The sequence below is a fragment of the Coregonus clupeaformis genome, unplaced genomic scaffold, assembly GCF_020615455.1.
Source record: "Coregonus clupeaformis isolate EN_2021a unplaced genomic scaffold, ASM2061545v1 scaf0768, whole genome shotgun sequence".
Lineage (NCBI taxonomy): Eukaryota > Metazoa > Chordata > Actinopteri > Salmoniformes > Salmonidae > Coregonus > Coregonus clupeaformis.
The window spans coordinates 161262-233350 of record NW_025534223.1 but is presented as its reverse complement, the minus strand read 5'-3'; the positions used below and the strand labels follow the sequence as shown (position 1 = coordinate 233350).

The 72089-nt window shown below is 43.4% G+C and overlaps 1 protein-coding gene across 15 annotated transcripts; it reads right to left on the bottom strand.

Annotated features, from left to right (window-relative positions):
- Window positions 1–27046: 27046 nt before the first annotated feature.
- Window positions 27047–57323, bottom strand: abi3bpb (ABI family, member 3 (NESH) binding protein b). Of its 15 annotated transcripts, XM_045216656.1 has the most exons (26): window positions 57136–57323; window positions 49195–49374; window positions 47032–47100; window positions 46800–46935; window positions 45665–45855; window positions 44796–44848; window positions 43842–43881; window positions 43370–43450; window positions 42449–42523; window positions 41128–41334; window positions 40680–40757; window positions 39580–39822; window positions 38074–38304; window positions 36541–36786; window positions 35811–35876; window positions 34778–34864; window positions 32898–32960; window positions 32537–32659; window positions 32307–32396; window positions 31959–32168; window positions 31708–31813; window positions 30794–30873; window positions 29850–29879; window positions 29267–29425; window positions 29029–29151; window positions 27047–28870 (listed from the first exon to the last, which is right to left on the bottom strand). In XM_045216656.1, the coding sequence occupies exons 1-26, from the start codon at window positions 57221–57223 to the stop codon at window positions 28755–28757; spliced, it is 3171 nt and encodes a 1056-aa protein (XP_045072591.1). In that variant the 5' UTR covers window positions 57224–57323; the 3' UTR covers window positions 27047–28754. The 15 variants fall into 15 exon arrangements, with proteins under 15 accessions (XP_045072591.1, XP_045072592.1, XP_045072594.1 ...); XM_045216657.1 differs by lacking the exon at window positions 34778–34864; XM_045216659.1 differs by lacking the exon at window positions 38074–38304.
- Between the last annotated feature and the right edge of the window lie 14766 nt (window positions 57324–72089).

Below are 72089 nucleotides of genomic sequence, written 5' to 3'. Positions count from 1 at the left end.
GCCATTACCACGAGGCAGTTCTCCCCAATTAAGGTGCCACCAACCTCCTGTGTCAAAGACCATTCCTTTGGTCCTCATCTACGCTGTATCTTAATTAAAGTCCTACTCCAGGCACATCTCAATAGATGGTCCATGTATCCTCATCAGACCAACTCCTTGAAGTTCGCATTGTATATACAAAAATATAGTACAGATTTTGCTCAAAACATATACAGTATTGTTTTACCCTTTAGTGTGTGTACTTAATGTAATTATACTTGGGATATCGCTTCTCAACATCACTGGAGGATGCTGTAACGTATACACCGGGAGTCAGAAAGTAGGTGTAGAAGGTGAGTTTTAACACTGAACAGATACAACAGCACAAACATGGGAAACGTACTGAAAATGAGAGAAAAACCAATAACACCTAAGTTCTGATGACAACAGTAGGCTAAATAGAGGGGAAGTAATCAGGGAAGTGATGAAGTCCAGGTGTGCGTAAAGATGGGTTGCCAGGACTGGTGGTTAGTAGACCGGGGACGTTGAGTGCCGGAGAAGGGGAGTGGGAGTAGATGTGACAGATGTCTTCAAATCCTGACAAATCCTAACAATTTACAAAAGGAAGTTAGATTTCCTGCTGGATTTCTAAGAAACAAACGATCAAATCCATATTTGGGTTATTTGTTTATTACCTAGAACGGCGAGGCCCCTCTGCTGCAGGGTTTGACGTAGATTTACTCCACAGTAAGAGAGCAGATGTATTGTGTTGCAACATGCAAACCACAAAAAAAGGAAACTTCACAACAAATCATTAACCAAACATCTTAAACGGACATCTAGGGTGTATCACTTCCGGTAGACAGGCGAAGTGCTAGTACGCTCAACTGAAAGGATACCGTTCGTTTACAGTATACTAAAATGAACTAATAGTATATAGTATATACTCGTTAAGTACGCAGTATACAGTATGTTAGTATGGGTATTCGAACACAGCTCCTGTCTGTCTCTTTAATCTGTTTACTGAAAGGCACAGATTGGTCAGCTGACATCTACTGTCTTCTCTTCGCCGAGGACGTGAAGGAGAGAAGGAAGAGGAGGTCTTGTAAAGTGGAGATGAGGAGAGGAAAATGTAGTGAGGCCATGGACTGGCTTCTTCTACTCTAATGCTCCCTTACGAGGACAGTTTTAGATTAGAAAAAGGTACTGGCTCAAGTGCCCTGAATCAAGTATAAAAAGCACGTATAAACATGACAAATTGCTCATCAGAAGCAGACGATTAAGTTTGCTGCAACCACATCTTCCACTTATGAGGGAATTATGTAAAAGCTTCATTGCGGTGTTAGCGAGGGCTAGGCAGCATTATCATTGCTGGACAAACAGTGAAAAGACTGTTAAAGTCACAACGTTTTTTTTGTTAACGCATCCTTTTGCAATACCTTTTTCAACCATGTAAATACTTGGTAACTATGCACCTAAATGGTAATTAAATCATAAGAAATTGTGCATAAAAGGTCATGAACAAGAACGTCAGGAGCAGTCGGAGCTACTGACGAGCCCAGAGGGGACAAATGAGCTCTTAATGCTTACTCCTTGTAAATTACTAATTTTTTTACATTTACATTTTAGTCATTTAGCAGACTCTCTTATCCAGAGCGACTTACAGTTAGTGCATACATTTTTATTTTTTTTATACTGGAATCGAACCCACAACCCTGGCGTTGCAAATGCCATGCTCTACCAACTCAGCAGACTAAGTGCCCGGATGTAGTTACTGTTAAAATCTCTACTGTCCCGTGTAGCTCAGTTGGTAGAGCATGGCGCTTGCAACGCCAGGGTTGTGGGTTCGATTCCCACGAGGGCCAGTATGAAAAAAAATAAAAAAGTTATGCACTCACTAACTGTAAGTCGGTCTGGATAAGAGAGTCTGCTAAAATGACTAAAACATGTAATCATCTACCTGATTGTTTTATGTCACCTCAGGCACTGTAGGAGGAAGTTATCTGTTTCTTGTGCTTGGCACAAAGAGATATAACAGGACTGTACAGCAAGTATTATGTAACAATGTGTACCTGCACTGTGATAACACTGTTGCTATGTTGATACCATGTGAAGATGTACGTTTTTTGGATACCCAGAAGCTTGAGCAGGTTGTCCATGTTGCTTGAATACAGGCCCTATTCACCCTCCATCATTCACTCCATTTTGACACAGCAGGTGTTAGCAGGCTGCTATTGGATGTAATTGGCCACCTTCAGGCTTTTGCTTCACTCTACAGGCCTTTGGTTCACTCTCTGAGACCTGAACCCAGTCAGTCACCTGGAGAGTTTACTGCTAAGTGGCAAAGGTTCACAGATGAAGCCTTCTCCATGGACACGTACCCACTGTTCTCTTCTATCTCTGCTATCCCCAACCCACTGCACTTCAACTTTCATTTACAGACCTCAGTCCCCCTCAGGTGGAAAAACAACCCCGCTCTCCCCCGCGCAGGCTGCACTTCCCGGTCCAGAGCCCCTAGTGTGAGACTCTTGACGGGTCTATAAACGGGTAACTTACAGTATGACGCACTTCTCTGCCTTCTTTTAGCTGTTATGTTTTTATAACCTTAAAGTGCAGGTTACGTAAGAGCAGTTCTGAACAGCCAGGTAAACAGAGAGGAGGTGATGAAATGGTGATGCAATCCATGGGGTGAAGGAAACTGACCCAGATCCATGACTGTGAGAATGACTGATTTTAGAGGGAGAGAGATCCAAGTATTTCCTATTGGAGAGGTTCAGGAGACATCGATCCCCCTGGTGATTGGCCCTGCAATTCTAGGCTGCGGTGAGATTTATTGATTGTGAGCTCTAAACTGATCTTTGGCGAGGATTGGGCTGGCGGGGTCTGCCATGTGATATTCGTACTCCTACACCTTTCCACTAAGAGGTGGATTTACAGAGGGACAAAGCAGGATGGGTTACAAAAGACTACCATAATTCGTTTAGCGTCCTAACTTGAGATCTGCGCATAACTCACAACTTTTGTTTAAATCATAACCTAATTGCATAACTTAGGAGCATTAACATAAATCAGACCATACTGACAGGTAGCTTTTGTGGAAGCCAACACAACTTTACACACACATTCACTACAAACGTTAGAGACTGTCCACCTGTCTTCAGGTGCTAATCATGTGATGCAGACTCCAGTGATATTTCACTCTAAATTTCACCATTTATTTAGCGCCAGTCTTGACATGATGTCGGCGCTTACAGATGTATTTTATTGGGTGGACGAGGTCATTTGTCCCCAGCCAGAGGTTTCCTGAGTGACAATGACACAACGTCACCGCCGCCAGCCAAATGTGTCATGTCAGCTGGAAGCGAGACGTGTCTGTCACACGTGGAGCGTACAGCAGACCTTGGGGTCAGATGTAGCCACAGAGTAGCTGTAACTGACAAGCTGTATAGGAGTCTTCAGATCTGAAAGCATAACCACAAGTGTTGTGAAATGGGACGTTGTTTACAGGCTGTTTCTACGGTATGGCTTCTATGCTAGAGGCACAGCAGACGATGCGTGACTGATTGTACTCTGCATCTAAAGCTTTGTGGGCCTGTTGTATGGACTGTAAACAGACACAGTTTGACTGGTAGATTTTCTTTCTTTCATACATTGTTGCCTTTTGTCTGGTAAAGTATGACTTGAGTCTGTTAATAGTAAGTCCCTGGTGCCAGCTATTGATATGGTTTAGAATTTACTGACATTTGATGGGGTACTGTTTAGTGTGTGCATGTGTTTGTTTTTATAATGCCAGATGAAGGGGGTTCTTGTTATGTCACCGTTGTGTCCCCATGCTTCGCTTTGATGATGACATTAAAGACCCTGCAAAAAGCCTTTGAGCTTTGCCATGGGTGAACGTCACTGGTTACCATTATTATATTAGCCCTTATGTGGAACATTTGAGCAATTACAAGTTCTTGTACTGTATCATACTGAGTACATTCTCATTTAAGCCAAGATGTGATGTGAATATGTCATGCCGTATAATTCTTAGATTCCCCATTTCAGAGACAATTCTTTCATTGAGATAAAGGCGGACATATGAAAATAACAGTGAACGGACCCTAGCAATCGTACACGTCGGATAAATCAGTCACAGTTGTCATCAGCATAGCTAAGTGAAAAAATGTTATGGCAGATTATTTCAAGCAGGACTATAACTAACTACTGTAAAAAACAAATGTGGGAATGACCTCGTCCCGATGTTGAAGAATTGTAGACAGACAGTTCATAAGTAGTCATTAGTTGCTGATAGCCTTCTTGCATCTCTTTGTTATGTAACCTCTCTCTCCGAGATTGTTTTTTCCCTCCAAAATGAGAAACATGCATTGCAGTGTTGTTCAGTGTGTCATGGCTCTGGATGTCATAAAGCCATAGAAGTCGCCATTAAACATCAAGAGACTTACACTAGCCGGGCAATCATTCTGGCCTCAGGGAGAACGGGCTATTATCCTCCTAATTTAAACCTTGCCCCCTGCTTAGAAAAGGCAAATTATACAGTATGTTCTCTCTGGGCTTTTTAAATTTGTCTACCTCTTGACCTTTTTAACTAATTAACTTTTCTAAAATGCTTCGTATTTTGTTGTACTCATGGACCGTCTTAGAACCATAACTTGCCATCTGTGACATCATCCTCCTTCCATGTTAATGACACTCATTCAAGCAAATATGATCAACACAGCACGTTTATGACCTCACATATATCCTGCATCTCCCTGTATGTAGAAATTAAGTTTAATTCCAAAACGCTATATAGGATATCAATTTTCAGAAATGTGGGTAAATTCGCTTTTGTTGTTTAAATAACTTCTGAAAGAGATTGGTGTGTTTTTTCCCCATCTAATCATGGCATGAGGTTGTTAAATGACAGACATGTATTTGTTTGAATCCTATCACTAGGTTGTTTCATTTCAGAGAGACAAACAATCACATTTTGTTGCAAAAACTTTGTTCTCACTCAGAGAAAAAACTAGCACTGCAGGGTTTTACTCAATCAGATGTGACAAATAGTTATATTTTTAATAAAGAACGGTACAAATGATACATTTGTGACATCAATATTTTTCCAAAATACGTATAAATAAATGTATCGATACAGTAATATGGGCTCTGGTCAAAAGTAGTGCACTATATAACCACCCTGCTACACTACAGCCATCAGCCATTGGGAATGCTTCCTTTAAAATCAATTTAAGCTGCTATACTGCCCGTATTGCGCACGCACTGTGTCACGTCCAATGGCAGCATCCAAGCTCAATAATCGCCAAGGTTCAATTCTCGATGGTTGATGTGCGTGTTCATTCCATCTTGTGAATTAAAATAATTAATGAGAAATGAAGTCGATTTTGGTTGCATATGGCCTGGACTACATTACATTTACATTTACGTCATTTAGCAGACGCTCTTATCCAGAGCGACTTACAGTTATGATCATATCTTTTTTCTGCCCCCGTGTACCACCCTGCTTGCAAACGCCATCTATCCTACTAGACACCACTGGTTATTTTACTAAGATTTATAAAGTCAAGAAGCTACTATTTAGCAGAAACTCTAGCTAGCTAGCTACATTGACTATGTTCACAATGTAAACAAAATAAACGTATGTAATTAGAGGATCATTGAGCACAAGCACTAGCAAAAATGGAATGGGTAGTTGTGAAAAACTGGACCAAAGCTATTGTACTTACGCGTAGTCGATGAATATGACAATACAATAGGAGAAAACAGAATAAAGATGCTCTTCCCCTCTGCTGCTCTCTGCTCTCAAAACAACGCGCTCTGTGTAGCAGGTAGAACGTCACATTGACACTACACTGATAGTGGAGCTGAAGTGTAAGGAATAGCGTGCATTTGGGACGAGGCCTTACTCTAACCAAACACTACAGCATGAGGCTAGATTTATGAGGTGTTTAATTTATATGTTAAATAGACAGGATACGAACATTCCATTCCAGCTAAACAATGGATACTTTATATAGCGTTTTGCAACAAAACCCATTTTAATACACATTGAAAATATGAGATAATATTTTACACACACATGAAGGTACCTGTTAGCATTAATTTCTGATGGAAAAAAATATTTTAAAAAGCTCTGACGAAGGCCTTGAGGCCGATACGTGAAACTTAATAAAGAGCAGTGATACTATCAAGAGCAGTGATACTAGCAAGAGCAGTGATACTAGCAAGAGCAGTGATACTAGCAAGAGCAGTGATACTAGCAAGAGCAGTGATACTAGCAAGAGCAGTGATACTAGCAAGAGCAGTGATACTAGCAAGAGCAGTGATACTAGCAAGAGCAGTGATACTAGCAAGAGCAATGTGCAGGTTTCTTATTTTTTCTCATCTGATGAAAAAAACACAAATGTAAAAAATTGGTGGATATAGCTTATTGGAAATAAACTCTTTAAATAGACCTCAATTATAAATACCAGTTCTCAGAAATGGGTAATAAGGACTAGCGGGGATTGTTCATGGAGCGAGAGACATGGGGAATCTAAGAATTATACTGTATGACATATTCACATCACATCTTGGCTTAAAAGAGAATGTACTCAGTATGATACAGTACAATAACTTGTAATTGCTCAAATGTTCCACACCTGGAAACCATGTGTTTGATTTTTTGATAGCATTCCACCGATACCACTGATACCATTTTTGCGCTTAGCTATGCTGATGACAACTGTGATTGATTTATCCGATGTGTACGATTGCTAGGGTCCGTTCACTGTTATTGCAGGCCCCAAATATCTAACTTTATGACCAGTCGAATGAGAACAGAATGTTTTCATATGTCCGCCTTTATCTCAATGAAAGAATTGTCTCTGAAATGGGGAATCTAAGAATTATACTGCATGACATATTCACATCACATCTTGGCTTAAATGAGAATGTACTCAGTATGATACAGTACAAGAACTTGTAATTGCTCAAATGTTCCACACCTGGAAACCATGTGTTTGATTTTTTGATAGCATTCCACTGATACCGCTCCAGTCATTACCACGAGCCCATCCTCCCCATTTAAGTTGCCACCAACCTCCTGTGGAACCTACACCAGACATTATATTCTACAAACCATTCCCTCTCTCTGTGTGGATGTCCAATCGTAATTTCAAACATAAATCTAGCGTCTCTGCCAAACGTTTCAGATTAGAATCATTCTTCTGGGAATTCATCCCCCTCATTCCTGACAGCCAGCCTCTCCACTGGCGTGGTGTGCGGAGCCTCCTCTCCTCTCCTCTCTCCTTTCTGTAGAAACAATCAGATATTTGGACGATTTTGTCCGCCTCAATCTTTTCGTCTGTTTGAACAATCAAGTCCTGGACATGACAGTGAGTTGGCGGTCCACCTCAGGCAGCGCAGGCACAGAGAGTCTCTGGGGGTGGGAGATCTGGGTCCAGCGTTGATTAACTGATGTCTTTTGGAAGCGCCATTAGTTTAGATATTTCTTTTGTTTGAAACTCCAAGGAAAATCTCCACGAGAGCACAGATGGTGTGCAGGCAGAGGTAACGACACGTTCTCCCCTCCCCAAAACGAACACAGGGATGGTATGCTATTCAGATCTCCATAAGGTGACTGATAGACCATGCACTAGAGCATGTCATATAAATGAATACATTCTGGAATGTGCTGCTTCTCTTGTCTTTTTTTTCTAGTCACATATTAAACAGCACGACTGATTTATCAGCTGTTAGTCATCGGCTACTGGCGGATCAGTTAGAGTCCATCCGCTAGCGCAGGGTTGCCCAACCCTGTTCCTGGAGAGCTACCTTCCTGTAGGTTATCGCTCCAACCCCAGGTGTTACTAACCTGATTCATCTTATCAACCTGCTAATTATTAGAATCAGGTTTGCTAGTTTAGGGTTGGAGCAAAAACCTACAGGATGATAGCTCTCCAGGAACAGGGTTGGGCAGTCCTGCGCTAGAGTCTACAGGTTAAATGGTTTAGATCAGGGCTCTCCAACCCTGTTCCTGGAGACCTACCGTCCTGTAGGTTATCACTCCAACCCTACCTAGCTCACCTGATTCTAATAATTAGCTGGTTGATCAGCTGCACCAGGTTAGTTACAACTGGGGTTGGAGCGAATACCTACAGGAGGGTAGCTCTCCAGGAACAGGGTTGGAGAACCCTGGTTTAGATGTTTCTCACAGTAAAGAATATCTACTAAGGGAATACATCATATGAATATTATTGGACCCAACTCTTGTACACTCTTCGAAAAAAGGTGCTATCTAGAAACTAAAAGGGTTCTTCGGCTGTCCCCATAGGAGAACCCTTTGAATAACCATTTTTAGTTCCAGGTAGAACCCTTTCGGGTTCCATGTAGAACCCTTTCCACAGACGGTTCTACATGGAACCCAAAAAGGTTATACCTGAAACCAAAAAGGATTCTCCTATGGGGACAGCCGAAGAAGGGTTGGACTAGAGCAGGATGGAGGACAGGTGGAGAAGGGTTGGACTAGAGGAGGATGGAGGACAGGTGGAGAAGGGTTGGACTAGAGCAGGATGGAGGACAGGTGAAGAAGGGTTGGACTAGAGCAGGATGGAGGACAGGTGGAGAAGGGTTGGACTAGAGCAGGATGGAGGACAGGTGGAGAAGGGTTGGACTAGAGCAGGATGGAGGACAGGTGGAGAAGGGTTGGACTAGAGCAGGATGGAGGACAGGTGGAGAAGCAATTTTATATAATACATTTCAATCTTATTTAAAAGCCAGCTTTGTAAGATGAACTCTGAAAAATAAATTAAAGGTGAAGAGAGGTTCTGATCAAAACTGGATGAGAAAATAGTTGCTAGATTCAATCAGGAAATTCCTCTCAGGAACAAAATAATGAACAGTTTTTCATAGTTTTTACATGCATTTTTGGAGGAAGAGAAGAGAGTGAAATGAAGGAAATGGCAGCTGTTTTGTCTCTGGGCCTCTTTGAAAATAAGTCCACTCATGACAGCAGTGGCAAATTGACGAATGTATCTTTTCGAAAGAGATGAGTTATCTTCAATGGAGACAGTTGAATAACAGGTGTTTTGAATGCTATGGGATTGTGCAGAGGTTGTGTCTCTCTCTGGCGGGAGGTAAGCTTGGCTTATATGGCCTATATGGTGTCGAGTAAAGCTTAAACTATGTAGTTAGATTGTAGTTAGGTATTGTAGGTAGTTATCGTGGGTTATTGTATGTAATTATTTTAGGTATTGTATTCGGCTGAGCCCGGTGAAGCACGAGGCTAGCTAACCCACTACCTGGACTAGCTAGCGGGTAGCAACTGGTAACTATTAGCAACTGTGGATAGTTGTTTCACGCTTGAGAGTACCTGTAATTACGCCAGCTAGCTGCCTACAATAATTACATACAATAATGCCTACCATTCAGCTGTTTTTCTAACCTCATTGTCTGAAGCATTAACGTTAGGTAGTAAGTAGCTACTGTGCTCAATGTAGCTAGCTTGTTGCTACCTGGATAGCTACTAAACAATAGCTGGAACGACCTAGCGAACAGACACGAACTGGCTGAATCGATTCAGTGGCTAGCTTTGCACTTGGCTAGCTAACAGTAGCTGCTAGGGGTAAGTTATAACCTACATTTGTGTTTTGTTTTTACATACTGGTAGCCAGAGTCGTTCAAGGGAATTCGGGACATGGGTGACTAGTTAACGTTAGCTTGGCTCTCTCTGTGTGTTCGTGCCGTGGGAGGACGGGTTTCTTCGTTGGCAGAAAGCAATGGCTAGCTAGTATGCTAACTAACTGGCTGAATAAGTTGACGACGGACTCGCTCAAGCTGTCGGGACTAACCCACAACCTTAGACACGGACACGAATGATCTGCTTGGCGTGTTGACACACTGGTGGTTTGTTGTGGCCGAGTATTGGTGCTAAACCGTGTTGTTGGAGCCAGGCATGCTAGTTGGCTGTGGCGTCATATGACTAGGTGCCCTGGACGGTTTTCACGGAAGAATACTGTACCAGGTTAGCTAGCTGAATAAACTAAGTTAGTCTATTCCTAGAAAACATTGAACCGCTGTAGTTTACAACAATTATAGTTTCTGAGGTGGAAGTTGGGAGAGTTATATTTGGGTGTTTCAGTGAAACGTAAGTGAGGGAGGCCCCGCTCTCTCGCTTTCCCAGATGTTTAGTTCATTTCATTCCGATCTCCTTTGCATTATTGTAGCCATTTTCTGTAGCCTGTCAACTATGCCTCTGTCTATCCCTGTTCTCTCCTCTCCGCACAGGCTATACAAACGCCTCACACCGCGTGACTGCTGCCTCTCTAACCTGGTGGTCCCTGCACGCACGACCCACGTGGAGTTCCAGGTCTCCCGCAGCCTCTGGAACTGCCGTTCTGCGGCCAACAAGGCAGAGTTCATCTCAGCCTATACTACCCTCCAGTCCCTCGACTTCTTGGCGCTGACGGAAACATGGATTACCACTGAAAACACTGCTACTCCTACTGCTCTCTCCTCGTCTGACCATGTGTTCTCGCATACCCCGAGAGCATCTGGTCAGCGGGGTGGTGGCACAGGAATCCTCATCTCTCCCAAGTGGACATTCTCTCTTTTTCCCCTGACCCATCTGTCTATCTCCTCATTTGAATTCCATGCTGTCACAGTCACTAGCCCATTCAAGCTTAACATCCTTGTCATTTATCGCCCTCCAGGTACCCTTGGAGAGTTCATCAATGAGCTTGATGCCTTGATAAGTTCATTTCCTGAGGATGGCTCACCCCTCACAGTTCTGGGTGACTTCAACCTCCCTATGTCTACCTTTGACTCATTTCTCTCTGCCTCCTTCTTTCCACTCCTCTCCTCTTTTGACCTCACCCTCTCACCGTCCCCCCCTACTCACAAGGCAGGCAATATGCTTGACCTCTTCTTTACTAGATGCTGTTCTTCTACTAATCTCACTGCAACTCCCCTCCATGTCTCCGACCACTACTTTGTATCCTTTTCTCTCTCGCTCTCCTCCAACACTACTCACTCTGCCTCAACTCAGATGGTAATGCGCCGTCGCAACCTTCGCTCTCTCTCTCCCGCTACTCTCTCCTCTTCCATCCTATCATCTCTTCCCTCTGCTCAATCCTTCTCCCTCCAATCTCCTGATTCTGTCTCCTCAACCATCCTCTCCTCCCTTTCTGCATCCTTTGACTCTCTATGTCCCCTATCCTCCCGGCCGGCACGGTCCTCCCCTCCTGCTCCGTGGCTTGACGACTCATTGCGAGCTCACAGAACAGGGCTCCGGGCAGCCGAGCGGAAATGGAGGAAAACTAGACTCCCTGCGGACCTGGCATCTTTTCACTCCCTCCTCTCTACATTTTCTTCATCTGTTTCTGCTGCTAAAGCCACTTTCTACCACTCTAAATTCCAAGCATCTGCCTCTAACCCTAGGAAGCTCTTTGCCACCTTCTCCTCCCTGCTGAATCCTCCTCCCCCTCCCCCCTCCTCCCTCTCTGTGGATGACTTAGTCAACCATTTTGAAAAGAAGGTTGACGACATCCGATCCTCATTTGTTAAGTCAAATGACACTGCTGGTCCTGCTCACACTGCCCTACCCTATGCTTTGACTTCTTTCTCCCCTCTCTCTCCAGATGAAATCTTGCGACTTGTGACGTCCGGCCGCCCAACATCCTGCCCGCTTGACCCTATCCCCTCCTCTCTTCTCCAGACCATCTCCGGTGACCTTCTCCCATACCTCACCTCGCTCATCAACTCATCCTTGACCGCTGGCTATGTCCCTTCCGTCTTCAAGAGAGCGAGAGTTGCACCCCTTCTCAAAAAAACAACACACGATCCCTCCGATGTCAACAACTACAGACCAGTATCCCTTCTTTCTTTTCTCTCCAAAACTCTTGAGCGTGCCGTCTTTAGCCAACTCTCTTGCTATCTCTCTCAGAATGACCTTCTTGATCCAAACCAGTCAGGTTTCAAGACTGGTCATTCAACTGAGACTGCTCTTCTCTGTGTCACAGAGGCTCTCCGCACTGCTAAAGCTAACTCTCTCTCCTCTGCTATTGTCCTTCTAGACCTGTCTGCTGCCTTTGATACTGTGAACCATCAGATCCTCCTCTCCACCCTCTCCGAGTTGGGCATCTCCGGCGCGGCTCACTCTTGGATTGCGTCCTACCTGACCGGTCGCTCCTACCAAGTGGCGTGGCGAGAATCTGTCTCCGCACCACGTGCTCTCACCACTGGTGTTCCCCAGGGCTCAGTTCTAGGCCCTCTCCTATTCTCGCTATACACCAAGTCACTTGGCTCTGTCATATCCTCACATGGCCTCTCCTATCATTGCTACGCAGACGACACACAACTAATCTTCTCCTTTCCCCCTTCTGATAACCAGGTGGCGAATCGCATCTCTGCATGTCTGGCAGACATATCAGTGTGGATGACGGATCACCACCTCAACGCTGAACCTCGGCAAGACGGAGCTGCTCTTCCTCCCGGGGAAGGACTGCCCATTCCATGATCTCGCCATCACGGTTGACAACTCTGTTGTGTCCTCCTCCCAGAGTGTGAAGAGCCTTGGCGTGACCCTGGACAACACCCTGTCGTTCTCCGCTAACATCAAGGCGGTGACCCGATCCTGTAGGTTCATGCTCTACAACATTCGGAGAGTACGACCCTGCCTTACACAGGAAGCGGCACAGGTCCTAATCCAGGCACTTGTCATCTCCCGTCTGGATTACTGCAACTCGCTGTTGGCTGGGCTCCCTGCCTGTGCCATTAAACCACTACAACTCATCCAGAATTCCGCAGCCCGTCTGGTGTTCAACCTTCCCAAGTTCTCTCACGTCACCCCGCTCCTCCGCACACTCCACTGGCTTCCAGTTGAAGCTTGCATCTGCTACAAGACCATGGTGCTTGCCTACGGAGCTGTGAGGGGAACGGCACCTCCGTACCTTCAGGCTCTGATCAGTCCCTACACCCAAACGAGGGCATTGCGTTCATCCACCTCTGGCCTGCTGGCCCCCCTACCTCTGCGGAAGCACAGTTCCCGCTCAGCCCAGTCTAAACTGTTCGCTGCTCTCGCATCCCAATGGTGGAACAAGCTCCCTCACAACGCCAGGACAGCGGAGTCACTCACCACCTTCCGGAGACACTTGAAACCCCACCTCTTTAAGGAATACCTGGGATAGGATAAAGTAATCCTTCTACCCCTCCTTACCCCACCCCAAAGAAAGAAAAAAAAAACATATTGTAAAGTGGGTATCCCACTGGCTATAAGGTGAATGCACCAATTTGTAAGTCGCTCTGGATAAGAGCGTCTGCTAAATTACGTAAATGTAAATGTGATGTTTACAGTAATGACTGAGGTCAAGCTCATTCACTGACAAGGCCATACAGATTATTACCCAAGGAATGTATTATGTAATGTCTCCCTCTGTCCTCAGTACTGTCAAAATCTCTTGTCACAACTCAATCAACAGCTGGAAAATGTACAGTCGCCTAATGAGGTTACATAGTTTCTGGATAGTAGGAGGGATTGATCAGTTGTGCAGTCTTTCGGCAACATTATTCCATCCGCTAGAGTCTACAGGTTAAATGGTTTAAATGTTTCTCACAGTAAAGCATCTTTACTTTTGGAATACATCATATGAATATTATTGGGCTCAACTCTTGTACAGGTAGAGATGGGCTATCTTAATTTGACCCTGCTTTTCAGAGCAGGAAAATAATTCTGCAGCAACAGGAAATGAGAATTATTATGTGGATTATAATTAATGGACATTTTTGTAAGGGTTGATAATTTTTTCATTAGGGCAAATCAAGTCAGAAATGTTAAATTACAAACTTTAGAAACCTTTATAAACCTTGAATACATGACAATGTGCATTTCCTGCTGCACAGGAAGATTCTCTGTGACAACAGAGTGATCAAACTAAGATAGCAGATCTGTAATTCAACCTTTAAGCCACGCAGTGACTTTTCAGAGTTGTTGAGAGGTTTGATTGTTCTAAGGGTTGGACTAAAGTAGGATGGAGGACAGGTGGGGAAGCAATTTGATACAATACATTTCAATCTTATTTGAAAGCCAGCTGTGGAAGACAAACTCTTAAAATGAAGGGGTTCTGATCAAAACTGGATGAAGAAAGAGTTGCTAGAGTCGATCAGGAAATTCCTCTCAGGAACAAAATAGTTGATTGTTTCATAGTTTTTACATGCATTGTGTGAGGAATAGAAGAGAGTGAAATGAAGGAAATGGTAGCTGTTTGTCTTTGGGCCTCTTTGAAAATAAGTCCACTCTCATGACAGCAGTGGCAAATCTGCAAATGTATGTTTTCGAAAGAGATGAGGTACAGTATCTTCAATGGTGATGTCTCGAGAACAGGTGTTTTGAATGCTGTGGGTTTACAGTCATAACTGAGGTCAAGCTCATTCACAGACAAGGCCATACAGACATTTACCCAAAGAATGTATTATGGAATGTCTCCCTCTGTTCTCAGTACTGTCAAAACCTCTTATCACAACTCAATCAACAGCTGGAGAATTTACAGTCACCTAATAAGGGTAGATAGTGTCTGGATAGTAGGAGTGATTGAAGGAAAAGATCGCTTGTCATTCCTCCTCTATCGTCCTTCTGTTGAAAAGACGTGAACTTCTTATTGCAATGAGCCTTGACAAGAGTGACTGGGGAAACTGGACTCCTGTCGTGAGTTATGTAACAGAGTTGATGGGTAACAGGCCATGGAGTAGTAGAGTCAGCCAAGTGGATTTAAACACACACACACACACACACACACACACACACACACACATGATCCCTTACAGGTACTCAGAGTTCAAGGCTACGAGTCCTTTGACATGTGTCACGTTGAGGTGCACCGACCACGCCAACCGCACTTACAGTTTTTTTCTCAACCATCTGGTCGTTGGCATGGTCATGGTGCCTTCAGAGTCTCTCAAAGAGGTTAAATATGTCATTGGATGAAACAGCCCAAGGTGTTGTTCAAAAGGCTACCCTTTTGAGTGAATCCATACATTATGCTTTTTTTATGCATTTGGTTTTAGTTGCTATGGATAGTTTTTACTTTCCATCTGTTTCTGATGCCCAATCCCCAACCAGCCCTAACATTTGGTCATTATATCAGATACCCAAACAACCCTAACCTCATTATATCAGATCCCCAAACAACCCTAACCTCATTATATCAGATACCCAACCAACCCTTAACCTCATTGTATCAGATACCCAACCAACCCTAACCTCATTATATCAGATCCCCAACCAACCCTAACCTCATTATATCAGATACCCAACCAACCCTAACCTCATTGTATCAGATACCCAACCAACCCTAACCTCATTGTATCAGATACCCAACCAACCCTAACCTCATTGTATCAGATCCCCCACCAACCCTAACCTCATTGTATCAAATACCCAACCAACCCTAACCTCATTGTATCAGATACCCAACCAACCCTAACCTCATTATATCAGATACCCAACCAACCTTAACCTCATTGTATCAGATACCCAACTAACCCTAACCTCATTGGATCAGATCCCCAACCAACCCTAACCTCATGATATCAGATACCCAACCAACCTTAACCTTGTTGTATCAGATCCCCAACTAACCCTAACCTCGTTGTATCAGATCCCCAACCAACCCTAACCTCATTGTATCAGATCCCCAACCAACCCTAACCTCATTGTATCAGATCCCCGACCAACCCTAACCTCATTGTATCAAATACCCAACCAACCCTAACCTCATTGTATCAGATACCCAACCAACCTTAACCTCATTGTATCAGATACCCAACCAACCCTAACCTCATTGTATCAGATACCCAACCAACATTAACCTCATTGTATCAGATACCCAACCAACCCTAACCTCATTGGATCAGATACCCAACCAACCCTAACCTCATTATATCAGATCCCCAACCAACCCTAGCCTCATTATATCAGATCCCCAACCAACCCTAACCTCATTGTATAAGATCCCCAACCACCCCTAACCTCATTGTATCAGATCCCCCACCAACCCTAACCTCATTATATCAGATACCCAACCAACCTTAACCTCATTGTATCAGATACCCAACCAACCTTAACCTCGTTGTATCAGATCCCCAACTAACCCTAACCTCGTTGTATCAGATCCCCAACCAACCCTAACCTAATTGTATCAGATCCCCAACCAACCCTAACCTCATTGTATCAGATCCCCAACCAACCCTAACCTCATTGTATCAAATACCCAACCAACCCTAACCTCATTGTATCAGATACCCAACCAACATTAACCTCATTGTATCAGATACCCAACCAACCCTAACCTCATTGTATCAGATACCCAACCAACCCTAACCTCATTGTATCAGATACCCAACCAACCCTAACCTCATTGTATCAGATACCCAACCAACCCTAACCTCATTGTATCAGATACCCAACCAACCATAACCTCATTTCATCAGATACCCAACCAACCTTAACCTCATTTCATCAGATCCCCAACCAACCTTAACCTCATTGCATCAGATCCCCAATCAGCCCTAACCTCATTGTATCAGATCCCCAACCAACCTTAACCTCATTGTATCAGAGATGTTGAGACAGCAGAGTGTCATCACTTTACCACTACTATCTGCTACTAACTAACCAAGGCCTTATGGGTAGCCACAAGTGGATTTAGGGCTAAGGATACGTCCCAAATGGCACCGTATTCCCTATAGTGCCATATATCGTGCAGTAGCAAAAGTAGTGCACTTTGTAGGGAATAAGGTGCCATTTGGGACTAATACCAATCTGTATTTGTTAATTTATTCATGGCCTTAAAGACCTTCTCAGCCCTAAATCATCATGTCAACACCAACAGAATGTTAGTCTAAACTTCAGCCACAGTAACACTATCGACAGACACTATCGTAATCCACCTTGACTCTGTATTTTGACTTGTAATATGTAGACCCATAATATGGGTCAACTCAACTCCCTGTGAGAAAATGAGAACAGAGCCTCGCTCAGTCAGGAAAACCATTGTATGCATCCACAGTCGCTCACAGCATGGAAAGCAATTAATTTTTTTATGGTAAATGAAAAATGAGTTAACCGTTTCTACTGCTTTTGCTCATTGTTTAATTGTGTTTGTATTTTTAGGTTTATGCCCTACTTTGACATGCCAGTGGTTTGATGTGCGCATTAGGAGCTTAAAAGGGCAAAACTCAGCCAAAACATTTGAGTCCTGGTTGCCCAACAGTTTCCATGTTGTCTGTAATTTGCTCACACTCTCTGTTCTGGCCACCACTGGCATAACACACTCTCTCATTTATCATCCTGGAGACTATGGCTTCTCTGTACCAGTCTGTCTCAGCACCACCCGCTTCTCTCGCTTTCTCTAGAACTGCCTCTTGTTGCTCTATCTATGTATCTATCTATCTATCTCTGTCTCTGTCTCTCTCTCTCTCTCTCTCCCACGCTCTCTCAATTCCCTCTCCCTGTCGTTTTTAGCCCTCCCCTCTGTTTTTCTCACACTTTCTAACCCTCTTTAATTAATGTTGGTCATTAAAGAAGTTCAGGCCTATTAACTTGTGGTCATTAGTCAGTACAGTTGGAATGTCCCAAATTTTTTCAACATAAAGTCTCCAATTATGACCGCTGAGCTTTTGTTCTCTGAACTTCTCTTGATTTGACACAGGCTGGCTTGTTTGTAGGAAAACTGTTATGTGTTGAAAATAAGTCTGTGCGTGTGTGTGTGTTTGAGAGAGCATCCCAGCTGAGGGGAATGGAGTGTTTAGAAGGAAAACACTGCGTCTGATTATGACTCTCAACCCCTCTAGAGACTCTGCTTTGGAAATCCTCCGTTTTTTTCTCCCTGTCATGTTTCTCTCATGGGCTTCCTAGACAGATGAGTTGTGGTCCAAGGGAAATTCCCTAATCCTATCTGGGCAGGGATTCCCTGTTTAAGGAAAAATATATTTTTTGAGGGATGAATGGAGAGATGGAAGGAGGATGGAGAGATGGAAGGAGGAGGGTAAAGGGAGTGGAGGATGAAGGGTGCTTGGCTACGGGGAAGGTGGATGACAGTGAAGAGGGGCATGGAGATTAATGTGGTCTTGCTCTGTGATGACTACCTCATACAAGGATGGGATCCCTCCATAGAGATTAGTGTTGTGATTGTTTTCACAGCCCTCGTCTGTCCACTGCAGTGCTAACGTGCTTGTCCGTCATTCAGGTTTGTTACGGGCCTCTGGCTCTGTATTTTGTACTGACGTGAAGCGTTATAGCTCATAACATAAAAACAGAAAATGGACCACACAAGCTTTACCCCGTATTTGTAATGCTAGTAAAACAGTTTTATGTATTTTCATTTTAAGAGTTTTTTTTTGTTAACACAAAATGCATGTTGGTAGTGATTACAGGGGGGACACTGGGGATATGCTTTTACACATCTTGTACAAAGGGTCTCGCCTTTGCGTTGAGGGAAGTTGACAATAGAAAGCAAACAAATTCAACATGTGTTTTTGGTTGACCCAATACTGAGTGCCTGGACCGTTCTCTTTTTTCATCTCTTCAATGCGTTCTGATATGTTTGTCCTTGAAAGGGAAATGTCATTCTTCACAAGTCCTCTGCGCTGTAAAAATGTCATCCATGCTGTTTAATCGCTACTTACCATCAGAACCTGTCACACAATATACTTTGTGGCTGAGTGACTGTGGTGAGGGGTACGACAGTCGGTACTGAGTTTAACCCTCTGCACTATCCCTGTTTTATTTCACAACAGTCACAGTGATTAGTACTGAGACATATCACAGAGAAGAGAAGCCCCTAAAGTCAGAGAGAGAGAGAGAGAGAGAGAGAACTACGGCTGCATCTGAAATAGCACCCTATTCCCTAAATAGTATACTACCTGTGGGCCCTGGTTGATTAACCTATGGGCCCTGGTCAAAAGTAGTGCACTAGGCCTATATAGTGTATAGGGTGTCATTTTGGATGCGCCCCTAGAGAGAGAGACTGAGCATTTCCAGCTGGCTGCAGAACAGACCCTCCCAGAGGCCTGCTGTCTAAACTCCCCAGGGCCATGAACTTACTGTCAGTAACCAGGAAGTGGACTTTTATGGCATCCCCTGAAAACTACAGGATGGGTTACAGTACCAGCATGTGTTGTTCAGAGTGCTGAACACTTCTCTGTTATTTTACAGCAACTGCAGCCATGGAGGTTTTAAGAGAGTCAGATCCCGTTCAAGTCATTGATTAGCTTGATAAGTTAATTTTATTTTCTCACAGACACATTTCTTGCCAATAATCACATGAGCGACCTTTCATGTGGTCCCCGATCCTTTCCTCTGTTAGTGTTGACAGAGATCTGAGCACACACACGCATGCCGGCACGCAGATCTGAGCACACACACGCATGCCGGCACGCACGTACGCACGCACACACCAAAAATGACAGTCATTGCATTGCGTCTAGTCAGACCACAGATGGATTAGCTCTGCACGTTTTTATGCTTTGTGTTGTGTGTGTTTTTATAATACTGATTAATTCTGAGACTGCAGACACATTCTTCTCCGGTGCTCATGTTTCATCAGAGTAAAAGCTTGCTGCATTTGGCATGGCTCAACAATAGCAGACTGTATACATAAAATTCAGGGCTTGTGAGTTGGAATATCCCATAGACATGGAACTCAATTCAATAAAATTCAAGTATAAATGGGACGCATCGATTTTTCTTGGTTTTTCGATCGAGGCATTTGTTTCAAAACAGTGTCAGACAGTGGTTGACTAACCATTGAATGGAGATCTGCGGACTGGCATCTGGCACACATTGCCATGATTTGTGAACTGATTTCAGTACCACACATACAGACATCTGTTATCGTGCACTGTTGTTTTTCTATTATTTACATTTACATTTACATTTACGTCATTTAGCAGACGCTCTTATCCAGAGCGACTTACAAATAGGTGCATTCACCTTATAGCCAGTGGGATAACCACTTTACAATTATTATTATTATTATTTTTTATTTTTTTTTGGGGGGGGGGTAGAAGGATTATTATTATGCTCAGTTGTTTTGACATGCTTCTATATGTCTGTCTCTGTACACTTTGGGCTTCACAATGTTGTGTGAAAGAGGCTTTATCAATATTCTAGTTAGGATTCAACCCCAAATGACTGGCCCCTATACTTTCAGTCTTAAACCTTAAGTCTAACTCCTAAACTAAGCAGAATCCCTACAGTTTTCTTTTAACACATACATTGCCTAATGCCTGATATTATGAGTAATCATCACTCAATGATGTAATGACCAGGGGCGGTGTGTTCATTAGGGCGATATGGGCGACGCACTGCCAAACGGGAAAAGGAAGGGATTTTTTTTCTAATCAATTATATCACGGCAACAGTAGTTATCAGTGTTCTAATCTAGACGTCTGATCTGCCACTAAATGTCCAATCAGGCTAAAGTCGTGCTTCAAATGGCCCCGCCCCTTTTGGGGCGATTTCAGTCAGGTAGAAAATCGCCCAGGAGTCTCTCATAGACTATCATGTAAAATCTTTTTTTTTCAAATATCAGAGCTTTCAATACAATCTCTATGGGTTTCTGAGGGCTTGCACTTACGCGCTTTCGTCATACGTAACATAACCATGAACGTAACTAAGAAAAGAGCGGGTAGCAGCGTCAATCAATTCACGTACTACTATCAAGATGGCTAATGTTCAGTGCAACTCGATTGTCTCTTTGAAAGAAGTTCACATCAAAGACCATTCAAAACGAGCTACTGGAGTGTATGCTAGCGGTCATGAGGGAACATATTGTGGAGGAGGTGAAGTCGGCGAACTTCGTAGGTATCCAAGCTGACGAGACCACGGATGTTTCTACACAGACACAGCTGGTGCTTGTGCTGAGGTACATAGATAGCAACCACAAAGTGCAGGAGCACTTTTTTGAGTTCCTTCCCATCTCGGAATCAACCTCAGTCTCAATCGCCAGTGTGCTTTTGGAGAGACTGAACGGTCTTTTTGCCGACGACGAGAAAGTCAAACTGTGGTGCACTGGCACTGTACCAGGTTCTCATGAGCTACAACCTCCAGGAGACGTTCTCTGAGACTGTGACTCTGTTGAACATCCTCATAACTACTCCCATGACAACAGCTGAAGCTGAGAGATGTTTCTCAACTTTGACACGAGTTAAGACATTCCTGCGAAATTCAATGGGCCAGGAACGTCTGAATGCACTGGCCATGCTTTCCATGGAGAGGGAACTAGTCCTCAGCATGCCTGATTTCAATGAGAAAGTCATTGACCGCTTTGCTGCATTGAAAGAGAGAAGAGAACAGTTTCAGTACAAGTAATGTAGCCTCTCTCTCTCTTTGTCCCTCACTGTCTGTCTCTTTAACACACACACGCCCAAATCAGTTCACCGTTGATGTTGTTTAAAATAGTTATTTTTCATTTTAAAAAAAGTAAAAAAATAATAATAATCTGTTCATGTTCATTTTTACAAATCTATACAATTGGCCAGAATATGGTTGTTCATATTTACAAATCTATACAATTGGCCAGAATATGGTTGTTCATTTTTACAAAGCCATACAGATAGCTGTGTTTACCTTTTCTATAAATTATTTTCAAATTCTGTTTTCAGGCAAAATGTCTATCACTGTTCATTTTCACAAATCTATACAAGAGGGCAGAATATGGAAGTCTATAAAAATTTCTTATTACCAATAACTTGCATCAATGTTTTCAGTAGCCTCTATCAAAAGCTCCTGCTTGCTTGTTGTGAATTATGCTCAGGTGCACATATTTCCAATTCAACCATGAGGCAAAAAATGTGGTAAAAGCTCTTGTTGATCCTGCAATCTGAACAAATACCAAGATGCTGTATTTTCAGCTGATATTTCATTTGTTTATGGAAATGCATATTGTTTATGCAGTGTTGAGGAATGTGAAAGAACACCCTTGATTATTTTTACTGTGATAACTTATTTTGCTTTTGTAAGCCAACACTTTTGAGATCAGTCAATAAATGCTTCTGGCATTGACTTATATGCTGCCCCTGTCTTCATGTTGTTGCTGGACATATATTTTTTTAAATGTGTGTAGGTCACCTAAATCATCAGAAAAATTGCCCCCCCTGAGAATTTTTTCAGGAGCCGCCACTGGTAATGACCCTGCATAATGGTTCCACCACTGGCATTCTGGCCTTACGCTCCACAGAGCTTATTTATAATCTGTTGAGGCTGAATTCTGCTTCTGATCATTAATTAGTGCAGTACATTTGATTAACAGCCAGGCCCTGCAGTTGTACCCCTGTTAACATGAGAAACCAGCTAGCTATAAAGCCCATAATGTGAAACTGTTCCTATGTACAGTGAAACAGCTGCGTGGGATTTGTGGTTCCCTTGTGTAGAGCGGTGTGGGGGGGGGCAGTGTAGTGACATACGGCCACTTACAACAATGTCAGCAGAGAGTATAGTGTACAGTGCCTTGGAAAAGTATGTAATTTAAATAGATTTTTATTTGGATTTCATGTAATGGACAAACACAAAATAGTCAAAATTGGTGAAGTGGAATGAAAAAAAGTACTTAAATAAAATAAAAAAAATATATAAAATAAATAACAGAAAAGTGGGGAGAACAAGTATTTGATACACTGCCGATTTTGCAGGTTTTCCTACTTACAAAGCATGTAGAGGTCTGTAATTTTTATCATAGGTACACTTCAACTGTGAGAGACAGAATCTAAAACAAAAATCCAGAAAATCACATTGTATGATTTTTAAGTAATTAATTCGCATTTTATTGCATGACATAAGTATATGTATTCACCCCTTTTGCTATGAAGCCCATAAATAAGATCTGGTGCAACCAATTACCTTCAGAAGTCACATAATTAGTTAAATAAAGTCCACCATGAAGACCATGGAGCGCTCCAAACAGGTCAGGGACAAAGTTGTGGAGAAGTACAGATCAGGGTTGGGTTATAAAAAAAAAAATCTGAAACTTTGAACATCCCACGGAGCACCATTAAATCCATTATTTAAAAAAGGAAAGAATATGGCACCACAACAAACCTACCAAGAGAGGGCCGCCCACCAAAACTCACGGACCAGGCAAGGAGGGCATAAATCAGAGAAGCAACAAAGACACCAAAGATAACCCTGAAGGAGCTGCAAAGCTCCATAGCGGAGTTTGGAGTATCTCTCCATAGGACCACATTAAGCCGTACACTCCACAGAGCTGGGCTTTATGGAAGAGTGTCCAGAAGGAAGCCATTGCTTAAAGAAAAAAATAAGCAAACACGTTTGGTGTTCGCCAAAAGACATGTGGGAGACTCCCCAAACATATGGAAGAAGGTACTCTGGTCAGATGAGACTAAAATTGAGCTTTTTGGCCATCAAGAAAAACGCTATGTCTGGCGCAAACCTAATACCTCTCATCACCCCTAGAACACCATCCCCACGGTGACGCATGGTGGTGGCACCATCATGCTGTGGGGATGTTTTTCAACGGCAGGGACTGGGAAACTGGTCAGAATTGAAGGAATGATGGATGGCGCTAAATACAGGGATATTCTTGAGGGAAACCTGTTTCAGTCTTCCAGAGATTTGAGACTGGGACGGAGGTTCACCTTCCAGCAGGACAGGGATGTAGCTCAGTTGATAGAGCATGGCGTTTGCAACGCCAGGGTTGTGGGTTCGTTTCCCACGGGGGGCCAGTATAAAAAAAAAAAAGATGTAATCACTAACTGTAAGTCGCTCTGGATAAGAGCGTCTACTAAATGACTAAAATGTAAAAATGTAAAATGACAATGACCCTAAGCATACTGCTAAAGCAACACTCGAGTGGTTTAAGGGGAAACATTTAAATGTATTGGAATGGCCTAGTCAAAGACCAGACCTCAATCGAATTGAGAATCTGTGGTATGACTTAAAGATTGCTGTACACCAGCGGAACCCATCCAACTTGAAGGAGCTGGAGCAGTTTTGCCTTGAAGAATGGGCAAAAATCCCAGTGGCTAGATTGGCCAAGCTTATAGAGACATACCCCAAGAGACTTGCAGCTGTAATTGCTGCAAAAGGTGACTCTGCAAAGTATTGACTTTGGGGGGTGAATAGTTATGCACGCTCAAGTTTTCTGTCTTATTTATTTTTTGTTTCACACACAAAAAATATTTTGCATCTTTAAAGTGGTAGGCATGTTGTGTAAATCAAATGATACAAACCCCCCAAAAATCCATTTAAATTCCAAGTTGTAAGGCAACAAAATAGGAAAAATGCCAAGGGGGGTGAATACTTTCGCAAGCCACTGTATGTAGTCTGCTTGGACAGAAGCCCCTATGTACTGTTACAGTGCATTCGGAAAGTATTCAGACCCCTTAACTTTTTACACATTTTGTTACGTTACAGCCTTATTCTAAAATGTATTAAATAAATAAAAATCCTCATCAATCTACACACAATACCCCATAATGACAAAGCGAAAACAGGTTTTTAGAATGTATATTAAAAAAAAAACGTATTTACGTAATTATTCAGACCCTTTGCTATGAGACTCAAAATTGAGCTCAGGTGCATCTTGTTTCCATTGATCATCCTTGTGATGTTTCTACAACTTGATTGGAGTCCACCTGTGGTAAATTCAATTGATTGGACATGATTTGGAAAGGCACACACCTGTGTATATATAAGGTCCCACAGTTGACAGTGCATGTCAGAGCAAAGACCAGGCCATGAGGTCGAAGGAATTGTCAAAGAGCTCCAAGACAGGATTTTGTCCAGGCACAGATCTGGGGAAGGGTACCAAAAAATGTATACAGCATTGAAGGTCCCCAAGAACACAGTGGCCTCCATCATTCTTAAATGGAAGTTTGGAACCACAGAGACTCTTCCTAGAGCTGGTCGCCCGGCCAAGCTGAGCAATCGGGGGAGAAGGGCCTTGGTCAGGGAGGTGACCAAGAACCCGATGGTCACTCTGACAGAGCTCCAGAGTTCCTCTGTGGAGATGGGAGAACTTTCCAGAAGGACAACCATCTCTGCAGCACCCCACCAATCAGGCCTTTATGGTAGAGTGACCAGACGGAAGCCACTCCTTTGTAAAATGCACATGACAGCCTGCTTGGAGTTTGCCAAAAGGCACCTAAAGGACTCAGACCATGAGAAACAAGATTGTCTGGTCTGATGAAACCAAGATTGAACTCTTTGGACTGAATGCCAAGCGTCATGTCTGGCGGAAACCTGGCACCATCCCTACGGTGAAGCATGGTCGTGGCAGCATCATGCTATGGGGATGTTTTTCAGTGGCAGGGACTGGGAGACTAATCAGGTTTGAGGGAAAAATGAACGGAGCAAAGTACAGAGAGATCCTCTAGAGCGTTCAGGACCTCAGACTGGGGCGAAGGTTTACCTTCCAACATTACAATGACCCTAAGCACACAGCCAAGACAACCCAGGAGTGGCTTCGGGACAAGTCTCTGAATGTCTTTGAGTGGCCCAGCCAGAGCTTGGACTTGAACCCGATCGAACATCTCTGGAGAGACCTGAAAATAGCTGTGCAGCGACGGTCCCCGTCCAACCTGACAGAGCTTAAGAGGATATGCAGAGAAGAATCTCCCCAAATACATTTAAGAAATTTAGCAGACACTCTTATCCAGAGTGACTTACAGTTAGTGAGTGCATACATTTTCATACTGGTCCCCCGTGGGAATCGAACCCACAACCCTGGCATTGCAAGCTCCATGCTCTAACAACTGAGCTACACGGGATGTGTCAAGATATAGAGTCATACCCAAGAAGACTTGAGGCTGTATATATATATAGGATCTTCATTTGATCGCCCTGTTGCAGGATAACTTGCTGGCTATAAGGTGAATGCACCTATTTGTAAGTCGCTCTGGATAAGAGCATCTGCTAAATGACGTAAATGTAATAACTTTCCCGCAATGCAGGAATTGTTTTTATTTGTAGTGTATTTGTGGTTTAAAAAGGCTTCTGAAGTTTGCAATGTCCACTTTGAAATTTCAGATTTGATTTTCCCTTACAAAAAAATTATCCACACCTACAAAAATGCCCATTAATTATAATCCACATAATAATTCACATTTCCTGTTGCTGCAGGATTATTTTCCTGCTGTAGCAAACTGGCTCAAATTAAGATCCTACATCTGTATAACATTCCCATTCTGTAACTCCAACCCCTGAGTTGTTCCCCATAGATCAGCTTGGCACAAGCTTGGCAGCGTCCCTGTTGACACTGGTTAGCTGAAGCTTATTTTTTTCATTATGCAAATCTTTTTTTTTCTGTGGTATAAACTTTCAGCTGGTTATCTCATTGCCTGAATGGACTGGTCCATCCTTCTTAATACAGAGCAGTGTTAATATTACTAAAGCAACGAGGGTGAAGTGGTTAGTTTAGCAGTATTTAGCCTGTTGGTTTTGTATGAAGTGGTTAGTTTAGCAGTATTTAGCCTGTTGGTTTTGTATAAAGTGGTTATTTTAGCAGTATTTAGCCTGCTGGTTTTGTATGAAGTGGTTATTTTAGCAGTATTTAGCCTGCTGGTTTTGTATGAGAGCGACTTAACTTGAACTTCCTTTTGAAAGACTGCTTCTAAAAGCTTATGTAGGTCAGCTGTGGGAGATGTAGTCAGGCTCCTGGGTTCAGACTACTGTCCTATTTAAGGGAACGCTCCACCTTGAAGTGACATTAACTGTTATGTCCAGACTATAACTTTCTCTTTGAAAGCTAATACAGACATTGAGAGCCCAGTTTGAAGTTTTCATTAGCCTTTTTTTCTCCTTGCCCCTGTGATTTCGAAGAATGTCCCTGTGTTGAATTTGGCGTTTGCGAGGCTCTCTCTGGAAAAGTGTGGTAATCCATGGATGTCTGTTGATTTTTCTAATTGGCGATGTGGTTCTACTCTGACATGGGGAAAGTACACCAGGATGTATGAGCTGTAAGGAGATAGGCTCAGTGGTGGTCAAAGTCTCATGTCAACATAGACAGAGCATAAAAACAACCATATTTTATTTTCTACTTTATAGAAATTCTATGGATGAAACAGAGCAGCCCAGTTAAGAAAGGCAGTTTATTTTTCAAGTTCCACCAGTACGCTTCTTCAACTGGAAAACACTATCACTCTAGCTACCCTAAGTGAAAAATGGCAAGGACATGTTTTTTTTTATAAAAAAGGAACAGAACTTCTGCTTTTATTATTGAAACTAGATACAGGAATGAAAGTATGTTTGAAAAAACAACAGTACAGTTTCATGTGACAAACATTTTCCATACAAAATAAGCATAAAAACACTGATCTGCAAGCGCATGGAGCCAAAAGTGTATTTCTGTACAAAACTAAGAAATCATTCAACAGGACTCCTCTCTGTACCATTTATCAAGGCTACTAAGAAGAAAAGATGTCTCTCTTATTTTCCAACATGATATAATACAATGTGTTGTATCAGAGGTTGTAAAATGTTGCCAGAGGAACACTGAGAAGTATGAATGGTCGCTTTAAGGGACGTGTCTTTGCAAAAGTTAGTTGAAAAAATACTTTCTCTCCATATACATATAAATACATTTATGCTGTGCAAATTGCAAGTGTAAAGACCTCCCATGCATTGCCACCCCATATATCAGGGCTACTGAAGGAGAAATATTGGTTTGGTACAAGACCTCCTCTGTGTGTATGAGTTTGTGGATGTGTGTTTGCGTGTGTGCTTATTTTCCTATGCTTGTTTTTGATTTTAGGTGACAGCGAGGGGAAAATGCAGGTGCACCATGCGCCATAGCTCGGTCAACATTCATACAATGAACGTTACTGGCACAGGAGATTGGTGGCACCTTAATTGGGGAGGACGGGCTCGTGGTAATGGCTGTAGCGGAATTAGTGGAATGTTATCAAATACATCAAATACATGGTTACCATGTGTTTGATGCCATTCCATTTACTCTGTTCCAGCCATTATTATGAGCCAGCCTCCACTGGTTACAGGATATGTGTGAGAGTGGACTTCATGTTAATATATACAGCATTATCTTCTCTGAAGGTGTATTATGAACTAGGGCTGGATTCAACTTGTAGATTTAGAGATTGCGCGATCGAAATGTAAAGGTCATTTCCGATTGAGCCGACATATGCAGCGTTTACCATGAATGCAGTCTCCACTAACACGGGAATGTTGCCGTAACGCTGAACTTCAGTGATACGGATTGAATAGAACCCTAAGACTGACCAATCTATGGAACAATTATTGCACCATGAATCAGTCACTGAATGAAACCATGAAATTCTGTCAGGTTGTCTGAAACTCTACAACTCGTACTGTACAGCAGAAGCGTTGCATTATAACCCATTTCCTAGAACTCGGAACATGGCATCAAACACTTTGATAAATAATATTATACACGTTATCAAAATAAGTTTCAGGGAGCCAGCTTCCCATTATTTCAATAAAAATTATATCTACTGTATGCTTGTTACCTCACACTGTTTGTTAGAAGTTTCTCCATCTATCTCATACTATGTTGTTTTTATCAGTTTGCCTTTTTGTCATGTTTGATAAATAAGATGAGATAAAGCTATTACATATGGACATAATATTTCCCTGACACGTAGATCATGTACACGTTTTTACATGGCTGTGGTTCAGAGGCGGCTGGATGGGGGATATGTAGCATCCAGAGACTGATGGGATGCGTGGAAGGACCCCTCCTGCCACCTACCTAGACGGTTTTATATTTATATTCTTCGGGCTTCTCCACAGACAGCTTTGGGGGGTCCTACCATTTGCCAGGAATGGGCGTTCCACACTCGTACCATGACACGTAGGTGACGTGAGAGTTCCGTCCTATCTGACCAAAGTTGACAGGCTCTTGTCTCATAGCCCTGTAATACCCTGTATGTGACAGACAAAATGAAGTGAGGGGCGGAACTTTGAGTCATTTTAGACATTGTGAAAATGTAGTTGTTTTCAAGCATGGATATTAAGCATATTCTTAACAGGTTCGCATTTCAACAATTCAATGATAGATCTGTCGTTGATGTAGCCTGTACCTTCTCTTGCTGGCAGCTGGTCAGCCATGACTTGGTTTCCTGTCCTTCCATCGAGGAACGAGTCTACAAACTGACAGTGGTCCTCACCATGGCCAGTCTGGTCCCCAATGTTGTAAAATTTACCTGTAAAGTTATTAGGGATAAAAGTTGTCAAAGGGGATGGCAATTTAAACTGAGCAACAGTACTGTTCTGTACTGTACTGTACTATAGACATTGAGTGCCGGAAGCAGAACTGACCGTTGAGAGAATCACTCAGATAGATCTTGTATCGGAGGGAGTTGCAGAGCTGAATGCCCACAAACTTGCGGTACCAGGTCCTCTTCACGTACTGCTTGCCATTGCACTCCGAGTACGAGTCTGTCTTGAAGGGGAACTGGGTCCAGATGGCATCTTTTCCTACAGGAAAGAGTTAACAGAATATTAGAACGTGGAATATCAAAGGCATGAAGCATGAAACAAAGATAACAATTAAGAAAATAGAGCTGTGTCGAATCCTAAATGTATATATGCATTCCCAATCAAAGTTGTCTTTTTAGTGCATCACAGCCTTTTACTACTGATGAAATGAAAGGGAAAATAAAAATCTCTCCATTCATTTAGCTGTGTAAATGTTTGGTCTGGCTGTGAGTTGGGTGTGGAAGAAGTGAGCTCATAGATATTGGATGGAGAGCAGTGTACTGCTACACTGGGGCACTGTGGCCTGAGTCTCCACAGACTCTCCCTGTGCCAGGCATTAGATCATCCATTCATTCAGCCTGGTGGAATATGTCACCTGGGACCGGTGCTCAGGACAGACCGTAGAGAAGACTGGGGGGCTTACCTGAGACATTCTCACTCACACGTGGGTCCGCTGCAGGACGGAGGGATGGAGGGATGGAGGGAAAGAGGCAGAGAGAGATGTGAGTTAGTAAGTGCTTTCAAATGTCCTCTTCTCAGAATAGACTGTACAAATGGTTCCGAAATGATTTTTTTATAACAAGTTGGTGATTCTCCAAAATAAAAGACCACAAAACCACACGCCCTGTAGCAAAGCCATACAAAATCTACGGCAAGTAATTTAGTCGACTTGATCCTGAGTCTTTGGCACTGGAGAGCCAGTGTGGTACGGTAGTGTGAGGCTCCAGGAGGCCCCGAGGGCAAATCATCTGCTTTCAAACTCCTCATCATCTTTCACATAGAGGGTAAGCCTTTGTGGGCCAATGAGGCCCAGCGGTGAGGTCCTTCCAGTAACACAAAAATGACCTGATTCACTACTCGCCATGTATTTATGATACACTGTTGTATCAGTGAGTTTGGTTGAGTGTGCTGTGAGCTGCTATGCAGGATGAGGGAGAGCTGGCAGCCGGACACCACCCCAGGGGTTGGAGGCACTTTACATGGAGAGGCAGCAGCCAATGTTATGGAAATAGAGGGGCCATGCTGAAATCATTAGGTTAATAACAGCTAGTTAATTACAGACCCCTACACCGGTAAGTGGTGGATCGCCAGACATGACTGGAGCTGGCAGACGAGGCTGTGTGTTCGTACGTTTGTACGTGCATATGTTAGTGGATGCTTATTTGTTTGTTTAACACCAAATGCCTGACCTAGTCAACAGATGGCCCATGCCAAAGGCCAGATGTGGCTCTTGAGCTTTTAACTGGCTCCTGAATAGGTAATGGTGTAAGTCAGCGATTCAACAAAACAACCAATTACCAAGTTCTTGTGTCGTTTAATGAGGTGTGTTAGTGCTGGGCTAGGAAGTTTTTTTGGCCCATACTGTACCTGATTCGGTGTTGAAGGACACAGGCTCACTGGGTGGCCCCGCTCCAAGCTCGTTCTTGGGTTTCACTTTGAACTCGTAGCTGTGAGGTAAGAGCAGGAAGTGTCACTATCAGAAGGTCTCACAGCGATCATCCAACCGACTCGCTCCAGATTCTAATTTCCGCTCCATTTCCAATTGCAAGCAATCATTTCCACAGAATCAGATTTTCCTCTAATCCTCACAGCGTTTAAAGTGAACACGGTATCTTGATGGAAACGTGGTGTATTCTTGTTCAGCCTTGTGTTACAGCAAGGACAAATGAGGCTCTAGTATTGCCTCCCTATCTATCTCTTCTCCAGACAGTGCAGTCCAGAGAGCCAGGAGAGCCAGAGAGTCCCTTCCACTAATGTCTCCTCCATATGAGATGTTCAGACACAGCGATTGGTCCACCACGTGCCAGCAGCCTCAGCGGCCTCAGCTCACAGGAAGCCCTGGTTTATATTCTATCACTTCTTTAATGTCAAATAGTCCCATATTCAGGCTTCATTAAAAACCTAGGGAGCATAGCGGCCCTCCTCTGCTCACCTTCCTTCTCCAACTACACCAGAGAGAAGTGCAGGTCCTGATCTTAACCAGACGTAGCTAGCTAGCTAATCCTTCTGACAAAAGTAGTAATAATACAATTAATAATTCAAATGCTGTATTATTTCCATGAACGAAAGCCTTTCAGAATGTTTAAGTTTCACAAACATTTACATTTTAGTCATTTAGCAGATGCTCTTATCCAAAGTGACTTACAGTAGCGAGTGCATGCATTCTCATACTTTTTCAAAGCACTGAAAAAAGCTACCATCTGAGGACTGAGAGAGAGCATAGCCAGAGTGAATACAATGTGTTGTATCAATCTGAGACACAAAGATGATGTGTTATATACCTGCTCTCTGGTTTGAGGTTCTCCACTGCAGTGTGAGTCTGGTTGGTGGTCAGGATGGAGACCTGAGTACCATCTGGTCCCTTCGTCGTGGAGATGACCTCATATTCTACAAGACAACCAGGAAATCACTGTTCAATTCAAGAATTCACCAAGTATCCAGGTATTCAGAGTAACACTTTGCAATGTATGTAGCTATGCATTTGCATTGTAGTTGGAGCACATAGACGGGTACAGTGTCCCACTCTCCCCACCTGTTGTGTCGTTGTCAGTCTTCTCCCAGTCTAGAATGATGAAGGAGGGGCATCCCTCCACCGTTACCACGGTGAGGTTGGAGGGCGGAGACTTGGGCGGGGCGGTCACGTTTGTCTGCCCGCCCTCCTCCTCTGGGAAGTAGTTGAGAGAGGAGGTGATGGAACAAGGCTCGTCTGGTTTCTTGTCCGTCTTGTAGACCACATGGGGTGCTTAAGGAAGAGAGATATCACGTTTAATGGATCCCTGCGCTACTGGTTCAAAACAACCATTTAGTAACTTAGTATTTTCTGCTGGGGACAACAGAAGTCCATGATAGTTACAAGGAGTTTATTTTTATTTTTACTTACCAACAAAACGTTTCTTTCCCAATGCGTCCACGTCAGAGGCTGGCAAGGAGCTGAATAATGAAGAGTTCACCCAGGTTTCAAACCAGATGTCTGTGAGAGGATGAGAAAAAAACAAGGAGATGCTTTAGAGCTCCACAAGACAAATGTAAGGCTCGTCCTCACACGGGGCACCAGTAAAGTAGGTTTTCTTCTTAAGACGTCATTTAGCTCTGGACAGTGAACAGTCATACCATTGACTGATGGTGCGGTCGTTGTTGTGTGTCTGCGTTCTTGCTTGGCAGGTTTAGACGTCACTGATGGAAACTTCTTCAAAATGGAGGCCTTGTCTGTTTGCTTCAAAACATTCAGCTTGTCTGTAGAGAACAGAGAGTTTGGCAAAGCACGTTGTTTTTCATGGCTTTCTAAAATGTTTCTATATTTGCTTAGAGGAAAAGTGCCTTTCGAGGTTGTAAACATAAGCTCAGCCAAATGACAAACTTTCTGATGACAAAATACCCTTTCACTAATAGCTGGTGTATAATGGAGTTTTGGAACTGGTGTGTACACCAACATTTCAAGCAGTGGATGATATATAAACCAACTAGACCTTACCCATATCACCAGGTTTGCCAACCAGGTTGGTCTTTTTGTTGACAGGAATGGATGGACGAGATCCTGAAAAATAGAAATCAAAGGAAACAACAGTCAATCACATAATCACTAAACATTAGAATGTCTGAGATAACCATTTCTTTGTCTCTCTGATGGTGTTATTTGCCTTGAAGAGGTCATCTTAAATGAAAAACTATGTAACACTCTTTCGCCGCCACTTGTAGAATAACCCAAATACCTTCACCATTGTTGACACAATTCAGCAATATCTAGAGAAATCCTACAGCAGGATTTCATCACGTATCTGACATCCGCCATCTGTCATACACTCTTAGAAAAAAAGGGTTCCAAAAAGGTTAAAGGGGTTCTACATGGATCTCAAAAGAGTTCAACCTGGAACCAAAAAGGGTTCTCCTATGGGGACAGCCGAATAACCCTTTTAGGTTCTAGATAGCACCTTTTTTCTGAGCGTGTACATCATACTGATGACCATAATTATTTTGGCATTTATGCCTGGGAGGAACTCTATATGGACTGTATAAATAAATGGATGGGAAAACCCCATATCCTACGCCCAATGAACCTTAAAACATGAACAATCCTACATAATTCCTTGAGGTTTTACACATGTTCTGAAAGTTACCCAGAACTAGATGCTTAACCTGTTGCCAATTAGCGCTGTTGCATTGAGGCCAAATTCTTGACAATCAAGGAATTGTTCCCAATCCATAAGAAAATATGATAAATGCAAACCCTCAGTACATGAAAGCTGGTGTAGTTCTGAAACATTTTAGCTTGTAATATAAAGCAATATGGGTCCATTCCTTTCCATCAATTACACATGTATGAAATACTGCCAGTTTGCAGTTAGCACTGCTTTATTAAACTCTACAGTTTCTAGAAAACATGGTTCTACTTAAAAAGAAAAGCTTTCCTTAACTTTTTTCTTTCTCTCAATAGCATATGTTATACATTTATAAAACTGTAAGTCTACTGAAATCGGAGTAAGCATAGATATTTATCTGCAATGACAGTGTTCTACATAATCTTAAAACATTGCATTTTTCTAGCCACATGGAACCAGCACAGATCAAGATTACAAATGTTCAACAGGGTACAGTACATGCAGTAAAGCATGGAAAGTGCCAAGCCACCACACACAATCATTATCGACTGCTGACTTATTCTGCCTTTGCACTGTGATCTGTCTACTCATGCAAAAATATTGGTCCACTAAATCTAGTTTATACAAGCACAAATCCGTAACCAAAAGCAAATATTGAATTCCCGTAGCTGATGAAAAAGCTGATGGGAGCCGTGCTCTCCTGATTGCATGATGAGTGCTCTAAACACTGGCACCTCCACAGTGACGCACTAGCCTGTGAAGCTTATTGTTCTTCTAAAGTCAATACTTGCAATCAAGCCAGAAGCATGTGGAACCTACCCAGGAAAATATATTAAAATAACATTTGAGCCGCCCTCCAAACAAAACTTCAAGTTCATTACATGGTGGCAAGGCTATTATAGAACACTTTATTTCTTAACATGTGGTGAGAGAAAGTGCAAAGCTTGGTGAGGAACACGCCAAAATAAGGTTCTTAAAAATAAACTAACGACCTGCAGATGCAAACTTTCCAAAAAAAGGAAAGTATTTTCCAAATGCTTGGCTAAACTGAAGCCTTTGGTTGAATTCTTAGTGATGGCCGACCAGTGTTTTGATCAAAACAAGACTCTTAAAAAAATAAATATGTTTTTTACATCCAACATGGCCGACTCATGCAGACTGGGCAGAAATGATGGCGATGGGAGCTAGCGTGAGTCAGCGTGGGCGGGGCTAGCTTTGCGCTGGGTGCAGATAGACTGGAATCATGCCATTTTACCATAGAACTGGTCCTCAATGGAAAAGAAGCCTGAACGGCCCGAAACACCAGGGTTTATGTCCTCCAACAGCGAGTTGTTTGTGTTTGCTGCAGGAAAAGTACTAAGATTAATTCCTATTCCCAAACCTATTGTGTCTTCGGGGGAAATGTGGAGTGTCTGAACATATCAATGAAGATCTTTAAAAGAATCCACCTTGAGTATTCCACTGTTTTGCATTATCAATAAAGACACAACCAGTTGACCATAACATGAGACAGACCACAACCAGTTGACCATAACATGAGACAGACCACAACCAGTTGACCATAACATGAGACAGACCACAACCATACAATGAAGTATGATAATAGACCACACCAACCATAGCTCATGCTCAATGAGGACAGTACAGGACTGACATGCATACAATCATGTACAGGGTGAACCCCAACCAAAAGTGGTGGAAAAAACGTTGGAACTCCTAAAAAGATAGGTTTCTGCAGCTCTACATTGATTTGACTTTGTTCAGCTTTATAAACGGCATTACGTATATTCCAGTTTGCCAGTTTGTGACAGAGAAACAGCATTGGTTAAGTAGCTCAGCATCTGAAGAGCCTGATCTTTGAAGGCCTCTGAAACTGCTTCAGTTTCCACTTGGAAAACATGAACCGAGTTTCCCCACCACCACATTACACAGACCAAATGGGTACTAACACAGTCTTACTTCCCAAAAAGAGCAGTGATTGCTTAATACCCCTTTGATTACTCCTTGTCAAAAGCTTTTGAAGCCTGCAACAGCATTAAATCTGCAGAAGCTTGCGTTAACGGCAAGAACACCAAGACCCTTGGACAGATGGCAACACAACACATGGACAGACAGACTGACGGGCTGATGGACAGATGGATGGATGGTTGGAGAGACAGAAACATTATTGACAAACAAAAAGAATGGGTGAAGGACACCGACATGGGTTGATGATGCTGCCACAACACCAACAAACTGTATGGGTTAATGGATGAGAGACGCAGAGGAGAAATATCAGCTCTTTTTACCCATTCTCAGTCTGTTCCAAACGACTGGTTTGGGAAGGCCGGGTCCTTTGTGATGCTTACCATTGGCTGTGGAGAAGAAGAAGGACTGTTATGGAAAAAGCAGCTAGCATTGTTAGCTCAGACTTAATTATTCAGGAAAAAACAGGTTAGAGATGAATCTCCCAACAGATCTTGTGAGGAGGAAAATAAATAGGAAAAGGAGGGTGTCATATGTGATGGACCAGTGGAGAGTCCTGTAAGCGCTTCAGCCTCAAGTGAACAACACGTGTTTCCCCAAAGACAGTGGAAAGCTCTATCGTAACATGGCTGACCCGTGCTGCAACCAGAATCTACGACATGCTGACGGATCGTTCTAAAAGTAGCAGTGTCAGTGGCTTCTACAGATGGTGAGCGAGTCAATAGATAGATAGATTGGACAGCCGTGACAAATCTTGACCACGGAGGTGACAAGCTACGTCGAAGCATGACCAATCACGCTCTCCACATGTTGTGCAGGGTGAAATTAGGCACTTGAAGCCAAACCAACTCTGCAATCTTTGCCTAATCTCGATCTCTGCCTAGATATGACAACATGTGTGGTGGGTTTGGAGTAAGTACTGCACACTGGTTACACAGGGTTTGTGGGGGTAGAGGGGATTTCCAGAAAACCACAAGGAGATTACACATTAGGAGGAAGAGGAGGAAGGAAGGAGGAAGAGGAGGAAAAGGGGAGAGAGAGAGATTCCTTTACCCCCTGGTGTCCCGGAGGTCTGTGATGAGTTATTGGCCCTACGAAGAAGGGATGAGGAAGAGGAGGAGGAGGTGGAGGAGGAGGAGCTGGAGGAGGTAGAGGAGGAGGAAGAGGAGGATGGGGTATCTTGTCTTGAGCCATCAGTGAAGGGAAAGAGAGGGTTTCTGGCAGCAGGAGACTTCATGGTCCTGGCTATCAGTGTGAAGGCCGGGCCATGGGGTTTCAAATTTCTCTGCCTGTCTTGACCTAGAAAACCACAAAAATAATTATAGAACCTATTACAATGTGTAGTCTCAATGTCTGTTAAAGACAACTCTATTGTGCCATTCAGGTGTGCTGGGAGCCACGGCCCTTAGGAGAGGAATAGTGGGGTTAGTGATGATGATTCAATCAATGATCTCTCAAAGGATCTGCAGCATTCAATAGTGTAGTTTGATTGAATGCATCTACTGTGTAGTTCTTTAACATGAGCTCTTAACTCATGTTAGCCTTGTTGTTACAAGCATTGCATATTTTCTGTGTGTACTTGTAATGAATTTAGTGACGTAAACAATATTTACTATAGGATTTTTCAAGCATTTTCTTCGACGTAAAGCTTCCACAATCTTGAGGAATACAGTCATAGATGCTGCTGGGGCTCAGCATTGCAGCGTAACCATGACAGTCAGATTGTGTATGCCATGCAGATATGGATAATGCAGATAATGTGGTTGATAATGTGGTGGATGGTGCAATAAAGGGCATTCAGTCCAACTCCTGATCATGACCTGTGGACCAATGAGTCTGCATTAAAGCTGGACAACAAAACTGAAGCTGTGGACTAATGAGTCTGCATTTAAACTGGACAACAACACTGAATTGGCTAGTATTGTTAGTTAAGACTTAATTATTCAGGAAAAAACAGATTAGAGATGAATCTCCCAACAGGCCTTGTGAGGAGGAAAATAAATAGGAAAAAAAAACAGGACAAAAACAGATGTGACTTTGCGTGGAAAAGGAAAGTGTTATACAGTATGTGATGGACCAGTGGAGAGTCCTGTAAGCGCTTCAGCCTCAAGTGAACAACACGTGTTTCCCCAAAGACAGTGTAAAGCTCTATCTTAACATGGCTGACCCGTGCTGCAACCAGAATCTACGACATGCTGACGGATCTTTCTAAAAGTAGCAGTGTAAGTGACTTCTTCAGATGGTGCGAGAATCGAGAAATGGATAGATTGGACAGCCGTGACAAATCTTGACCGCGGAGGTGACAAGCTACGTCGAAGCATGACCAATCACGCTCTCCACATGTTGTGCAGGGTGAAATTAGGCACTTGAAGCCAAACCAACTCTGCAATCTTTGCCTAATCTCGATCTCTGCCTAGATATGACAACATGTGTGGTGGGTTTGGAGTAAGTACTGCACACTGGTTACACAGGGTTTGTGGGGGTAGAGGGGATTTTCAGAAAACCACAAGGAGATTACATATTAGGAGGAAGAGGAGGAAGGAAGGAGGAAGAGGAGGAAAAGGGGAGAGAGAGAGATTCCTTTACCCCCTGGTGTCCCGGAGGTCTGTGATGAGTTATTGGCCCTACGAAGAAGGGATGAGGAAGAGGAGGAGGAGGTGGAGGAGTTGGAGGAGGAGGAAGAGGAGGATGGGGTATCTTGTCTTGAGCCATCAGTGAAGGGAAAGAGAGGGTTTCTGGCAGCAGGAGACTTCATGGTCCTGGCTATCAGTGTGATGGCCGGGCCATGGGGTTTCAAATTTCTCTGGCTGTCTTGACCTAGAAAACCACAAAAATAATTATAGAACCTATTACAATGTGTAGTCTCAATGTCTGTTAAAGACAACTCTATTGTGCCATTCAGGTGTGCTGGGAGCCACGGCACTTAGGAGAGGAATAGTGGGGTTAGTGATGATGATTCAATCAATGATCTCTCAAAGGATCTGCAGCATTCAATAGTGTAGTTTGATTGAATGCATCTACTGTGTAGTTCTCTAACATGAGCTCTTAACTCATGTTAGCCTTGTTGTTACAAGCATTGCATATTTTCTGTGTGTACTTGTAATGAATTTAGTGACGTAAACAATATTTACTATAGGATTTTTCAAGCATTTTCTTCGTCGTAAAGCTTCCACAATCTTGAGGAATACAGTCATAGATGCTGCTGGGGCTCAGCATTGCAGCGTAACCATGACAGTCAGATTGTGTATGCCATGCAGATATGGATAATGCAGATAATGTGGTTGATAATGTGGTGGATGGTGCAATAAAGGGCATTCAGTCCAACTCCTGATCATGACCTGTGGACCAATGAGTCTGCATTAAAGCTGGACAACAAAACTGAAGCTGTGGACCAATGAGTCTGCATTTAAACTGGACAACAACACTGAATTGGCTAGTATTGTTAGTTAAGACTTAATTATTCAGGAAAAAACAGATTAGAGATGAATCTCCCAACAGGCCTTGTGAGGAGGAAAATAAATAGGAAAAAAAAACAGGACAAAAACAGATGTGACTTTGCGTGGAAAAGGAACGTGTTATACAGTATGTGATGGACCAGTGGAGAGTCCTGTAAGCGCTTCAGCCTCAAGTGAACAACACGTGTTTCCCCAAAGACAGTGTAAAGCTCTATCTTAACATGGCTGACCCGTGCTGCAACCAGAATCTACGACATGCTGACGGATCTTTCTAAAAGTAGCAGTGTAAGTGACTTCTTCAGATGGTGCGAGAATCGAGAAATGGATAGATTGGACAGCCGTGACAAATCTTGACCAAGGAGGTGACAAGCTACATCGAAGCATGACCAATCATGCTCTCCAGATGTTGTGCAGGGTGAAATTAGGCACTTGAAGCCAAACCAACTCTGCAATCTTTGCCTAATCTCAATCTCTGCCCAGATATGACAACATTTGTGGTTGGTTTGGAGTATGTACTGCACACTGGTTACACAGGGTTTGTGAGAGTAGAGGGGATTTCCAGAAAACCACAAGGAGATTACATAATAGGAGGAAGAGGAGGAATGAAGGAGAAGGGGGAAGAGAGAGATTCCATTACCCCCTGGTGTACCGGAGGTCTGTGATGAGTTATTGGCACTACGAAGAAGGGATGAGGAAGAGGAGGAGGAAGAGGAGGAGGAGGAGGAGGAGGTGAAGGAGGAGGAGGAGGCGGATGGGATATCTTGTCTTGAGCCATCAGTGAAGGGAAAGAGAGGGTTTCTGGCAGCAGGAGACTTCATGGTCCTGGCTATCAGTGTGATGGCCGGGCCATGGGGTTTCAAATTTCTCTGGCTGCCTTGACCTAGAAAACCACAAAAACAATTGTAGAACCTGTTACAATGAGTAGTCTCAATGTCTGTTAAAGATCATTCTGTTGTGCCATTCAGGTGTGCTGGGAGCCACGGCCCTTAGGAGAGGAATAGTGGGGTTAGTGATGATGATTCAATCAATGATCTCTCAAAGGATCTGCAGCATTCAATAGTGTAGTTTGATTGAATGCATCTACTGTGTAGTTCTCTAACATGAGCTCTTAACTCATGTTAGCCTTGTTTTTACAAGCGTTGCATGTTTTCTGTGTGTACTTGTAATTAATTTAGTGACGTAAACAATATTAACTATTGGATTTTTCAAGCATTTCTTTTGTCGTAAAGCTTCCACAATCTTGAGGAATACAGTCATAGATGCTGCTGGGGCTCAGCAGTGCAGCGTAACCATGACAGTCAGATTGTGTATGCCATGCATATATGGATAATGCAGATAATATGGTTGATAATGTGGTGGATGGTGCAATAACGGGCATTCAGTCCAACTCCTGACCTGTGGATCAATGAGTCTGCATTAAAGCTGTACAACAACACTGAAGCTGTGGACCAATGAGTCTGCATTAAAGCTGTACAACAACACTGAAGCTGTGGACCAATGAGTGTGCATTAAAGCTGTACAACAACACTGAAGCTGTGGACCAATGAGTCTGCATTAAAGCTGTACAACAACACTGAAGCTGTTGACCAATGAGTGTGCATTAAAGCTGGACAACAACACTGAAGCTGTGGTCTGAGAGGATGGTGACACAATGGACAGCAGACAGACAGTGGAGTGTACATAGACCAGCTGAGGCAAAACACAGTGAGGGCATTCGTACAATGAGGTCATCGTTACCCAAGTTATTATTATTGGCTTTCTCACTGCCCAGGGCGTGTGTCAGCAGTGATGCTCCTTCCTGTGATTCACTGAAAGCTGTGTGGGGAAAAAATGGTTTTATCTGTTTCTGGAGGGTTGGGTTACAGTGGTTTGTAGAGAAATTCAAGATGGCGCTTCCTTGCCTATCTGTTACTCGGCAGTACTCTCAAAGACTACCCATTGAGGTAAAGGAAAACAAAGGATTCCTGCCTCACTTCATAAAAAGTTCAAATCTCCCTAATAGCTTTAGATACCAGTAAGTCTTTCGGTTTCAGTAAACATCTAGGCGTTTGCTCCGAAAAGAGTTAGGCATTTTAAATAACTTATATTTGAGGGGTACCAGAGTATACTCTGATGCCCTTAACATGACATCACAGACTCTGCAAAAGAAGGGGAAGGTTAAAGAGAGTTGAAAGGTGGAAATTACCAGAGGAAGGGTTATGTGGCTTCTCTGTGGCGCTAGTAGGTCCCCTGGGTTGGGTCTTTCCCTGTTGCTTTTCACCATGTGGAGAGGGGTTGTTAGGGACAGGGGTGGCAGAGGAGGTACTGGGGGTTTTGGTGGGCAGGAGTTGGGGGGAGGCAGGAGGGAGGTCCACGAGATGAGAGGAAGCATTTCTAATACTGTTTCCTCCGTCTGGGTGAGAGAGAAGAGAGAGGTATACTTTGATTATGGGGACTGGAAACTATGGAGTCACATAAGGACGTACCTTATGGAACATTTTGATGCCCAATTGTTGCGGTCAATATCAACAGTTCATAGACAGGCATTCAAATCCATCTCTTTGGCTGTGAGATGAATGTCTCCGAATACCTTTCATTGACTGTATAAGATTGTAGTTATTTATCTTTTTCTAATAGTGGATTCAGATTGATTTAACCTTGTCCCATAATGTAGTTGTACCTCATAGAAATACACACAGAAGGTCTTGAAAACATCATTGGAAGGAGTATTTAGAGGGACAGAAGGGGTAGTGAGCGACTTTGTGCTGCCTTTCCCTAATGGGAAATTCAAAGACGTCTTTTGCATGCAGTGTTGTCATGCAGACTGTTTAAACCCAGCATTGCCACTGGCTTTAAGTGCAATAACTCTGTAAACGAATGAGGAATGAAAAATGGAGAGAGATGACTGATATGACTGATGTCAAGAAAGATGTCATGGTTCGTGGACACAAACATATGAAATGAGGGATTTTGATGGACACTGCTGGAGAGAGAGAGAGAGAGAGAGAGAGAGTCACAGAGGTTGTGTTTATAGACATGGGAAGAACAAACAGCAGAAAAATAGAAAATGGATGGATGAATAGATCAATGGATGACAGAAAAAAAGAGTGGAAGAGAATGAGGTAAAGGTAAAGTGCTGAGTTGGACTGATACAGTATGGAGGGAAAGTGAGCGAAACAAGCAGTCAATGCTCTCACAGCGCCTGAGATCTAAGCTCAGAGGATGTGAGAAATGCGAATCAAGATCACCGTCATGCGTGCCCTTCGCATTTGCTCTGGCAGAAACTTACGCACATACCAACTCTGTGGCGGCACCATCCTGTGCCACCACCATCTCCGCGATCCAGGGACTTTCTAACTCTCAGTGGACTCAAGGCATGCCAGCATGCAGCCAATCACAACGAACAGCTGCGGTTCTCACCCCCCACCCCAACCCACCCCTCCCCTCGCAGCAGCGTAGTGGACATAGCCAAGCGATGACTGACTGCGAATAAAGCTTGATATGATTCAAAATGTCTGTCTGTTTACCCAGTGGGAACTGTGGCCATTGAGGCTCATTGGAGCGGGGGTCAGGTCTAGCTTCCAGGTGGCTCTCTGGTGGTGCTGTAGAAAATAATATCACGTTTCATAAAGTGTGAATAGGAACGAAGTGCAAAGGTAGAGAAGGCGTTGGGGCAGGAAATGTGTTTGACCACAGAAGGTCTTTAAAGACAGTGAAAAGAGTAGTGTTTTTGGCCACAATACCTGTGCAACCATGAGTAATACAAAAAAACAGCAGAGTATGATGTTGTGTTGCTACCATGCTGTGTTGTCATGTGTTTTTTTTAAATTCTTTTTTTGTTTTGTTTTATTGGGGGTCGATCAGCTTAATATTGCAGATAAATTGTAACTTCCATTAATGTAATTGTCTGTATCACTTCCAATCCCCCATGTTTTTTATATATATACTCCCCTTTATTACTTTTCAACCCCGCCATCCTTTCCCTACTTGGGGTAAATTAGTGAACATCAATGCCCAGGCCTCTACTTCCAGCCTATACTTACTATCTACACCTTATGGACACAGTCAACTTTACAATAATTCTATTTTATTTGTTTTTGCTCCTGAACTTCTTCTACTCTCAACCTCTCCGATCATTTTCATGATGTCCATCCGGTTTGCTTCTATATGCCATATCTTTCTAACTGTGCTCATGTTGTCATGTGTTGCTGCCATGCTATGTTGTTGTCTTAGGTCTCTCTTTATGTAGTGTCTCTCTTGTCGTGATGTGTGTTTTGTCCTATATTTTTATTTTATCCCAGCCCCCGTCCCCGCAGGAGGCCTTTTGGTAGGCCGTCATTGTAAATAAGAATTTGTTCTTAACTGATTTGCCTAGTTAAATAAAGGTTAATAAAAATAAATGAAATGTAAAGTGCTTTAGAATGAGAGTGGAGAGAGAGAGTAATCACCGAAAGATGTCTTGGGAGCTCCTGGGAAACCTTGATTTTTGGTCAGAGGAGGGATTCTAGGCTGAGTCCTGTTGTGAATAGCTGGGGGAGAAAGGAATCAAGAATGGATTACAGAGGAGCTAGGCATGGTTTCAAGTAGCTGCAACATATTCCATATGTCTAAAGTATTGATGCTGTAAACCAGCACTTTACATTACATAGGTGTTACACCATATTAAAAAAACAGTATAATATGCAGTTATACCCTCAGGAAACAGGTGTAACAAGGGTAAGTAGTATTTAGCTGTCTGGACCTACACACCTGGAACAACATAATGACCTACTTTACATTACTGTACATTGGAATAAAGCTTATGCAACGGTGTTGCATGGACATGTATATGGGCATGTAGCATCCCTCATTGTTTCATTACCATGTAATATATATATCATATCATATATTCAATGCAATATATATATATAAATGGCTTACCTGGACGAGGTGGGAAAAGTGCGCGGGACATGGGTGGTTTCTGAGAAACAAAAATGATCTACAGTTGGTGGAAGTTTTTATTGACACCAGATCCACAGCCACAGTTCATATGTCAACGCTAATACGCTTCCGGTGCTAAAGCCATATTTTAGTTTTATGGTGAGGATAGCATTGTGCTTTGGGCTGTCTCCCCTTGAGTGCTACATCACTGAGAGTATCCCTTGAGGCTTCTAGCGTACCTAACGTGCCCCTCAACCTGACTTCTGACTGGAAGAGCCATTTCACCAGAAAACATTTATGGTCTGCTGTCTACACTTCACTTACTGGTACCTGACTTAGCCTAACTGACAGACACACACAACACACACACACACACACACACACACATACACACACACACACACACACACACACACACACACAACACACATGGTCAAGGGCCATATAACAGTCACAAACGCGCAAATGAGCTACAAAATCAAAATAGCTGATGTAAAAAGCGCTTTATAAATACATTTGATTGATTGATTGATTGATTGATTGATTGATTGTGAGTGGGCAGAAAGACTGTGTCAGAGCGAGCGTGTCATGTGTTGATTTGCGATGTTCTGCCTGTTTTGTGTTGTCACCGCTGGGGTGTGAGGGTCACCTTCTTTAACCCACATTAAAGAGTCTCTCAGGCCGGGTGCTGGGGTAAGACAGGGGAAGCAGACAGAAGTTTGTCTACTCTACTCTGGCCTTACACAACTCAGCTACACTCTGCTTTTCACCCTCTCTCACCACCTTGTATATTCTCCCTCCACAGAGACAGCAGGAAATAGAAAATGATTTTCTTGAAGGGTAAAGTTGTAGTGTGAGAATATGTATGCCTGTGGAAGCTATTTAATTCAGAGACTGAGAGTCCCGTAGATCATAGGTTCTTATGCTGTATGGCCAACAAAACACAGCACATACCATTGGCTTCGCAATAAGGGTCCGGTGCTTGTAGGGCTTCTGGATGATTTTGTCTGCAAAACATGAAGAAGAAGATGTTAACAACTGCTATTCTGAGAAGAGTGTGTCGGCAGGTCGTCTTTTGAAAGTCTGGCAAGTAGGAACAATAAAGCACAAATGGCTCACATGGTATGGATGTTTTATTCTGTTTTCTTGTGCCACAAAGATTTCTTACAGACTTCTTAAAAAATAAAACGATGTACTCCCTGAAATCGCTGATTTTCATTTTCCTAAGTGTGATGTACATACTGCCCATGCAGGGTTGGGGAGTAACTGATTACATGTAATCGGATTACCAAAAAACTTAAAGTGTAATCCATTACATTTTTGTCATTTAGCAGACACTCTTATCCAGAGCGACTTACAGTTAGTGAGTGCATACATTTTTCATACTGGCCCCCCGTGGCAATCGAACCCACAACCCTGGCGTTGCAAGCGCCATGCTCTACCAACTGAGCTACACAGGAGCTACACATTACCAGCTAAAATATTGTAATCACATTGGATTAAAAAAAATTATACATTATGACACCTTTCTGTTTTCTCAATGACATTTAATTCAGCATTGAAAAGAAGGCGGTAAGTTTACATTTGTTCCACCTGAGCGAGTCTGACCACAAGTCAGAGACCACCATGATGACACAACAAATGTGTTTTATGGATCCTTTTTGTCTTCTTCTAATGCCTCTTAAGGGGAAAGTAATCTAAAAGTAACTGAAAGTAATCAGATTATGTTACTGAGTTTGGGGAACCCAAATGTTATGTTAATGATTACAACTTTGGACAGGTAGCTAGTAACTGTAACCGATTACATGTAGAAAGTAACCTACCCAACCCTGCACCCATGTTGGTTTTGTGAATGACAGGCTTGCTCCAGACTCCGCTGCTTTCGTCTTTGTTGGAGCGGACCCCAAACTCGTATGGGGTGTTGGGCTTCAGGTTGTCAATCACGGTGTCGCTGGTGGGGCAGGTCTGGTAGATCCACTTCCTGTTCCTCTCCCTGTAGCGGACGGTGTAGTGTCTGCATGGGAAGGACAAACAAGGCACAGTAAACAACATGCTGATTCTTGTAAAGTAGCTGTGCATCTTTATGGTAAACTCTAACCTTTGGAAAATGCTGTCTTCATTTCACAACAAAGCACAGCAGGCGTGCACCACATCATACAGTATGGGTGGCTATTCCAGCTCCACCGTCTTCCATTAGCTATTGTTAATTCTGGCTCCGGTATCTCCAGTCATCTCGTCAGTGTCAACCGATCCCCTTTCATTCCCTCAGTGATTGTCTTTCTAGGTAGCGCAGCCGGCAGTAGCCAAGCAGTAAACAGAAGGAACTGACATTAGCTTTTAATACGCCACCAGATGGAAGGAGGCACTCTCAGCTGTAACTTAGGTTGAGATTTCCAACGACTCCTCCAACTTTCGGCGAGGGGGGAATTCTAGAATGCATTTAAGGCCGAGCATAAATAGAGTGATGGAAAAGTGTGTCTGTGTGTCCCAGCAGTACAGTCCGTGTATCCTCAGTCAACTCCTGCACACACCTGTGCTGGAACAGACCTCGGCCCATTCCCATGCTCCATTTTCCATAAAAAATAAATGACACACTTCCTCAACGTTTCTCTATAGAACTGTTATGCTTCATAAATCCTCCAAGGTTCGACAGTACAGTACATTGAATGCATGGTATGAGTTTAAATCTAGTCAAGCCTTCATACAGTATATCATCTTTATACATAGCTGGCAATAACAGCCTTGTATTCAGATCTCAGTGTGTGCACCTGATTTCAACTAGATCCTTTTCTTTTGTGAAAACCAGATCGTCTGAATGCCTAAACAGTGTGTAACTGTATTCACCTGTCATCCATTTTGCGCTGAGTGAGGCTGTTTCTGTGGAAAACTTTGGCCTGAAAAGGCAACATGGAACTGGAACCAGATGTTTCGCTGGCGGTGCGGTAGGGTATAACTCACCCGTCTTCCAGACAGTCGTTCATGATGTTGCCTACATCATAGGGCGTCTTCAGGAAGGTTCCCCAGGACAGCAGCACAGAGGTTGGGGTGATAGAGCCAATCACCAGGTGGAGTGGCTTCTCCAGGTTGACCTTTCCTGTGAGGACAAAGGTCAATGGTCATACACTATATTTACAACACGTTTGATGACCTGATTAACCTTTTAGATGTGTAGACAGACTGCCATAGGTACCTGTGCATTGTTTCTTCACATCATTACTCGGGATTGGCTGGACAGCAACAAGATACTTGGGCTCTGCGTCTGAAAGGGTTAAATAATAAAATGTTGTCACATTGATTTCTCTGTCATGGAAAAACTAATATACCAGAATGGGGAAAAGATTTTCCTGGACCGTGAAAGAACAGTGTGGGTAGAAAGAGTCCTCCTGACGCCTGGTGAGTCACTACCCAGCCAGGTCTCTGGTGTTGGGGAGATGGGCTGAAACTATTCAAACCAGCCGTAAACAGATGCAGAACAGATACACAGATGAAAGAGCTTGACTTCAAGCACAACAGATGAAAACAAACAGTCGTTCGGATGGTAAATTGAAATGCAGTTGAGTTGCTTGAACTCCTCTGAACAATGGAACGTTGTCCAACCTGTAGAGACTTTAATACATAGAATATAAAGGGGTTTATATTAGCCGCCCACAATCTAACAGTCGTGTATTGTTATTATACTTGTCTATATGCAAACAATGTCTGAGGCCAGCTAGGAGGGGTGAAAATATGGTTATGGATCTGGAACACAGTTAAGACACATCTGGCCACTTGGATTCAACGTGCTATAAAAACAGTGATCCAGAAATGTTGTGTTTCTGTTGCATGAGAACGGAGAGCTCATTAATGAATAACTGTACATAACAAAATAGACAGGATGTGAAGGGTGGAGCACTAAGGGCCTGAATAAGGGCCTGATTAGGTCCTGGTGTTCAATGGATTAACATAAAGCCAGAGCATTTGAGCTGGCAGGCCAGGAGTAGGAGTAGGTTGGCATGGATCGAAGCTGGCACAATGTTACGGGTAGGATATTGGACAAATGATAGTCATTTGATTGCTTAAAATAAAGAAAACTGTTGGGTGTGGGGAAACACTTTAAATCAATTTAAGTTAAGAGTCAGCACAGAAGAGAATCCGAGAGAGTCACAGTAACACAACCATGTCCTATTGGACTACTATGTGTCATCATTGCTGAGAAGGTTTTGTCTACCCTCTGCTCTCTCGTTGGATCCCCGTGGGCTCTCTCATGATGAGGTACTTCAATCAGGTGTTCTGGAGGGGCACCTGAGACCAATCTAACTCAGCTCTTTGTTGTCGTTGGTTTTGTACGTGGAAGGTCACAGCTTGTACCAGTGATAAATGATGTTTGATCACTTCTGTTGTCTCTCACACAGGTGAAAGGGCTCAAAGAGAAGTTGCTAAAAAGCTGTTCTGCATTGAACAAACAGCACTCCTTTCACTGATTGGGGAGCCAGCCAAGGGTGTTTTTCAATTCTCTTTAGTCCCTGGTTCCTTTCTACTCTAACACTTCAAAGCCTAGGATTTACACAATGGCCATTGAGGCCTTTTCATACGACAAGAAGAAACGTGTTCCTGACCTGCTCTCATTTAGTGCCTGTCCTAAATCCAAACAGATCAACACAAAACAGCAATAAAGGACTCATATTTGTTTGATTTAATTATTAAAGCACTCCAATGTTTACTTTAACACAAGTGAATGTAGAGAGTGGGAGTATCAAGGAAAATAAGCAACAGCGTATCGTTCAAATTCTAACATAAGCATGTGGTTTCACGCTCAATGGATGATCTACACAAGCTGTAAGGTAATCTTCCACTGACCCAGTGCTGCCCTGCTATGGTGCTGTAGTGGGTTGGGATGTTGGAATGTTGAAAGTATCTCATGAGAGGCTGTGGTTTGTGATGAATGGAACCCACTGAGCTGCAGGAAAGGGTTTGAAAGAGGAAAGTAAACACTGTGGAGTGCTCAGTGTAACTCCTGCCCTTTTCACCCTGTTTGGGGAATCTCTGTGCTCTACAAAGACAGGTTGCTAAGTTTCTCAGAGGAACGGTTTCTCCCCCCGGGTTATCTAGTGATGTATGTTGGAGTCACAATATACACTTATGTTATGACTATCTGATAAATGATGAATAGGTTAGTGTGTGTGTGTGTGTGTGTGTGTGTGTGTGTGTTTGTGTTTGTGTTTGTGTTTGTGTTTGTGTTTGTGTTTGTGTTTGTGTTTGTGTGTGTGTGTGTGTGTGTGTGTGTGTGTGTGTGTGTGTGTGTGTGTGTGTGTGTGTGTGTGTGTGTGTGTGTGTGTGTGTGTGTGTGCGTGGTCTTACCATAGACTAGTCTTACCTATCTCAGTCTCGTAGGGCTCTCCATTCTCAGGCAGCTGGATGAACTGTTTAGAGAACATGCTGCTGCCGTAACCCAGGATGTAGCCTTCCAGCTTGGTGTCAGGGTTGGGACGGACAAACTTCATCACGATGGTGTCGCCGGTGGCGTTGATGCGGACCTTCATGTTCTGTCTTCTCACTGTTAAAGACCAAGAAGTAGAATAATACAGTTGAATTGCATTGTAGTTGTGATTAGTTGAACTGTGGTTCATTACACGTAAAGATGCTAGTGTATTCCATCACAGCTAACCTTCAGCACCTCACATGAACATGAGCAGATTGCAAGTGCTGCATTTAAGAAACTTCTGGACTTAGGGGTAATTGCAAGATAAACTGCTGCCTCTCCCCAGGTACCCAAGGGATTCATCAAATAGGACTGTGTTTGTGGTTTTCATGAAACAGACTGCAGTACCCTTCAACTGCAGCCAATATAACCCTGAATGCATACAGGAGATGGAATACTTGATTCTTCCGTCAGTCTTAACATTGGACTATTAGGATAAACTCAAAGTACTTTAAACCCACTGATATCGTCAGGCTTGGAGAGGTAAAATTAGAAGGTGAAATGCAATGGAGGATGGAACTCTTGAAGGTTGAGCTCCAAAGAGTTCAGAAAAGTCATTATTCAAGAACAGAGGCTAAACATCAGTACTGGAGCTCATTTAAACCTGGTAATAAGCCTCTTTAGCTTTGGAGAAGGCTTTCCCTTGTCCACCAGATTCCCATATCCCACCATACAGGAACTTGACTGGTTCAGCTGCTGGGTTAAAGAGGCTGTTAAATGCTAATGAAAAGCAGGCTTAAAATGGATGTTGTGGCCGTTTTGTGTCGTCACACACATCAGTCAGCAGCCCGCCCTTTTAATGCCCATGCAGGCAAGAGGCAAGGCGAGCGTTCTGGCACTCCAGCTAATCCTAATCACGCAGAGTGTTAATTAGGCTTTAACGATAACCTAATCACTCCCATTCACAGAGCAAACTTGGAATGAACCTTGGATATCATATCGGCGCCTTCATTATCGATGACCCGTGAAACTCTTCAATCACGAGAAAGTGAAAAACAAACAAACAACCATATTTGTGTAGTGGTTTTGTGGAAGTTGCCAGGAACTATTGGTTTGGAAGAATTTAAAAGACCACTGGGTTTGCTGAATCAGCACAACATTGTGCAACTTATTCCACAGTGTGAGTGAATTAACTGTTTACTTGGATACTTGTGTCCATTTCGCATCTCTGCTTAACCCCAAAGAGTAATCTTGAATTGTTTGGAATATAATTGGAGGGAAAAGGATGTTTTGCTTGTCATGTTTCTGCTGTCGAACATCCTATTTCTAGTGGCGCCTTCCATTCTAACTGTCATTAATAAACGCATCTCCCCCGGCAACGTGACATAACCTCTGCTTACCTCAAGACTCAAGACTCCTGTCATGTTATTGCTGACTCCCTTTAATTTAACAAGAAGGATGTTTTCAGTCTCTGGCTTTATAGCTCTAAATCCATGAGGATCTATTAAAGAGACCCTAGACTTACAAGGACTGTAATGTGTTATCCTCTGATTATAGACCAGATGACAACTTCACCCCTTGTGGAGACAACAATATACAGATGAAGAGCGATTCTAGCTACAGGGGGAGAATGTGGAAGACATTATTATGTTACATAATACCAATAAATGTATACTGAAGCTTATGGAAAGGCCTACTCATCAAAAATGCAGGTTGACGTTTATTGTCATGAATCTTGCCCTGGAGGTAGAACTGAGAGATTTCTGCCACACTTAGAAAAAAGGGTTCCAAAAGGATTCTTCGGCTGTCCAAATAGGAGAGCCCTTTTTGGTTCTATGTAGAACTATTTTGGGTTCCATGTAGAACCATCTGTGGAAAGGGTTCTACATGGAACACCAAAGGGTTCTACCTGGAACCAAACGGGTTCTACATGGAACCAAAAAGGGTCCTTCAAGGGTTCTCCTATGATAACAGCCGAAGAACCCTTTTATGTTGTAGATAGCACCTTTTTTTCTAAGTAAAGGTATGCCTACACTCTTAGGAAAAAAGGTGCTATCTAGGGTTCTTCAGCTGTCCCCATAGGAGAACCCTTTGAATAACCCTTTTTGGTTCCAGGTAGAACCCTTTTGGGTTCTATGTAGAACCCTTTCTACAGAGGGTTCTACATGGAACCCAAAAGGGTTATATCTGGAACCAAAAAGGGTTCTACATGGAACTCAAAAGGGTTCTCCTATGGAACCAAAAAGGGTGTGAGTGTAGTGACCACTCTGCAGAGCTGCCTCCATTACATGAGTCATGCCAATAAATGCCAACCTGCATAAAAAATAGCCCCCTCATGCTGGAAAGCTTGTTAGCTATGTTGTTTACTGTTGTCAATAAAGTTATCCTGCTCTTGACTAATGTTTCAAGTTTTACGTTTTTAATGTCACATGCACAAGTACAGTGAAATGCCTTTCTTGCAAACTCAAAACCCAACAATGCAATAATCAATAACAATGTAATACTAGACAAAACACACAAGAAAAATATGAAGAACACAATAAGTAAGTAAGCATACTATATACAGGGTCAGTTCCAGTACCATATTTACAGTGTGCAGGGATACTGGAGTGATGGAGGTATATATGTACAGGGAGGGGTAAGGTGGCTAGGTATTAGGATGTATGATAAACAGAGTAGCAGCAGCTTGTATGTGAGTGAGTGTGCGTGTGTGTAGAGTCAGTATAAATGTATGTGCATATTATGCGTGAGTGAGAAGATGCTGGACTGAGTGTGTGAGTGTGCATAGAGACAGTGCAAAAATAAAAGGTAAATAAAGATACAAGGTTAACTCAGATAGTCCATGTAGCTATTTTGTTAGCTATTTTCAGTCTTATTGCTTGGAGATAGAAGCTGTTCAAGATCCTGTTGGTGTCAGACTTAATGCACCGGTACCGCTTGCCGTGCTGAAGCAGAGAGGATAGTCTATGGCTTGGGTGGTTGGAGTCTTTAACGATTTTCCGGGCCTTCCTTCCACACCGCCTGATATAGATGTCCAGGATGGCAGGGAGCTTGGCCCCAATGATGTACTGGGCTGTCCGCACCACCCTCTGTAGCGCCATGCGATCGAGGGCGGTGCTGTTGCCATACCATGTAGTGAAGCACACACCCCTGTGGGGCACTCGTGTTGAGGGTCAGCATGGCGGAGGTGATGTTGCCTACCCTTACCATCTGGGGATGGCCCGTCAGGAAGTCCAGGATCCAGTTGCAGAGGGAGGTGTTCAGACCCAGAGTCCTAAGCTTGGTGACGAGCTTGGAGGGGACAATGGTGTTGAACGCTGAGCTGTAGTCAATGAACAGCATTCTCACATAGGTATTCCTCTTATCTAGGTGGGCGAGGGCAGTGTGGAGAGCAATTGAGATTGCGTCATCTATTGATCTGTTGGGGCGGTATGCAAATTGGAGTGTGTCTAGGGTGTCTGGGATGGTGGAGTTAATGTGTGCCATAACCAGCCTCTCAAAGCACTTCATGATTACAGAAGTGAGTGCTACAGGGCGGTAGTCATTGTGGCATGAAGCCTTAGCGATCTTGGGGACAGGAATGATGGTCGTCATCTTAAAACATGTGGTGCTTGGTCCCTAAGACCCTCACAAACTTTTACAGATGCACAATTGAGAGCATCCTGTCGGGCTTTATCACCGCCTGGTACGGCAACTGCACCGCCCGCAACCGCAGGGCTCTCCAGAGGGTGGTGCGGTCTGCCCAACGCATCACCAAGGTCACAATGCCTGCCCTCACAGGAAGGCCAAAAAGATCATTAAGGACATCAACCACCCGTGCCACGGCCTGTTTATTACCCCGCTATCATCCAGAAGGCAAGGTCAGTACAGGTGCATCAAAGCTGGGACCGAGAGACTGAAAAACAGCTTCTATCTCAAGGCCATCAGACTGTTAAATAGCTGTCAATAGCCGGTTACTCAACCCTGCACCTTAGAGGCTGCTGCCCTATGTACAGTACATAGACATGGAACAGTAGTCACTTTAATAATGTTTACACACTGCTTTACTCATTTAATATGTATATACTATATTCTACTGTATTTTAGTCAATACCACTCCGACATTGCTTGTCCTAATATTAATATATTTCTTCATTCCATTCTTTTACTTTTAGATTTGTGTGTATTGTTGTGAATTATTATATACTACTGCACTGTTGGAGCTAGGAACACAAGCATGTCGCTACACCCACAATAACGTCTGCTAAATATGTGTATTTGACCAATACAATTTGATTTGATTTGATTAAAGACTGGGACAAGGAGAGGTTGAAAATTATTGTGAATATGCCTGCCAGCTGTGCATGCTCTGAGAAAGCACCCTGGAATACCGTCGGGCCCCGTGGCCTTGCAGGTATTGATCTGATTTAAAGACCTTTCTTATGTCGGCCTCAGAGAGCGAGTGTCACGCCCTGACTCTGGGGACTCGTATTTGTTGAGTCAGGGTGTGTATTTTCTGTGTGGTGTAGATCTAGATCGTGTAGATCTATGTTGACCGGTGTGGTTCCCAATCAGAGGCAGCTGTAGCTCGTTGTCTCTGATTGGGGTCCATACTTAGGCAGCCTATTGGCACTAGTGGGTTGTGGGATCTTGTTCCGTGTGAGGTATGTTGTACCTTGGACTTCACGTTTCGTTTAGTTTGTTGTTTTGTCATTGTGTTTATTCATTTTAATAAACATGTATGCATATCACGCTGCGCCTTGGTCCGTCCCATCTGTAAGCGAACGTGACAGCGAGATCACCCTATCCTCTGGGTCGGTGATGCCTTCACACCCGGCACAATGTTGTTGTTGTCAAAGTGGGCAATAAGCGTGCATAAAATGCATTGAGTTCGTCTGGTAGAGAGGCATCGTTGGGCAGATCACGGTTGGTGTCAAAAGGTGAGACGCCGAAAGCCGGGAGTTCTTTAAAGTGACAACTGAATCTTCTTCCAACTTTTAATGATATTAAGAATTCGTCTAGGAAAAAAATGTTTTTAAGCGTAAGCAGCAGGCATGTTTGATTTGCCAACTCTGAGTCTTCCAGGAGACAGATTGTGTGCGATCATAAGTATGTCCGTCTTCAGTCTCTTAAGCTATCTTCGGGCTGTTTGTTCTACAGATTGGCATTGACATCCTGTTGCCTTCTCAAATGGTGGGAAAGCATGGAAGTTTGACACTTAAGACGTGTAATCACGCATGCTGGTTTCTTGGCACGGACGTGGTGTTTCACAGTTGAAGACTTTCCAACTGCAGCTGATTGACCCAAGAGCAGAATCCAGTGTGAGGCTGATCACAAGTGAAAAAAGTTGGTTTGGTTCCATGACCCTTAAAGTGAACAACAGCCAGCCTTCAGGGTATTGCGCTTAGGGAAAAAGTCTAGCTAGCATTTAATCCTTTGGCAGACTTCTAAATATGTTAGTCATAAGCAACTTCTCTTCCAGCGATATCCCATTCCGTTGTGTTTGTTTGTTGTATATTGAATGAGGAACTAACAAACTTTAATCAAACCAAACTGTGAAACCCCTGCACTATATTCTGTTCTGGAACATGGTCCTTCCATTTCTCCCATATTGAGCATACCTGTACCTTCTCAAAATGACACACACAACTGTAACAAAAGTCCCTTAAATCTCCAGACACCGCTTTTATAAATCGACTCTCCAGGAGCATTTTACCTCATGGCTATAGGGAACATAAATGGTCCCTGACAGCTTCTCTAGGTTCATATGTATATATTGTCCAGTCACATTTAGTAGATGGACGTGATCTCAACGTTCTGCAGCTGTGGATGTACTCCATAACTGAATGGGCTTTCACTGGCAGCACATACTGTAAAAAGCACATGCATTGCCGCGTGTTGACAAACACAGACCTGCTCTCCTACTGTATTCTCTCTGACTGTGTGTCCATCTGACATGAGTCCAACTTCACCCTTTCATACGTAGAGCTTCCCATCCCTCCTTCTGCAGCTACAGTAGTGGGGCACAACAGCCCCCCCCCCACATCCTCACCAGAGAGATGGTAGTTAAACAGCGTGAAGGTAGGGGATTTTTGCACCGAGCACTGTTGCACAACTGATGAGTCTTTTGGTGTGTGAGACCCTGAGCCGTCTCTCTTTCATCTCCTCTAATGAAGTTTGACCATGCATGAAGAGCTGCGGGCCAACCCCGTCTCCAGCTGCCTGCACAACCACAGCTTCAACATACACCGAGCTCAGACACTCAGGTACACACATGTAGCCCATTTACAATGTACCCCCACCACCACCACCACCGCACGGAAAGCAAAGCAGGCACGTGTATGTACTCAGGAATATACATGTCGCACCTTAACAATGTGCAGAAAGCAGACACCGCCGCACGGAAAGCAAAGTGGACACGTGGATGTTGTACAACATGTACTGTTTAACAAGAAGCTTCTCTGCCTGAGATTCTGGTGTGTGCGGAGGGGAGATGTTGGCCCAATCCCAAGCCGAACCAAACCCCTCCCTGCTGCGTTAGACACCGCAATCACAAGGCTACATCCTCTGGGAAGTCCACTGGACGGCAGCACAATTATTATTAGGATAAGATTTCTTGTCAACACACAAATTGGCACTCACATAGATTAACCTTTTTTAAATCATGGGATCCTGTCCAAGAAACACCCCAAGACAACCAACAGGCAGATATATACACACACACACACACACACAGCTATGTCCTACTATAATTAATTCCCATTCAAAATCCTATTTTCCCTAACCACTAAACCTACCCTAAACCTAACCCTTACCCTAACCTTAAACCCCAACTCTAAACCTAACCCTAAACCTAACCATAAACCTAACCACTAACCCTAACCCTAATTCTAACCCTAACCCTAATTCTAGCCATAAACCTAACCCCTAAACCTAAAATATTATATTTACAAGTGAGGACAGGCAAAATGTCCTCACTTCTCAGAATTTTAGTTGGTTTACCATTCATATACACACTGCTGCTCAAAGAAAATGTTGATATTGGCGAGTGTTTGCATGTGAGCTAATACAGTGTATCGATCATCCATTGTTTTTAGCCTGACATTTCCCTTTTCATTTCTAGGAAAGTGAATTCATCATATTACATAACTACTGTATGTTTAATGGGCCAATCAGTAGACTGCTGAAAGTCCTGTAGCTCGAACAGTTTGAACATTATCTCTAACAAGAGGCAATTCAAGCTCCAAACCGACATTACAATTCTACAGTAAGACCAAAAAACATCAGAACAAAATTCAAGGAAACATAATGTATGTACCGGTGACAACCAAACTTCTGCTTTTCATTCAGTTTTTGAGTCAAACTAATTCTTATCTTGCACAGTCACAGTTACAGTGGTTTTGCACCTGAATCTAAATGCATTGCATTAATGGTCAGTAAGTCGCTTGGATAAAAGCATCTGCTAAATGGCATATATTATATTGTTATTCTAATGAGGATATCATTCACACTGTGATTTCGCTGCAGTCAAGTCTGCACAACTCTATACATTATGCATTGTCCCAAACATTTTGGTCAATACTTTTGGGATAATTTCATGGGACTTTACAAACTGGACCAACTGGACCATGAAACCCCTACTTTATGTTCACATAGCAATTTGGTTTTGGCAAAGCAATTTTTTTCTATACAATGTCAATGGCATTTGGAGAACATATTCAAAGTCAGCAAAACATTGCATAGTGCACAATGCACAATGATAAGCAACAACAACACAAAACCACTTTCCGTCACAAATGCATTGGCAAAAACATAACATGCATGCTCAAAACTATACATAAAACACGTAACACAAGACCACACTATCCAGAAACACAATACACCGGACTTTACAGAACAGCCAATCTGTGCACTTGCCTCTAATCCTCTGTGCAGGGATGCAGCTGAGGAGAATGGATCCAGCGAGGAGCAGGAGAGAGACTCTGAGGAGCATGGTGCCTGCCATGGAGATCTCTGGACAGGGATGCTGGACAACTTCAATAAGGTAGCAGCTCAATTTAGGACTTGTGCAGCGCTCCGTTGAAACACTGTGGAGTGGAGATGACCACCGGACCACGAAGCATCTATACTAGCAGGATAGGAGAAGGGTGGGGGGTGGGAGGGGACTGCCGATGTCACAACCACAACCCCACACACCACACACCCTATTCTTGGGTGGGTGGGGAGGGTGGTGGCTAAATGCGTGGAATCTCACTGAAATGTTTCCCTCTATTTCCCTCCCTCCTTTTTTGCATCACCCACCCGGTTTTCCCCTCCTCCTCCTCCTCCCCTCCGCCTCCCCTTCCTCCTCCCCTCCTCCTCTACTCCTCCTCCTCCACCCCTCCTCCTCCTCCTCCTCCTCTTCCTCCCCCTCCTCCCCCCTCCTCCTCCTCCTCCTCCTCCCCTCCTCCTCCACCTCCCCTACCTCCTCCTCCTCCTCCTCCCCCTTCCTCCTCTCCTCTCCTCTTCTCCTCCTCCTCCCCCTTCCTCCTCCTCCCCCCTCCTCCTCCTCCCCCTTCCTCCTCCTCCCCCTTCCTCCTCCTCCTCCCCCTCCTCCTCCTCCCCTTCCTCCTCCTCCTCCTCCTCCTCCTCCTCCTCCCCCTTCCTCCCCTCCTCCTCCTCCTCCTCCCCCCCTTCTCCTCCTCCTTCTCCTCCCCTTCCTCCTCCTCCTCCTCCTCCTCCTCCTCCTCCCCTTCCTCTTCCTCCTCCTCCTCCTCCTTCCCTTCCTCCTCCTCCTCCCCCCTTCTCCTCCTCCTTTGTGTGATTTTTTTTTATTTATCCTTTGTTCAACTCAACTGATATTGTGATGTAGATGCCAGGAGGTGCCAATGTGGTTGGCAAAACAGGGGGGGTGGCACAGGGGGAGAACAGGAGTGGCACCCTCGCTCCATCCTAACCTATGGCCTTGGGAATAAAGTTAAACTCATGCAGTGTAGTTTGTATGACACACTCCCATCTCCACTTCTGCCCAACATGTGCACACTGTGCAGACTAACCAGTACCATGTTTTTAAGCACTTTGCTTTTGGAACACACTACACAACAGTACATTCTTTCTGAGCACAACTGACACGGGTGGAGCAGCGCCATCGGGTCTCGAAATCCAACCTCCACTGGAGCTCTTTGGGAGGCAGTGACCATGCTCTCCCGCCAAGAACTGGAGCTCCTAGGATAGAGGGGGTATGAGTGGGGTTGGTACGGAGGAGAGGAGGAGGAGGGGATGGAGGGAATGGGGGTGTGTCCACACACTTCCTTCCAGCTGATTATGGTAGGAGTCCCATCCAACCCACACGTGCCATCGCATGCGACAGGATACAGACTGACAGTTGTTCCAGACAGAGTGCCTGCCTGCTCCATCCCACAGGAACTGAATAAAGGCGTATTCATGATTCATGCTGCACTCCACTAAATCACCAAATCCAGATTTTATGCAATGGACAAATTAATGGGTGACTGACTGACCACCAGAAGTATGAATAACAGAAACCAAAACACACATGTATTCTGACTTTTAAAAAAAAAGAAGGGCTGTTAAGGGAAAAAATTAAATGTTGAAACTTGGGAAACACATTAACCCCTCGTACTCGTTGGACCATTCCTGCCAGAGACACAGTGACCAACAAGCATTGACATGCAGGTAACCAAAGTCAACACCCAAGCTGAGTGGCGGACTGGAACCAAAAATCAGCCCCGGCATTTCTAACACACCGGCTCACTTTTTTCCTTGTGGCCCCCACACCGGACCATTTTTTTCCTGGCGGCCCCCACAACAGCCCAATTCTTCCTTGAGGCCACCATTATTAGCCAGACAGTGATCATTTTGCGCCAAAAAAAGTTAGACTGGCCCACTAGGCTAAAAATGGACCAGCCCACCTGGCATTTGCCCGAGATGCCAGATGTCCAGTCCGCCCCTGCCCAAGTCCTGTACAGTTGTGAAACTTCAGGGTCCTTTTTCATCCTCTTGACTGCAAACAAACATGTTGTTTTTGCCTGACCAGGGGGCCAGGCTGGCTCCACGCCCGATCCAGTTAAAGTGAAATGATACCACATCAAAAGAGAGCCAGAGCAGAGTGTTCAGTAGTGACAACGGCTTGGACTAATTAGGTTAAGGTCTGGACACACTGTAATCAGAAAGTTTGGCCCCAGTAACCAGAAACAGTTTTACCTCAGAGCACATGGCTCTTACATTGTTCTGCTAATTAGGACAATGACTCAGTGGTTGAGTGACCCATTAATGTTTAACTCTGACAGTAAAGTACAGATCGTTCTTGTGTTTGTGCACTTCCTGTAGGGGTAGATCACCGTCACTATAAACATGTGACTGCTAATAAAGCTCATGAGTTGATTGAACTTATTGTTCTGCACATTGAGATCTGAATATCAAGCATCACTTGACATTTTTGAGAAAAACATAGGTGTTTACTGGCTTCAGATAATAAAACCCTGATTGTTTTGTTGTTGTTATTTTGCTTAATAGAGCTCAAATTAGACCTTTGAACAAAGATTTTAATGGCCACAGCTTGATTCATAAAAAACAGCACGTCTGTGTACGTACATGCCCATACAGTATCTAACTGAATCTGACCACAAAGAAAACCCCAAAACATTATCCTTCTGGGAATCTGAGGACCAGTTCCCACAGGCTCAAATTGATAGGAGCCGTTATTGTTGTGAATGGGGAGTCTCTTAAACCAATTGAAGCGTTTCTTCTGCCAAAGCATCCCAGTCTCAGTGGTGCAGAGTGGTGGCAGCACCTGCACCATATCACCATGATGAGTGATGAAACCACTGGAGAGGCTAGATCGCTCTCCAATCCACTGACAAGGTTGCTCAACATAAATTAGAAACCTATTTTCTATTCTCTAGTCTATTTAGAAAGAAAATCATTTTCTCCTCTGCCTTACAATGGCCCCTTTGTCTCCCTCGCCCATGTCTGGGCAGAGTAGGGAGGGAGAGAGAGAGGGAGGGAGAGAGAGAGAGAGGGGGGAGAGAGAGAGAGAGGGAGGGAGAGAGGGAGGGAGGGAGAGAGAGAGAGGGCACTTTTCCATAATGCCCTGAATGGGTTCCCAGGTACACGTGTAGCCTGGCTGCACAACTCTGCAGGCTAAGCATGTACTTTCTCACATCTTTGTCACTGGATGAAAGTTTGGGAAGACAGAAAATAAGAATACAACAAGTTATATTACCCCTATCTGTGTTCAAGAGGAGCAAAACAAATACATTTACAGAAAAATTAACAGTTTTCTCAATTATAAACAATACTAATGGACACAGACAGAGATAAACCTCTACAATTCCAAATCTATTCAGATTTGCTCAGGTGACTCAGTAATCTTTCACAATCCCCCCCCCATCAGGAAAGTACTTTGTTGCTCATGATGGCTTCCTCCTGTTTCCAAAGTTTGTCACTGGTGCTGTTGATGTTTTCTTGCTGTGTTTCCTTCCCTGGTCCTTTCCAATCTCAATCCTCTGCAACGAAATGAAGGGCCACCTGGGCTTCGTCAAGCCACGACCCCCAGTTCAAACACTCCAGTGTTGAAGACACCCCACAAAAAAATCCCTCAGCAACACACGCCAGCCTGCGGAGTGTAGAGTTTATGCATCTGCTACTGGTGATTAACCTCCGTTCAAGGTTCAATTCATCATCATTACGCCTATCTGTACTTTGACCTGAGAAGTTCGATCATCCACGATTTGTGGTTTTGACTAGATGGGATACAGTTTATGTCAGAATTGACCAGAATTGACTTTGTGTAGCAGGTAGGGGAACTTATGCAGCAGGTTAGGATAATTAACGTAGCAGGTTAGAAAAAGGTTTAGGGTTAAGGCGTCCCTTACAAAAAAGGATTGCAGTTTTGAAACTGCAGTAAAAGTGCAGTAACTGCAGTCAACTGTGGTATTTTGGACGCAGTGATTGCAGAATAATCGCAGTGTACTGCAGTTGAACTGCAGTTATACTGCACTCTAACTGCAGTTACACTGCAAAATTACTGCAGTAAAAAAAACGGTGTTATTTTGGACTTCGGTATTTGCAGCATACTGCAGTTATACTGCACTCTGACTGCAATCTTTTTCGTAAGGGGTCCGGCATCTTCCCAGCCGAAACAGTTCGGAAGAGTTTGTGCATATATTATGGCAACATTTTGTGACGTTTTTGTTTGTTTTGGATTGGTCAACAGTAGGAATTATTCAATAAAGTCTTTGTTGTCATTCAACGAGGTACGACTCATTTTCATGCACATTTTCTATTGAAAAATACTGCACATCTAAGATAGATGTATAATTGCAAGACTAAGATCTCTTCGGCAAAAAAACTTTCTTCGATTTATTCTGACTATTTTGAGGAAGTGTATACTGGCTACGGCGTCTCAAAATGGACAAACAGTACTATTACCCCTTTTTTCTAGTTTTTCAAGGGAAGGTCTTTTAAGGGAGTATGAGAGTTTTCAGCCTAACTGAAGCATGCTGACGCGTTTAGCCTAATGTGTGTGTCCTGTCCACAGCTCGGGGAAACGTGTACTCTCCCGGGGAAACAACGAAGGTCAGCTAGGTCTGGGAGGCAATGAGGAGAAGACAGCCTTCCAATTGGTGGACTTCTTCAGTTCACATGGACCAATCAAAATGCTTGCTGCCGGCTCCAACACCTCTGCTGCCCTCACAGGTAAGACTAACAAGCCGCCAACTGAACTGAAGCATGCTGACGCCTTTAGGGTTAGCTAAAATGCAAAATATTTCAACTTTAGACGTCAATTTGACATAAACTGTATCCTATCTAGCCATGTTGAATTAGTCATCTCTGGAGTTCACTCACTGTTACTATATACTGAAACTGGGCCTCCAATCCACAGATGTTTAGTGTTCACCCATGGCCTCAATAACTTCCCAAACACCACAGGAGAAGTTCTATATCTCAACTTGATGAATATGAGGAGTAAATGGATTGCCATGCGTTTGCTGCTCTCTCCATGTCTCTGCTCCGTGTCTTCCATCTCTAGTCTCTTGTTAAACCCACAGTGGTTAATGGGCCACAGGGAGACAGACCGTCTCCGGTGGAGGGACCTACAACCAGATCCTGCAGGACCCGTAGATCAGCCCGCCTTAACTATTAGCATGGGATGGGGAGCCTCTGTTTCTACTACTCTTGGGTGGAGCATTGTGTTATATGGGTCAGAAGTTCTTCCTCGTTCTGCTTCAGTAATCACATCTAAATGCCCTGGACATCCCACTCAGCAATGAAAGTCATATGGCCGAGGAGATGGCCCACATGTTCGTTGTCCTCCGCTTGCTGGGGAGTTGAAGAGAAAACCAATGAGGAGTTTTATTTCCTGTAAAGACCCTAAAGGCTTAGCTTGTCCTCCTTTCCCCAGGGTTAATGGAGAAGCTCCCCCGCTCAACACTATCGCACCACACCAGCATATCTAACACCATCATAGCCCAATGGAAGCAGATGTGCACTGCACTTGTCCTCCGTCAGCGTCCTACTTTCTCTGGCCATATGGAGGTCTGGGTTCTACCCTGGCCTCATGCCCCTGACATTGGCAGACCAAGGTGACGGCCATCAACACAGAGATTTACGAACTTTTACATAGTGATTCTCAAGATGGATTACCTTCATTCCGATGGAAATATGGCTCGTGAACCAGCAAAATGGATAAAAAATATATACAATTACAAAGTTTTTTAGCCTTTTTTTCGGTCAGCAGGTTTAGTGATTTGGAAAACGGTTGCAGATGTGGCCCAGATGGGCCAGCCCTTATAACGGCACACCATGTCAATTCCCCCAGTTGGATAGTCTCAAGATTGGCGAGTTGGAGGAGAAAATCATTTGATATTTTCCATCCCTCAGTACAATCTTCTCAGTTCATTCGTGGACGACTAAGGGCTGGATTCAATCCGTATCACAGAAGATTTGCATTCAAATGTAAACGTAATTTCCGATTGAGCCGACATGTGCAGAGTTTGCCGTTAATGCAGTCTCCGCGAACACGGGAACATTGCCTTTAAAATCAAGCTATAACGCAGATCTTACGCAATACTTCGGCGATACGGATGAAGTCCAACCCTGAGTTATTGTGTTATCTTCTAAATGTTAGTTAGTAAAAGTTTGTGGCAAGAAAAGCATGTCTCGCGTCAACACTCGGAGAAACAAATGGGGTCGTTTTTCAACAGGTTGCAGAGATTCAGTCATTGAAGTATCCACCCGTGAACTTTGGCCTCACTGGCAACATTATTAGACAACACATGAAGGAAATATCAGAGCAGCTCTCCATTCTGCATATGGTACTGGACACCGTCACGTCGTAAACTTGCAAACCTTGTCATCCTTTCATCACGCATCAAACAAGCGGTTGCCCGTGGATGAGGCAGGAATCCAGACCCCTTTTTATTTTTATCAACCTGTGTTGGCAGTGAGTTTGAAGACAAACAGTACGAGGAAGCCACATTAGGAGCAAGCATCATGGCAGCACCATTGAAACAGTGATGTATGGAATGTTGCCTGAGAGGAAGCACCATGCAGGATGGAGTGCTGCACCATTAAGAGCGGCCTCACCTGTGATCTGTAGGCAACACAAGGCGAGGCTACTCTCAGAGCAGCACGTCTTACCCATAAATCCACCTTGACTCAACCTACCAGTAAACAAAGACTCCTCCCTGTCCCAGTTCATGTCACGGTAGTGTAGCTCAATTGGTAGAGCATGGCGCTTGTAACGCCAGGGTAGTGGGTTCGATCCCCGGGACCACCCATACGTAAAAATGTATGCACACATGACTGTAAGTCATTTTGGATAAAAGCGTCTGCTAAATGGCATATTATTATATTATATAGTGGCATTTATTAGGAACGTGAGATGGCTTCATGTTTCACTCCTGTTAAGATTTTAAACCTTCACGCTCATCCATTGCCATGCACGGTCGGCTGAAGACAAGACACCTGGCCTGCCTGCTATTGTGTGGGATGGGGAATCGAGAGATGGGGGTTGTGATTGGAATGTTTTCTCATATGTCTAAGAACACAGTAGGAAAGTTACTGAGAACATCATAGCCTCAAGTTGTAAAACAGACACTGGGCAGCCGTTCATTGTGCTGAACCATTTAACACGTTTCTGACGAACAATGTCCCACTTTCTGACGTCCGTCGTTACATAATCTCTTGGATGAATGGTTATGAAAACTCCAAAGTTACCAGTAACCCAAAATGATGAATGCTGATAAAAATCTGAATGAGGCAAACCCAGTAGGGTTTAGCCAGTAAGGTCTTGTGTTAATTCACAACGGTTACATTGAACGGTATAACAGCAGTGTGTAACAAAGACTCTGTTTGAACATTTGTGCTGAGTTGTGTATTAAGATAGAGCATGCGGCTTAAGTCTGTTCATGACGTGAGGATTTGTCAAAGTCAGACTTTCCTGTAAATCATTCCAAGCCTAGATGACAGGTTTTATGTAATGATTTTATTTATACTCAAGATTTCTTTCTAAGAACTGATATTCCAACATTTGAATAATAACACATTCTGAGAATCTCCGGCTAAGCAAAATCTAAAAGACATGGATAGGAAATGGTAGATTTACTGGAAGATATTTATACTTTAGTGACCACACCTATCTAATACTGTTAAGTGTTAAGCCAAAGTTCATGAAATACAAAGTAATGACAGATTCAATGCGTCACTCTGCTTCAAAAATGTTAGCATCGGACAAATCGTAGAAATCCTGCAAATGTATTCAGTTATTCTTTTATACTTTTGGAAAAAAATAAAAGTCTGTTGAGCTGTTAGCATATTAATTCAGATAAGTCTCACAACAAAGACCCTGTAGTAAATGTCCTTATGTATGACGTTTTGGAACACTTCAGATGATTAACAGGCTATGGTCCCGTGTGGCTCAGTTGGTAGAGCATGGCACTTGCAATGCCAGGGTTGTGGGTTTGATTCCCATGGGGGACCAGAACAAACAAAATATGAATATATTTGCACTCACTACTGTGTATGTCGCTCTGGTTAAGAGTGTCTGCTAAATGACTAAAATGTACATATCAGGATTGATTCTTGTATGGTAAACCATCAATGGACACAGCATTGAAGTTGTGTAGTTTGTTTCAATAGGCACAATGGATTCTTGGCTGTCGAATCTACTAAACATTTTGACAGTACATAAAAATTCCTGCCGATTATACGTGTCCTGTAGGCATGCCAGTGATACCAGAGAGAGACACATTTGTCAAAATCATACCCAATTTAGACAAATAGGTGCCATATTTCCAGAGCTAGGACAGACTGCTAGTGGGCGTAAGCCACAACCTGGTCTAACGTGATGGGTTCTTCAGGATTAAATAAACATGGAAACACGCAATTGAAAATAAATGAGCTTTGGTAAGTCTGGTTTATCCCTGATGTTCCTGGCGTAATGGGTGAACACAGCTGTAGAAATTGGCATGAACCGCCTTGTTATCCAGATAGATACTCTTACCAGAGGCGTTCTGGTGACATGAAAAACGATATCAGAAGAGGCCAATAAGGAAATCAACAACAAAAATATACCTTAAGATATTGTGAAAAATTATATGCCTCGTTAGATCACTGTTAGAATAATCCAAACAATTGATATGAAATGACTTCTACATCTGTTAGGCTCAATGTACAACCTCAGCTGAGACAGCACACAAAAAAGGAACTACAAGACAGATGATCATCTCCAAGTGGTTTCTGGAGGACTTTCAGATTGATCCGTTTGTTTTCCCAGAAGTCTGATTAATCTGAGGTTGTTCTCTGGTTTTAGGATCTGCCTCCGGGCTTCAGTCGGAGGTGATTCATGCAAATAAACGTGAACAGGAAAAATATACAGACAACGCTTTGAGCTGCGAAGGGCAGAGCACGGGCCAATGGGCCAATCAGAACTATCAAAGCTCATGGCAAATAAATCAATCAGGAGAACTAAAGCGTTTATATGAAACGAGGGAAAGAAAATATGATTACCAATAACAATTCATTTTTCACAGGATTGTGTTTGTTTTCAAAACCAAAGAACATGTAGTCCGTTTCAAACCAAGTCTAGCAACATCTGGACGTTAAGAGGTCGTTTTCCACTTCATAATTAACGTTTGTTAAAGTCCATATCTGGGTATATAATACATGGCCTACAGTGAAGGATTACAGTGGCAAACCATGAGGACCAAATATCCATACTAAAACTCAGTAATATTGTTGTGAATGTACATATTTCACATTCAGAATGCATTACCCGTCATCAGGAAGATTCCAAAGATCACAACAGATATTTGCCTGTCAGTCATCAATAATAGTTTCCAGTAGGTAATCAGTATCATCAGCCAAACAGAACTGGAAATAATTGTGGGAGATTAGCTACCAAGTTTGTGTTGTTTCACAAGTCCTTCTGTGCATTTTTGTGTAATCCAAATGGGAGCTTGACTTGTTAACTCATTTCCCAGAAGGCTTTGCAATGAAGAATGCTAGGCCATATTTCACATGTGCTCTTCCTGGAGCAGTTTTGAATTCATTGGATCTGACTGTAAGATTACCCTTTATATTGCAACTTGTAAAATCTAAATATATATTTTTTACCCCTTTTTCGTGATATCCAATTGGTAGTTATAGTCTTGTCCCATCACTGCAACTCCCGTACAGACTTGGGAGAGGCAAAGGTCAAGAGCAATGCGTCCTCTGAAACACAACCCTGCCAAGCCGCGCTGCTCACTTAACCCAGAAGCACCAATGTGTTGGAGGAAACACCGTACAACTGGTGACCGAGGTCAGCATGCATGAATCTGGCCCGCCACAAGGAGTCGCTAGAGCGCAATGGGACAAGGACATCCCGGCCAGCCAAACCCTCCCCTATCCCGGACAATTGTGCACCGCCTCATGGGTCTCCCTGTCGCAGCTGGCTGCGATACATCCTGGGATTGAACCCAGGTCTGTAGTGACACCTCTAGCACTGCGATGCAGTGCCTTAGACCACTGCGCCACTCGGGAGCCTGTAAAATAGTTTTTTAACAATATGAAAGTATGAATATGGGAAATAAGCACGCTACATGTACAGCACAATATGCTCTCTTCTTTGATTCAGTTTCCGTCTGTTGAAAGTATACTTTTTTAAAACACTATATTGAAGTAGGCCCATTTTTTTTCTATGCAGACTATATTCTCGACATATCCATAACTACTGATACATTAAAGTAATACCTTTTTATAGATGGAGTCAGGACATTGTGTAGCCTAGTGCAGGAATGATTCCTTGGGTCTTTAATTTCAACCTGCGGGCCAGGACTGAGAGGATATGGTTACGCAACCAAAGCCATGGCTCTCTTAACTACTGTTGACAGGATCCTGACAAAGTACGGTCGTTTAAATGAGGCTGGAGGAGGGGAGCAACGATCTAAGGGGCACTTGTTCTTACTTAGCACGACTGTGTTCCACATTAAATGATTTTTGCCAAGTCAAGATATTTTCCAGTCACTGTAAGAGGACGTTAAGGCTAACACGTCGCACCTGTTTCAGTAAAAGAGATTTCTGATTTCTCACACAAACTCAATAGAGGTCTATTTGTTTGCCCTATATGTGGAGAGTGGCCATTCTACCAAGTTTTATTAAGCATCCAGGCCTAATCACACAGGAAAACAAAATCATAAATGTAGCTTTCTTGGACCTTTGATTGGGGTTTAAGGTTAATCTGTGTCAACTCACACAGGAACATGTTGTCGGGCATAGACTAGGAGACATATGATTTATTAGTATCTGATTGTCAACATCAATCATCTTTTCCTTCCTCAAAGTATCTTTGTGTGGGCTGAGGGATTATTGGCCATGTGTTGTAAGTGACATGGCTGGATGTGTTAAATATAGGAGCAACTCATACCAGATTCATGATGACATCATTCATGTCATCAAATCCCTAAAAGTGGTTTACACAGGCAGCCACATCAGTGTACAAATATTATTGTGACACAGGAATGGCTATTGGTACTATCCTAACCACAGGTGGCTGCTAAGGGGAGGACAGCTCATAATAAAGGCCGGAACGGCACAAATGGAATGGCATCAAACACCTGGAAACCATGTGTTTGGCGTATTTGTTACCATTCCACTGATTCCGCTCCAGAGAGAAGCCTTACCCACGAGCCCGTTCTCCCCAATTAATGTGCCACCAACCTCCTGTGATTCTAACCAACCAATTTACTAGTAAAACCTTCAGATTAACATCTGGAACATCAACATATAAAGTAGGCCTTGTTCTCTGTGTTGAATTTTGTTTATTCCGGGACTAATTCACAAACTGGGAGAAGTACATTTGGGGCTGGAATCCCAGACACAGATTAAGCCTAGAACTAAAAAGCGTTCTCAACGGAGATTCTCCTTTAAAATCTGTTTTAGTCCAGGACTAGGCTTGTTCTGTCTCTGGGAAACCGGCCGTTGGAATTCAAATGGAGGTTCTCTCCTTCTCATCATTTAATATGTGTCATATAATGTTATAATACTTATCTGAGCATGCAAACCAACTGTAAAACATCTCACAAACCTCCTACGAGGACACTGAAGCACTCTCCACCTTCTCATCAGGCTCACATTACTATGCACAGCATAACTGTATAGTCTCAACCCTTTGCCTTGAACAAACACATGAAGTGAAAGAACTCCAAGACACAGTTTGATGATGGCACAGTCCCATATTCTATACTCCAACATAAAGTCATTGGGAGTTGCTTGGGAAAATATGAAGTGCTTTACTTTACTGAAGCAGTATTGAATGAGTGACAAGAGAATTGGTGGCTGAGGGTGAGGAAAAGGGATATTAGCAGCCATATAGAACAGTACATGCAGTAGGTGCTGGATGTAGATTTACTAACACACATTTCATTCTGACTGACTTTCACCTGGAATGAATGGACAGCTAAAAGTCCCACTCCTCTCCAGACACACAAAGGTTCTCTATCAAACTAAAAAGAATACAAGCTGTTTCGAAGCCTTACACAAGCCCTCAATGAGAATCGCTGAATCGCTTTGATGGTGATGGTGCAAACTCTCTCAAGACTCAATGTGATCTCACTGTTAGTCCTGAGAATGAGTCTCTACAGAAAATGAAGACCCCCTGCTTCCATGACCAGTGACACCTCTTTGATTATGGAACATAGTCCGTCAGTCTATCAGCTTTCCTGCCCATCGGATTGGTTGATTTTCCATTTAGAGGAGTCACCAATGAATGCACCAAGAATACATGTAGATGTATGGAACCATTCAAGGGCCTACGATATAGACATCTAGCACTACCTCATAGAAAGTCCACAGAGGCCTCTGATACCACTGTTTCATATTGAGTGGCTTTTAAAGTAAACTGGGAAAGCATTACTATTCCCCTCTATAATACGGTTAGCCACAGAAGACTATATGACTGGAGCAAAGGCCAACGAAAACAGGTCGCAATAAAAAGCTAACCAGGGAGTGATGTTGAACAGAAAAGTGGCATTTCACAGAGTTAGATTTCAGAGACCCTTCCGCTCTTCCCATAAGTCATCTTTCAACCGCTGCTGTATCCGCTGTTGTCATATCATTTTGGTTTTCCTGTGGTATTTCCCACTGTTGACTTTACATTTTATTTTATTTTCTCTCGTTGGATAGTTAAAGTGTTCATAATGGTCTGGTTATGAGGTGAAGGAGTGCTACTCTGAAGAGGTGCCTTGTGAGGAAACCAAATGGCTGCAGGTGGTCATTTATAACTAACAGCTTATCAAGAGCACACTGTGTCCTGAACACAACTTCAGGATATTCCCCTGTATTCTCTCCAGTGACTTCTTCCCTATGCTGCTATGTTTTGTCACGGTTCATCAACGAGAACCGATGTTCAGACAAACCGTATACAGAGAACCAATGTGGCTGTACAGACAACAATTGCTTGTCTCATGTTTGTAAGAGACCTTTAACTCCGGCCCAGGCTGAATATCTCAGGAGGATGTTCAATCAAACTCACAAACTGACATGTGTTTGATACTGGTACACAAACAGATGGCTGCCATTGATGTACTGAGCAGAACTAGTGCCACCTATCCTCCTCAGCATCCTTCATTCATTGGCCTTTTTCTTCCTTTCTCTCTTTCTTTCCTTCCTCTCTTTCTTTCCTTCGTTTCCTGACAGGGCCGATGTGCCGCCAGCGCAGGCAGGTTTTATGGTCATCAGAAACTCCAGGGGCCAGGCCGCTCCTCCTTCCAGTGGAGTGTGACTGAGTCAGGCCTGTAGGAGCCATTACAGTCAGCGGGTCTGCCTTGGCTTCCCTGGGCCCAGCACCAGAGCTCTGGGGTTCAAAGGCTGTTATGCAATGGTGTACCTCAGTCCTCAACCCAATACCTCACAAAATACAGGGGGTTTTATGGTGTGGAGTAAATTTGTATAAAATATTTTGGAGCTGATCTGTCCTCAGATCAGTGCCATGGGGCTTTTAGAGGCACTGAAGTGCTCAGGTTGGGCTCTTTAAAGAGCCGTAGATGGGAAAGCTGCCCGGGGCAGATCTGGGATCAGATTGTGTAGGACTCTGTGTGCAGTCTGCACACTTTCTAGTTGTAGTTCATAAAACCTTGATACTAGAATATCTATCTCAAAGACATTATTATTTTTGTGATGCAATAATGTATGTTTGCTTTTATGTATCTATGCTTGACAAAACAACGTTCCATTCTGTGCATGAAGGATCATATTTTACGAGCTACCCTGCAAAGCCGGAAACTCCCCAGGCCTATTTGATTGAATATGGCCCGTAGTGTAGTGAGGTCAGATGAAAAGTATGCGGGCCCACCGCTGTTAACATTAACCATCCAGAGAGATTATGTTGCACACCAATTCACCTCTTCCTTTCCCCAGCGAGGATTGTGTGCAGCCCAAGCAGCAAGAATGTCGGTTGGGCACAGAGAGAAAGGCCTGGAAAAGTTCTGATTCTATAGCATCCCATAGAGTTTATATTGAATTAAAGTCTCGTCGTAATCCAACATTATGTAACCAACGGTTTCTCTTCTTAGGGCTGTGGATAACGTGTCCTTCGTTTCCATGGTGAAGCTCCCAAAATAAGAGCAGAGCATTCCGAGTTATGGAAACCAAGGAAACACCTGACAATCTGGTCTCCAATCATGCAGCATAAAAATTATGAAGACGATGTTTTCATTCTGTGGTTCCAAAAGACAAAGACTTAGAGAACATTAAGATGAAATATCATCGCCACAATTATATTGGGTTACATAATCAAGAGACTAGTTTATTATATTTGTGGCAGACTCCGCACCGCGCTGGCAAGCGAAATGAAACCGCATCTATCAGGTTTGTCATTTGTGGTATTGTTAGTATTTAGCAAACGTTGATAAACGGGAGGCTGTAGAAAATGACAATACGTGATGATGGATTGGAGTCGTGAAGTTAAACCACCAAATCCTGAAGTTGAGGACGTGTCTTATCCAATCATGTGTTTCCCAAATGCTGCTCTCTCTCTCTGCTTCAGAATCAGATGGAGTCGCTGCCAAGGAAAACAGACATAACAGACAAGATTTGTGTAATATTTACAGAAAATAGGTTTCAGACCACAGCTAAAATCCATAAACTATGTAGGCACAGGAAACAGTTTATTTATGAAATGTTAGCCGCTAGAGAGTTCCTAGAGTCGTCATACTGTATCTCATGGTAACCAAGGTCGCAGAGAACACCACCACCACATTTGGCTAAGTCAAAGGAGTTCTTAGAACAATGCCATCAATAGCTGACAACATTAGTCAAAAGCTGGCACCCAAAAACCCCGTAAGTGAAAGCCTTACTAACGTCCTCTGTAAACAGTCATAGGAACAGGT

Bases quoted from the DNA above. Each gene is read 5' to 3' on its own strand.
- abi3bpb (XM_045216656.1), bottom strand. From the start codon at position 57,223: ATGGCAGGCACCATGCTCCTCAGAGTCTCTCTCCTGCTCCTCGCTGGA. The intron at 46,936-47,031 runs GTACCTATGGCA...TTGTCCTCACAG, and splicing joins TGTGAAGAAACAATGCACAG to GAAAGGTCAACCTGGAGAAG. The intron at 39,823-40,679 runs GTAACGATGACC...GTGGTTTTCTAG, and splicing joins AGCCAATAATAATAACTTGG to GTCAAGGCAGCCAGAGAAAT.